General features: G+C 44.1%; 1 protein-coding gene across 1 annotated transcript; it reads right to left on the bottom strand.

Annotated features, from left to right (window-relative positions):
- Positions 1 to 21,228: 21,228 nt before the first annotated feature.
- On the bottom strand, positions 21,229 to 53,243 carry prkd1 (protein kinase D1). Its single transcript, XM_040137424.1, has 20 exons — positions 53,114 to 53,243; positions 44,905 to 45,036; positions 44,606 to 44,775; positions 43,542 to 43,565; positions 42,795 to 43,002; positions 41,313 to 41,390; positions 40,949 to 41,150; positions 40,729 to 40,852; positions 38,557 to 38,634; positions 37,886 to 38,053; positions 37,060 to 37,171; positions 35,673 to 35,725; positions 33,061 to 33,133; positions 32,777 to 32,883; positions 30,958 to 31,119; positions 30,199 to 30,297; positions 27,281 to 27,441; positions 26,657 to 26,763; positions 23,764 to 23,849; positions 21,229 to 21,966 (listed from the first exon to the last, which is right to left on the bottom strand). Exons 1-20 carry the CDS (start codon positions 53,226 to 53,228, stop codon positions 21,736 to 21,738), a joined length of 2,490 nt encoding a protein of 829 aa, XP_039993358.1. The 5' UTR covers positions 53,229 to 53,243; the 3' UTR covers positions 21,229 to 21,735.
- Between the last annotated feature and the right edge of the window lie 18,846 nt (positions 53,244 to 72,089).

Raw genomic sequence — 72,089 nt, 5'->3', positions numbered from 1 at the left:
GAGGCCCCATGTCGGTCTGACTCAAGAATGTTCCTCGGAAGGGAGAAATAATCTGCTCCGCGAGAAGGAGCGCCCGGTTGATGGAAAAAGACAACTTTTAGCTGCATTGGTGGCAAATTTTACATAACTTTTATAGATAAAAACTCAAGGCCAAATTAAGTTGCATCACAGCACCGCTCAGTTTCACGATGCCTTCCTGAGACCGTCCACCCGTAGAAAATGAGCTCACAGGTCGTCCGCGCCGCAGCTTATCATGACCCATAGTTATGACCTCTGGCAGCTGTGGTAAGTACTACGGGGGTGAAGGAGGAAGTTAGGCGATGTGGTACGCAGAACAACAAAGTTAGGAGGAGGTCGGGGTGGATGGATGGGTCCACAAATCGCAGGACTGTGGCTTTATCATTGTGACCGTGACGACAGAGTGCTGGCACGCCTGCCGCTGGGACGCTCCCATGGTTTGTATCTGAGGGTAGACACAAGCCACCTGTATGGTCGTTTACGAGCAAAGGGATTGTTGCTGATTTTGTTTAAGTTATTTGCAGAAGAATTAAGCAATCGTTGTCTTCCAACCCTGTGGCAACCCTGTTGAAACGCTTGCTGTGTTAGGACGGCAGACTTTCACTTTCAGCCTAAAAACTTTTACATGTACTTTCTCAGAGGTCCTGATGGTCCAGTCATGCATGACTTTGCCTTGCTGCTGCGTTACCCCTACATTTTATCCCCCGACAGCCTCTCTTCTCAAGTGCATCACCACGGGACGAAAACGTGCGTTTGACAAAAGTTGATTTTTACTTTTATTTTCAGAATCTGACTGTGGGATCTGCAGGCAGAATATCAGGACATCTTTGCAATGACTATGTTTTGAAAAAAAATGCAATGGATTACATTTGTTAACTATGTAATAAAAAAACTTTTTAAAATCATTTGCAAAGTTGCAAAAAGCTCACAGTGAACGTAGCAAAAAAGGTTCAGTGTTGGTGTATTTTATTTATTTCCGCCACAATTTCCATTCATAGCAACAAAAAGCAGGATTAATGCCTGTATAGCTCTCTTTAGCCACCTCAAAACACTTGGTTGGGATTGAGGAAAGATGTCGGTCTTATAGTACACAAGTCAACACTGACTTGAAACACAGGACTAGACATGCCTTCAATATGTTAAAACCCTGTATGTGGACTGTTACGATCTTCGAGTCTTCCTGCAAAATTCTGCCTGTAGCCGTTATCACTGAACGATCTGTCAACAGTTTAACCACTGCATTTGATCTTACTGCTTAATTCGCTCAAGGACCCCTGGAACGTTCTTAAGGACCACTTTTAACCGCTCAGAGAGACTTACAACCTCCTTGGTCAAGTCCCGAATTTGTTCAAGACACATGGCTTCTCCTCAGGGATCCCTGGAACTTCCTCACGGACATCTACACCCTTTTCAAGACTTCCTAGGGTATTTTAACTCTAAACTACTTTAAGCAAAGCCACAGAGAATTGTAGATGGGGATTGGGTGGCAGGTGTCTGGTCAACATTTTAACCTTCGTAGCACGTAGTAGAACTGCTCCCCAAGATCCCTGGATCCACCTCAAGGATAATTGGAACTTCTGAGTAAATAACGTACCCAATGAACTCCTTTTCAAAAGTGGTTTTATATATTTGTTTTGATACGACCCTCCATTTGTCATGGCTTTGAGTTTCAGTTTGCTCCTTCCTTCCTACATCCATTCAGTCCGGTCGTTTGTGCCTACATGCTCTAAATCTGCTGTCATTTCAGACCCTGCCAGCCCCAGCTGCCTGCCTTTCCTGCCAGTAGAATCACCCGACCTGTTTCCTCTCCCCACTCACCTTCTCACCTTCTCACCTGTTCCCGGTTCCCTCGTTAACTCCCTAGTTTAGGTGTATACTGGTCCGTTTCCACTTGCTGCCTGTTTGGATCCTGATCATGTTTTTGACCTTACCTTTTTTGGATTTTGCCTCAGCCCGACCCTTTATATTTTGTTTACCTGCCTGGATTTTCTTTTTCTTAAATAAAAGACTCTTCTCCCTCCTGAGTCGTGCTCTTGGGTCCCTTTTCTGACACCATTACTCTAAACAGAAGTTAACAAAGACAAGGGGGACTTTTAGTCGTAGCCATTGTCACAAGTTCTGCTTTTGTCTCCACTTTTTTCTGCCCACGTCGGAGGCGGATTTACTTTCAGGACTTTTGTCCACTCCAACTGGTAAACCTTGTCTTTGAACACCTAAAAAGACCTAAGTTTGCATTTACCTGACATGTGCCTCTGTCAGCCATGGGAATTATGACTCCTGTCTGTCATGAGCAAAGGCAGAAACCACAGATCCTCGTACAGAGGTGATAGATGTGAACGGATGGGTCAACAAAGTCAAGCTTCATTTTCCAAAACCACATATTTGCCTCAGAAGACAATCAGTCCAAAAAAATAAATGAAGCATATGACTCTATCGCTGGTGTCTGCTGTTTGCTTCTTGTTTCCTTGGTGCCTTTCAACCAAGACCACAATCTTTCCCTTATCCAAAGGTTCCCAAAGTGGTTGCCAAAGCACCCTGGGGGGCCCTGGGGACGGGCCAAGGTTGTGGCATAATAACTCTTCATTTATTACGCGCTTTTAGTAACATTTTACCACATTACAAAAATTCTACAACATTTACATAACATTACATTTAATGACGGGACAACTCACGGCTGCTGGTTGTCAATACGCTTTCTGGCTCAGGAGCTTAGCAACCAGAAAAATAGTGACCGCCAGCGCCGCAGACGGTAAACAGAGCTCAGAGAAATGCTGACGCATCCCAACTCAGTCAACTTGACTGAATCTGAGCCTAAAACTAAAATCAGCTGAAGACGACTAAATCTGAGCCAGCTGACAAAAACTAAAATCGCAGTCAACACTGAGAACAGGTTGTGGCTTCTCACAGAAGACCGATATCCATTCACTATTCACTATTGTACATTCCCAAAATGATCTAGTCAGTGGACTTGTTAAAACAATAACATATAACACAACAACTCACAACAAAACGAGACCCGGGATACATGAGAGAGGTAAAACTCGACTGTTTCAAACGGTCGCATTCCTCCTGAAACATTTTTTGAATGTGATGTTTGAATCTGATATGAAGATATTGATACGAAGGCAGCGTTTCCACGTGAAGTTTATCTTGTACATCTTTACTTTTTTTTTATTGAGAAAAACCCAGTTTTACCAAGATCTGAGCCGACATCAGGGTAGATGATGTGGTCTGATACTCGTTAGAAACAGGAGAAAAAGCAGGAACTTTACCAGGAATGGCTTCCAGGATAAATAACTGGCTTTAAAGAATTTAATCACATTCATTGATTATTTTCAGTTAAATTGTTATCTGCAAATCTGCAAAGCACCTGTTGGTTTTTATTCTAAGTGACTAAGAATGGGCCTAAATAATATAACACGATACAATATTTAAAAAACAAATTGTTAAAAGTGACAATCACCTGTGTACATATGTGTATGTCACATTGGCGGCTGAGCGGTTAAGGTGCCATGACAGAAAATGTCCTCCGAAGAGGAGCCGTGGGCTAAGAAGCCTGATCCCTAACAAAGAAGCCTGAACCTACTCAAACCTTAACCACAGAGGTGGCAGATCAGACCAGAGACGCTCACACGAGTCTTTTTTGCAAAAGCGAGTTCTCTGTGGGCAGGTTCTCCCTTTCAACATGTCCCGTCTTGCCCGGTTTATTTTCTGTCTTCTGTGTGTGTATCAGGTCGTTTCCTTTGTCTCCCTGCAGAGCTCAATAATGCTTCATCTCAGCTCGATGAAACCACAAACAACAAACATCTGAGAGGAGAAGCAGCCGCTCCGAGATGAAAAACCACTCCGCGGCAGGGCGATAATTGGGAGGCTCAATTCATTTGTTTTTACTCGTCCGTGCTGCGTGTAATCAACATGCGAGCGACTATGGCGGACGGACGGAGGGACGAGGGAAGGGTGGATGGAGGGATGGATGGATGGAGGGAGGGAGGGGATGTTCATGTTGTCTAATCTCATTCTGTTTCCTAACAGACGAAACTAAATCATGTCGACGTGGGAAAACTGTCGTATTTGCGTGTCGTCATTGGGTAATGCCGCCGGCGCCAACAGAGCTGAATGAAGGAGTTACTACGGCAACAAACCCATCATCCCTCTGTCTGCCAGAGGGAGAGAGAGAGAGAGAGAGAATAGAAAGAGACAAGGAGCTGGAGATACGGAGGGAGAGGATGAAGAGGAGGGAGAGAAGAAAAGAGCGAGGGATGAAGACAAAGAGACAGTGAAGAGAGGAATTGTGTGAGACACTGACACAATAAAAAACAGAGAAATGAAGAGGCTGAAAGGTGCTGAAAACAGAGATAAAGAGCCAAAGAGAGAACAATTCATGCTGCATAATTTTTCTGACGACAATAAAAAAGGGAAAACCATCACAATGTTAAAACTGCCATTGGTATTAAAAAGCACTTTGCTTCATCTCTCGAGTTGTCTAATATTCCCAATATTACGTACACCGATCTATATGTTTCGTTCAGAAAATATTTGAGTGGCCGTTACTTTACACTTGCGTGGATTTTAAACTAACATTTTACACTAACACTAACATGTTTCTTCTTCGGCCCCATATTCCTTAGAGTTATGTCCATATCGGACGATCCCGCGTCGCTGTGTCCGTTATGTAGACAGGTGGAAAGTGAAGCGTGTGGACTTGAGTTGTGTCCTGTCATAAACCTGCGGTTGAAGTTCTCCTGTTTTTTTTATGGACTTTAACTCCAGTCTTTCTTTAAAACTTTACCTACGCTGTAGTTGTCGTACGCAGATGTTGCAGAGGGAGCTCGAAAATGCTGTCGCCTAGCACGACCTGCTCTGTAGAATCATCTAATATTGGCGCGTCCTTGGGCGACGGGGTTGAGATGTTTGACCAGGAAGTAAAACTGGAACCCACCCACGTGCCGTGCGCATCTGCTCCTCTACGCCTGTCAAGTGTGGACCTGCAGAAGGTGTTTGCATGTATCTCCAGAAAAAAACTTTCCCGTAGGCTCCACTTCCCCACTACAAGGATTTGTTTCGTCTTGCGGTCGGTTCTACTGAAGCCCGTTTAGAGAACAAATTCAGGCTTTTGGGACGGGTATTTTTCGAGTGAGCGAGGCTCTACATTGATGTCCCACGTCCCAGTGCAGGCGGGGGGTCCGGGTGGACACTGGACCCCGCAGTTCCTGTTTAACTCAACTTTGCTCGGAGAGACGGTGGTTTCGGTCACTGTAAACGTTAACAAACACATCGTGTCTAAACCCGCTGCAGCTCTCCTGAACCTTTTTCTCTGACCTCGACCGAGTGCCGCTGGCGCCCCAACGTCACCGTGAAGAGGTTGAATCCCGGTGTACTCACTATGAGCCGATGCTGTATTTTTAGATGGGATATTCTGGCAGAAAACAAATGAAGTGCGTCGCCAGTGAACATTTCGCTGGTACGTTTAGCTTGATGTAATTCTGTTTCCCTCAAAGCGCGTTCTATTTGACGGTTCCGTTTGATGGCCTCATCTCGGATTGCACCACAGCAAAGCGCAGCATCGCTCTCGGAGACTGTTTTACAGTTGGCGACCGCTCTGATCGACTTCGGTTTTATCCCCGACACGGGATGTCTTTTGTTGAACGGGGGCTAATGCCACCAGGCTCCAGGGCTGGCAAGGGCGTGAATGCTGCCTGTGCTTAGAATTTGTGATTGTCCGTGTATGTTTGAAAGCAGAGTCGGTCATTCCGGGGTCAAAAACGCTTGACATCAACAGTATCAAAATACCGTATGTCCACGGCTGAATTCAAACCAAAGTGGGCGACTCCCCCAGACCCCAAGGGGTCTTAAAAGTCCCAGGTTCACCGCTTGTTAATTAGTTTTGGTAACTTGATTAATTGCAGTTCGTTAGGGAATTTGGACCTCTTAAGTACAGTATTAACAACGGGGAGTCCCGCATTACCCACTAGTCTCGTGGCTCAGTGTCAAAGTCTGATTTTAAGAGCTTTGTTATTTTACTTTATATTGTACTTACATAGCATAGCAAATAAGCATAGCAGTTGTTCACTGGGAACCAACCAACATTTTTCTAAAACCGCTGGTCACCGTAGTTTTTAACAACCACTTCTCAAGCAGGAGGAAATGGTTCATTTGTCGGGGACTATTTTCAGAGGCGGATTAACCCACAGTTGGTGCTCTAGTGAGTACCGGGGTCAAGACAAACTACGGCGTGTGTTTTCATGATAATGAAGGAACCCAGTGCATCACTTTGGCCCACCGATGTGTTTTCAATAGTTTCTGGACAATAATGAAGCTCTACGGCTCAGAGGGAAAAGAGCCATCGGGCTTCGGATACACACACAGTGCGTGTTGGTGGGATACATACATTGCTGGTTGGGAAGACAGAAACACACTTACCGTGATAAACGGTAAATTTATATTGATTGGGTAAATTAACGGAAAGTATTTGGATAGAACTTTACCAGATTAATCCCTTCTGAATTTTAAAATTTGACACTGAAAGGAAGAAAGAGAGACGTCAAATGGCAAAAAGAAAGAGGGGGACATAAATCAATACAGCAAGAAGGACGAAGAAAGAGAGAAAGGGAATGAAAAGAGGGAGAGAGAGTAATGAAGCGAGAAAACGAGAGGGAGCGAGAGGCATATGGTGGCTGGTGGTTTGCAGACTTTTATGCCTCGCGGCGTCGAGCTGACAACTCGCCTCAGAGCTCCGAGTAACACGGGAACACGTGTAAAAATAGAAATAAAAGGTAGAGACAATAGAATCGGGCCGCAGCGGAAAAGTAAAAGCAGCAGCAGCAGCAGCAGCAGCAGCAGCAGAAAAAAAAAAACCCCACAGGGAGTGATGGAGATGAATACAGATCTGAGCGAAATGTACATTCAGGTTTGTGTGTGCAGACCGTGATGGAGTGGAGAGGGAATGGAATAAATGTGATCCTCCACAAACTATACACAAGAACAAGCAGGAATGAAATTAGGAATTAAAAGTTAACTGGTTCATTTCAAACCAAGCAGCAGCAGCAGAATTCATGGAGATTAATGGCATCTTAGCTTACTTCCACATTTATAAATATCCTGCGAAACGTAATCTATGAATAAACCACAGATAAAACAGGATTAACGAAATAGCCCAGCAGGGAAGCCAGGGGATTTTAAAAAGGCAAAAGGAAGCTCGAGCCGCAGCAGGAAATAAATAAATAAGAAAACAAAGCACATAATCCCGCTTTGTCGAGTGTGCTTGAACGCATGTGTGTGTCCAATCTCAACAGTTTGTGACTGTAATTTTAATTGATCATTTTCTATTATTTTTCACACGTGTATCCAATATTTAGAATTTAATAGTAGAGTAGTAGAATGTAAATTTAAAAAAAGAAAAGGAGAAGAAAAATGACAATATGACACGATATCAAATAAAATCTCTAAATAATAATGGTTCTATTTATTTCGTGTGTTTCAAAATTTAAGGAGAAATCTTTTGAATGATGAATCTCGTGTTTTGAGGGCGACACAAAATTATGGACATTAAATGACAATAAAGGCCAGAAATAAGCAATAAAAAGGAAAAAAAGATCTGAAAACAGTCTGTGAAATAATACTGAAAAGAAACATGGAGTAAACTGATCCCAGCAATTAAATAATAATAAAATAATGTGCAAACTAGTCACAGCTGTAACTGTGCTGTGGCTTCGGTCTGTGCTGTGCACTGGTCCCTATAATTAAGAATAAAACAGCTTCTATTTTTAATGACAGAAAATGAAGAGAAAGAATCCTCATAAATGAGGTTAAAAAACAATACAAGGCCAGGGCTGATGCAGCAGCAGTGAGCTCACACTCAGACCTGACAAACATCAGACAGATGTTGTATTTTCTTATGGAGACCATCCGTCCGCTCTTTGTTTTCCTTCTCGGATTTGTCCTGTTTTGGGGGGTTGATAGAAAAACGAATCTGCTCGCTCGCTATTCGCACTTCTCAAGAAACGACCCCCACCCCCCCTTTTCCTTCTTAACCCTGACATCCACCCACCACCAGTGTACTGCTTTTTTGCATGTGCTCCGTCTCATTTTACACCTCAACTTTTGGAGCTACACCTATTTTTTAGCCTCCCTGTTGAAGCAGCGCAGACGTTCCTGCTCCAACCTGAAGGTTCTCGTCAGGGCAGCTCTAATTCCCTGTCGTGAATTCGTTGTACCTGCCGTAGAATAATTGATGAGGTGTTGCATGTAGGTTTCTTAATGGTTTGGTAGCAGGCAGACGCTTAACGAGAGTCTCAGCGCAGAGGATGTGTGTGTTGTTTTTGTTTTTGTTTTTTTTCTTCAGATGAACAGAAACGAAAAGAGACGCAGGAAGCACCGGAGCACAGGGAGAAAATTTAGAAATAAAACTGTACAAAAACCAAAAACACAGACAGCAGCTGAATGAAGACACAGAGACACCTGCTAGTGGGACGTTAAACCTGTGGCCATACGCATGAATGTAATTCACTTCAAATCATTTCGCGGCGCAGCCTCGTCACCCTCCTCTTATTACGACGAAGGCCGCGCGTTGTCTTAAGTCACCTGTTAAATCAACCTCTCGCTCTAAACGCGGTTTGGACGTCGCCTCGCACAGAAAAATCCCTGTAGAGGAATAAAAGCCCGGGTAAAAACCGGTGCTTTGAGCTAATGGCGATTTCGGTCGTGGTAAAAAGCAGTGGAACATACAAAAAAATAAAAATAAAAATAATAATATTCAGATCGGCCTGTTAAGACACGCGTCGGGTGTGAGATCTAAACTGCAGGATGTGAACAGGTTCCTGAAATAAGCGAGTCTATATTAAAAAACCCCAAAGAAAAACACAGATGAGAAACTGTTGTGGCTGATCGGTGTGTGTTATTATTCACTGACTTACTATTTATTCTGTCTTTGATTTATTTATTTGCTTTTAAAAAAATAAAGTGCGAGAATTGTTCATTTCAAAAACATTATTATAATAAGTTTCTTGCTTTTTGTTGTTTTTATTTTATTATTATAACTCTATTATAATGAAAAGTGACGCCTCTGTCATTGAAATCAAAACCTTTTTTTAAAAATCGTTATTTAGAAAATATGTTTGAGTTGTAATAATTTACAGTAGAGTACAGTACAGTAATTTACAAGTAGAAAAAAACGATATCAGCAGCAGTCAAAAGGATTATTAGTTATCTACAGATACAAAGAATAAGCAGCAGGCTCACTTTATGTCAGATTTTTAGAAAATAACAAATGTTCAAACTCCTTCTTCTTCTTATTATTATTATTATTATTATTTAGCCGCATTATTAAACATTGTGACATAAAGAACTAAATTAAAACTGTTTTAATAGGAATTTTACTGCATTTTTTTACCTACTAATGAGAAAAAATAATGAAATAATAGAAACGAATAATAATTAGTAGAGTCATTGTGAATGTGTATTAATTCCCTATTCAGTGTGCATCATATTGAATCTTTTCCACACTGTGGGAATGATTTTCTATATTTCACTTAATGTCCACACTGTCCGGTTAATCCGTCATTAATCAGAAATAATGCGTGACCGAGACGTAAAGATTGATGACGACAGCCCGTGGTTTCCGCCGAACCGGCGCGGTTTGTGTGTGTGTGTGTGGGGGGGGACTCGTGCGGGGTGTTTTCTGGTTTTGTGGTGTCACAGTCTCTGTTCAGGCGACACGGACTCGAACAGGATTCAGTCCGGTTTCCCCGCATCTGCTCCGATTCACCGGCTCGGTGGCGCACGCGCGCGGGCGCGCGCCGCGGCGGCGCGACGACGCGGAGCTCGCGCGTCGACGTGTGTTTTGTCTGCTGTTTGCGTCTCGCTTCTCCGGTTGAAATGTCGCGCTCCAGTTTCACACCGGACTCTCGCGCTTCGAGCCGTCGTCGCCTCGTGTCTCATGTTTCTGACGCTGAGGTGGAATCGGGAGGATCTCAGCCGCGACCGATGGCGGTTTTTGTGTAGTCGCTGACTCAGTCTCAGTGTTTTGTCTTAAACCCCCCCTCTCCCCCTCTCTCTCTCTCCTCTCTCCCTCTCTCCCTCTCTCCCTCTGTCTCTCTGTTTTTTTAATTGGCATATAGGGAGGCTTGTTTGTTTTTGTTGTCTGCTGTTTCTTAAATGTGTGTGTTCGTGTTCATGTGGCCCCCGGTGTCCCAACAAGCACCGCGGTAGGTGTTGGGAGGCGCTTTAAGGCGCTTTCAACAAACACACACAACAAAACAACACCGAAAACACACGCTCGCACAGAAATACGCGACGAAAAATAGACGACACGGGCAGAAATACACACACACACACACACACACACACACAGGGACAGAGACACACAAAGCGACGAACACGCAAAGTCTCATACCATGGGAAATCACACAGATACACACACACACACAACTCAGAGACAAACCCTGTTAAAAAACGTCAAGAAAAAAAAACAAAACATAAAAAACACACACACATCCTCGTAGAAAGCACATACACAAGCAAAGTGACTCACAAATCACACACACACACACACACACACACATGCACAAAAACTGTCAGTGAGAGTGAGACACACACACACACACACACGCCCGCAGATGAAACCAGTTGCTTCTCATGGGGCGCCATCTTGTGGGCGACACCGACCATCAGAGACAGCAGACGCCTGCAGACACTGTTCGACTCTCTCTTCACGAGTGTCGCTGTTTTCTCTTCTTACTTTAGTCAACTTTAGTGGACACGGCGACTTTTTTCACGTGTGTGTGTGTGTGTGTGAGACAGCAAAAGCGCTGCAATGCGCACGAAAACACACACACACACACACACACACACACACACACACACACACACACACACACACACAAGCTGTATCCCCGCACTCTGAGTTTGTTTCATAAATCAAAAATATCTCACTGTCTATAACGTTATCAGTCTCCGTGAAGTCACAGAGGCCTGTGCGGAAAATGATTGTTAGAAAAATTACGTGTGAAAAACAGAAGCAATTATCGCAGCCAAACGTGTCAAAGCGATTTCTTTTCCATTCAACCTATCACTGACTCGCACCGGTACAGTCAGTACGGTAAACATGACCGCCCCACTGTCAAAATAAAAGACCCACGTGAGAAGCGTATACTGCCACGTCTTGGATCCGCTTGGGTTCTACGTCGTGCCGATGTGCGGTGCGTGTTAACGCGAGCCCGTCTGGTGGACGGTATGCTTTTCGTGCGTGCTTCGTCACGCGGCACCTCCGGGCCTGCGCGGCCCGCGTTTCCCGGGGGGGACAGCACAGTCAGAGTTGGTGCGGTAGGATACCGGAATAGAATAAAAACCGCCAGTGCCGAGCCAACCGTTACGATTTGTACTGAATACATTCAGCAGTACGCTGTGCATTCGCAGTGCAGGTCAAGTATATAGTGTTACGCACGTGTATTACTACACGTAGCAGTACTGGTGCTAGAAGCACCGCTGTCAGCAGCGCTGGTCCGATTATGGTAAACCTGGCGCTGACAAATTAGTAATAGCACCAGCGGTGGTGGTAACAGCAGTTACACTACGGGTGGCTCAGTAGCAGCAGCAGGGTTAGTACATCTACTACCAGAGGGAGTATTTACCAGCCTCTACCTACACCTACTCATTTACTGCTCTCGTTATATCCGCAACAGCAGCGAGCAGCAGCATGGCCTCCGGCCACAGCAGCATGGGCGGCACTGTCAGAGTACCAGTGCCGGGCCCCGGTGGGTGCAGCAGTAATATTAGTAGTAGTTGCAGTGGCAGCTGCAGTACTAGAAGAAGTAATCGTGTGGTATTTACGGCGCTCCCCGAATACTCTTAGTGTAGCGGTGGTGGTACTCAGAGTTCCAGCAGTGGAATGGGTAGAACTGTGACGGTGGTAATGCCGTACCAGGCTTTGTGGTTATAGAAATAACATCAGCAGTAGTTAAAGTAGCAGCAGCACTAGCAGCAGCAGCAGCAGCAGTAGTAGTAGTAGCAGCATTAGTAGCAGCACTAGTAGCACTAGTAGCAGCACTAGCGGCAGTAGCAGCAGTAGTAGCAGCAGTAGTAGTAGTAGTAGCAGTAGCAGCACTAGCAGTAGCAGCACTAGATGCAGCAGCAGCAGCAGCAACAGCAGCAGTAGTAATAGTAGAAGCAGCACTAGCAGCAGCAGCAGCAGTAGCAGTAGCAGTAGCAGCAGTAGTAGTAGTAGTAGTAGCAATAGCAGTAGTAGTAGTAATAGTAGCAGCAGTAGTAGTCGTATTAGCAGCAGTAGTAGTAGTAGCAGCAGTAGCAGCACTAACAGCAGAAGCAGCAGCAGTAACAGCAGCAGTAGTAGTATCAGTAGTAGTAGCAGCAGTAGTAGTAACAGTAGTAGTAGCAGTATCAGTAGTAGTAGTAGTAGCAGTAGCAGTAGTAGCAGCAGTAATAGTAGTAGTAGCAGTAGCATTAGTAGTAGTAGTAGTAGCAGTAGTAGTAGTAACAGTAGTAGTAGCAGTATCAGTAGTAGTAGTAGTAGCAGTAGCAGTAGTAGCAGTAGCAGCAGTAGTAGTAGAAGCAGCGGTATTGCAGTACTCTTCTAGTACAGCTCCATCAGTAGAGTAAGTACAGCAGCGGCAGCAGTAACAGTAGTTCTGTGGTACTGCAGTGGTCCTAGTTATAGCCGTACTTCATTTCTAGCGTGTCCAACGTGAAGTGTTTTCTGTGTGTAAGAACAAACCGCTGCCAAATAACCTTTGAAAATCAAGTCCAGTCAGATTTTATTTATACAGCCCAATATCACAAATCACAAATTTGCCTCAAGGGGCTAAATAATCGTTACAGCATATGACACACTCTGTCTTTTAGACCCTCGAATTGGAGAAGGACTCCCCCCCCCCAAAAAAACAACCCCTTTAACTGGAAAAAATGGAGGAAACCTGAGGAGGAGCAACAGAGGAACAACCCTGACCCCCTCCCTCCCACCATGAAGACCTGGACGGAGGACAGACCACACAAACAGACGACACAGTGTGTAAAAAAATGAAACCGTGTCATTTAAAGCGCAGGTTTCGTGCCGCGGTCCCGTCGGGACTCCGGTCTGGGCTGGAGGGATTACTCTCTGTCTAACCCGTCAGTCGCTGTCGTTGACCCTCTCCACTTGTCTCTCTACAGAGCTGCTTCCGCCTCAACCCCCCCCCCGAGGCCTTTTCTCTGTCACCGACCATTACCATCAAACCTGGACCTGAACACGGAGGAAAACTACAGGGCTGGTGAAGGGGTTTTCTGATGGGAAGTCTGCAAAAAAAAAAAACAGAAAACACTGAAACAAAGAACAGAAAGATTTCAGAGAAAGTCTCAAACTGTCAGAGATGATGTTGTTCATGTAGGAAGAGTTTGACATTTGCACTGATTCCGCGTGCGAGCGTGAGACGTTGTGTTGAACATCAGCCCCACGTCTGTGTGTGTGGAGAATGGAGCTGGATCCAGGACCTGGTTAGCCTAGCTTAGCATGTCCGCAGCTGGAAATCACAGCTACTGATGCGTCTCGAGCTCACCGATCAACACGTTGTGTAAAAACGCAGCCGGTCGTTTTCGGTGGTGCTGAAACTATTTCTTGATTAAAGAGTGTTAAAGCACATGGGTAATGCTCACGGTTACAAATCCGCTGCCACACACTTTCCCATTTGGACACATGGACCGACCACAGTCAAGCCTGTCTCCTAACAGTTACTTATTATTTATATCCTTTTAATTTGTTCTGCCAAATGTGTTTTGGAGCAAACATAAAAAGCTGCCGGGATCATGTTCTCAGCACAGGAGTCGTAGTCGGGAGGTTGGGCGGACGGTGGGGGCTCGTACTGAGGACTCGGACACCGGAGACCAGTTTTGCATCCAGCTTTTGCTTGAGTTTAGGCTGCTAAAACCCATCAGATAAGGTTAGGACAACGTGGTAAACATGAAAAGCAAACACGTCGTAGCTTGCGCTTTTGACTTTTTCAATATTTAACCAAGGTGACAATCTTTATCAGCGCTTTGAGTTTCTAAACATAAAAACGTTCGTCAAGCTTCAGTTGTCAGGAGAGGGTATTATAGTCTGATGGAATATGTCAGATGTAGCCAGTGAATTAGTTGGAAACATTTTCATATTTTGTTTGTAAAAATTATAATCCTTTTTGGTGGCACTACAAGTCTCTCAGATTTGCTGTTGAAGGCGATTTGTACATAACAGTTTTAGGAGGCAGGGTGAGATGTGAAGTGGGGCCGTCACTTCCTATTTGAACTGTTAACTACTGCTTGTACGTCCTGGAAATAAAACAAACTTTTGATCTGAAAATATACGTTTTAAGTTAAAAATTCAAAGTGGTTCAGTGCTACAGGCCGTGCCTTGTACCCCAGTGTGTGTGTGTGTGTGTGTGTGTGTGTGTGTGGGGGGGGGTTGGTCACCCACAACAAGCCGTGTACCTCCATCAGTTAATGAGGCTTTTTGTTCTCTTTGCTAAACTAAAACTGAAAAGTTAAAAAATAAAAGACACCCCCCCTCCCACGAAAACCGCTGATCATGACACCAAACCATATGAGAAGTAATGTGCTGAAGTACTTTGGATTCAAAGGGTCGGACTTTGGTGGTTTGCTTTTCACAGTAACGTCGGCTTGTCACTCTGAGGCAGCACAGACACCACGATGACGAAGCCCGGAGTCCGGTCGGAATTCATTTGAACTCATTCTGATTTCTTAATTTTTGAAAGAGGTGACAGCCGTGATGTTTTGCCTTTGTTTTTCACCTTCAAGCATCTTGTCCCCTGACAACATTTCCAACGCCGCTGACCATGTGGCACAAGCAGCTGCTGCCATCGCTCGCTATCAAATCATTACACCGTAGAAAAACAGACTCGTCCGCGACAGCTGCCGTTTACCGCGTTATCGCTGGAGGTCAAACGGCGGTTAACGTGTATGAACTCGATTCTGTAAGAAAGCGGCACCAAACGAATCTTCAGGTTGTTTTAAAGTATCTTTATTTAAACATGAGCCAGAGAAAAATACATCTTTAAAGTTTCTGCAGGTAGCAAACACTTTGTGACCAGAGACGCCAGAGGAGAGAAGCCACATTCGACCGTTCGGCACACGGACACACTCTTTTAAACACTGGGGGGCGAACAGATCTGAGCCCAGAGTTGAACAGGTTCAGAGGAAAACTCTCCCACCTCGTCCCTCTACTAGCACTGCTCATCTTTTACCTTCATAAGCCAGGATTCCACCAACACGCCTCCCAGGACGGATTCGACGGTTGGTGTTTTACTTATGAACCTGTGACCTTCCATGTACACGATAGTCCCTGTAACCGACAAACCAGGCTAAAGTCTTGCGTTTAAAAAGCCCTATTACTTCCACTGCTGGTGGGCATTAAATAACAGAACCAGAACCGTGGCAGTATTCTTACCAAGTAGGAGTGAGTGAGTAAAATGAGGCTAAAAAACATGCTTATGTTAAAGGAACGGTTCGGCATTTTTTGGAAACACACGTGCGCCCTTTCTTGACGAGAGCTGGATGAGAGGGTCAATACCGCTCTCCTGTCTGTCTGTTAAACATGAAGCTGCAGCCAGGCTATGGTTAGCTTAGCTTAGCACGAGGACAGAAAGCTGGGGGATCCGTCGGCTTTGTCGTTTTTCGGGGGCTATGTGCGGGACCGTTTGTAGCCATTAGAACTGACTTAAATTTTCTTCCTCACCTTGAGGTTTCCATGCTTCCGGAGGAGATTGGACCCGCTGGCAGACTTGGTATAGACAGCATTAGATTTAAGCATTTAAACATAAGATGTACTAACGTTTGTGAATTAAAAGTACAAAAACAAATCGAGGTAAAATGTAATATTTGTTGCTGCCCACTTGACTTGTCTGGAGGTTAAATTAAGGTTATAATTTCTTCGTGGACAGTTGTTCAAAAGCAGTGTGTAGTTTTGGCTCCTTAAATTTACAGATCTCACCACACACTCACCAATTAATGAATATATATAACTGAAATTGAATATTAGCCAGGATTTCATCTAAATGTGGTATAAATTTGAACTGGATATTAAGAAAACCTGTAAAAGAAAATGCAGATTTACGTGCTTTTCCATCCACTGCTGTTATGTGACTAGTAGGAGTCGGTTCGTGGAGACAATGAATAGGTGGCGGTCACAAGTCACAAGTGAGGAAAGGTTCCAGTCTCCTCGTGGCTCCGCACAGATCTGATGGTTTCGTCTCTTCACCGGGGCTGGCGAGTGACGCTCCAGTCACATGATTCATCTACGTCAGTATTTATTCCCTCAGTCTGTTTCACCTCAGCCGGGCGTAAAAATGGTTTTGAGACATTTTGAGCTTTTTTTTTTTTTTTTTAGGCTCATATTGAAAATTTACATAAACAGAGGTGCGTGGAAATGCAACTATTGGCAGTGAGGTGTATGACATCGGATTTTGAATGCTTTAAATATACATTACATTGAGGACGGCAGGCGTATCTCTTGACCGCATCTCGCTGTTCACGGGGGTTTCCTGCATCTGCCCAAGAGTTTGGACGCCCAAGCAGAGCTTCAAGTACGAGCTCAGACTCGTTGTACTCTGTGTCGAGAAAAGGCCTGTTGTCCGTGGAAAAAATACCACCGTCGCCTAAATTTAATAGTCCCTACTTCCTGTAAAGTCCCTCAGTAGCAGACTGTAGCTGCATGCTGCCCATCACCCAGAGCTCCTGCACTTCCAGTCCCCTACAGTTTCTTTACAATAGATAAGACACACACGCACAGCACTGTCGGACCCTTTGTACGCAGAAATATAAAACAAGTTTTTCAACAAATGCTTGATAGGTCACGTCTTTACAAGGAAAAACATACAAGACAGTCAACATTCCTGTTTCAGAAAATGTCAGTTTGAGTGAAAAGACAGGAGCATTAATCAGCAGGAGAGATACACGAAGAAGTGGAGACCACGAAGGCTTCAGAGAAACAGCCCTTGTTTTTCAGATCTATGGCAGTGTCCTAATAATGTAACAACCCTGATACATGCTGTTCTCCTCTGTCTCTGTATGGGAGGAGATAAAAATGTGGCAGTTCAACTTTGCCTTGCTTATGGGTAAACAGACGTCCGGCAGAGCATGACGGGAACCATTACTGTCCACTGAGCAGCACGTAGGGCGATAAACTGTAAACTTTTAAAAGTAATTTGCGGTGATCACTAGAGCCACCCACCGTGCGTTCTGGTGGAAAACAGAGGAACGTGGAAAACACTGACATTTTTGCCTGCTGAAAATGCCAAAGTACCAACTACAAGAGGTCCTAAGTCAGGGTTTATGGTCCGGGTGTAGAAATTAAAAAACCCCACCAAATTGTTTTGGTTTTTACTGCATGGAAGCCAGAAATACAGGAGAAAAAAAAAAGAGTTTTTACACATTCACCCGGAAACATTTTTTCCAAAAACAACATTAGAAAGTGACCTGCTCTGCGTCTTTCTTGAGAAAGCAGCCATATGTAAAAATCACAAAATATCGTCAACACGATCACAATAAAACAGTAAATTGTTCCCTTGTGCCTCCTGTAGGGAAACTAAGGCCCAGCGCTCGCTCGGACTTAAATTAAAATTAAATGTTTGGTGCTGCCGCGACTACTTGCGGTGCTTGTTGGCGAACTTCTGTCGTTGCCAAGCTAACGGTAACATACTAACTAGCCAGTAACATGCTAGTGCTAGCCTGCCACAGTACTGTTGGAAATGATCCCGATTTTACAAATCTGGTCCAGAATTTCATCTATTTATGCTGGTGGGACTTGGACTTTAGTCCGACACTGGTAAAACGTTGTTTAACATTGACTTTACAGTTCAAACGCAACAGGTAAGGTAAAGAGTTTGCAGGCGTCTGACTTCCTGTTTGTCACTAAGCAAGGCCCACTGGAGCAACAGAACTCAGTCTAGGCCACGATCAGGTGTGAGGCTTTTTTTTTTCTTTCACTGGAATTTAAAAGCAGTTGTTTTACTGGGAACAGAGTAAAACAACTACGTTTAAAAGCGTTTTTCATGGTATCTAGCTAACATTAGCTAAAACGTTATTTTGATGACCTAACTCTAGCACACAGCAGGGACGATGGTCAGTACTCAGGGATGGGGGAATCGATAGCAGTGTAACCGGTTCCGAATCTGCTTAGCCCCATATTTTACCACCGCTCAGTGACCTTCTTTGTCCTGTCCTCACTCATTTCTCCCTTTGCCGTGAGGGAAAACGGCGTTCGATCCTCGCTGGGGGGGCGTGCTGCAGCTGCAGAAGTCGTAGGGGCTAAAATTAACACAACACTGTGAAAATAACATTAATTCTACTTTATCATCTCGTCTATATCGAGTAAATAAAACCAAAAAAACCAAAAAAAAGGTTTGTGTTTTGCATGCACAATGCACTTAATGACACCTGAAGGCTTTTTTTTCTCTCTCTTGAATTTTTTAATGGACTGTGGAGTGTTTAAGCCAGTCCACCACATTGTTAACATCAGCGTCGCTGAGTTATCACACATTTGTGTGCAACCTCAGTCTTTTTTGTTCTTTGCCGATGCCTGTAGCGACAGCGAGAGAGACGCAGAGGAGACGAACTAAACGCAGAACCTGAGTTTGGGCTAATTTACCGACTCGGAACCGGATTCATACCAGCTATCGGAACGCATCGGTACTCCGCTCCATTCAACGAAGCATGGTGCGCCCACCCCAGCCACACCCTTCTCACCCTCCCTACCATCTGGAAGAAGGCATCGGACATCAGGACCTACTCCGGCAGGCTGCGCAAAAGCTTCTCCCCTCAAGCTTTGAGGACCAAATGGTCCAGGAGACACGATATTTTCCTGTTCGATGACAATGAATCTTGAACTTCAACGTGAACTCGATAGGACAGGTGGCAGTTTCTCACGACGTCCAGCTGCCGTTTTACTATCTCATCCAAGAACTCTGTGATAAAGCCTCGTGGTCTGTGTCCTTGAGCTAAAGTTGATGATGTTTAATGTTCAACCCGGAGCCAGGCAAGGTTCCCAAACTTTATTACAGTGAATTAATATCCCAGACAAAGTTCGAACAGTGCGTATGTGGGTTAGACGTACCGTAAATGTGCTGGAACTAACAACAAGCATACAATTAGAAGAAGACACTGCGAAGCATTCAGGTGAACCTCCTGTCGAAGTCAAAACAACAGACACACTAAGCTGTACCGACTTTTTTTTTTTGTTTAAACGCAGGAGTTTTCCTCTTTTAAAAAAAAAATGTATTTTAGTAAATTTTTTTCCCAGAAAATAAGACTTGAAAATACAGTGGCCTTCAGACTGAAAGACAGGCGGCCATTTTGTTGTTCAAGCACAGTTAGCAACGCCCTCTGACAGACAGAGCCTTACGGTGATTTGTCAAAGTAAAACCTTTTTTTTTTTGTTTTTGTCTTTTTTCACATGAAACCCCGGTAATGCATTAACCTGTGGTTTAACTGCGGATACAGCGATAGGAAAAATAGAACCAGAAAAATACTGACAAGCGAAAATATTTCTCTCTTGTAGTTTTTGGTATTTTATCAGCACGGATTTTCCAGCAACTGAGGATCCATACACAGAAAACTCGGCAATCTGACCCACGGAGCTGTCCGTCGTCATGGTGAATCCTTTTTAACCCTTTTTTCGAGTGGGTTTCTCTGTGAACAACTTCATTGTTTTGGATATCTCCCTTCGGAATGAAACCCCGACTCCTGACCTGTCATTGCTACTCTACAAAGGAAAACGGCAGCAACTCCATTTGTATTGTGAACGTCAACTGTTCCTTGGTCCAGGTTGAGTTTTATGAACAAAGTACATTTATAGCTTTAGATTTTTAATGAAGTTACATGCAAAAAAAACCAAACAAACAAACCCTTTTTGTCAGGGCTGAAGATAAACACTGATGATGCTTTTCTTAGTTATTTTGATAATCAGCTTAGAGCTGTAACTAACCATTGATTACTGTATAAATTATTTTATTGATTAATAATTGAAACATTTATTCTACACAAGGTCAAAACTAAAAGGAAGTTGTAGTAAAATGTTTCGGAGACCTTAATGTAAGTTTCTTGAGTTGTGGTATGTCGAGCCTCGTCCACTGTAGAAATGGCTGAAAACTCTACATTTCTTTTCTTGCAAAGTGACAGAAGAGTCTGAAAATAGCTGAGACATCTTAAAACACTTCCCACCTCGTGGTTTACTGCGGTTTAATCTTGGTAAGAGCCTTGGCTTGTTTCCGTAACTTGATCGTCAGTGCAAAGTCATATATAGAACAGTGATGATCACACTTGAGGCACAAACTGGGAAGTTCTGCGTTTGCCGAAGCTGCTTGTTCTCGGCGTCTTTAATTCATTTCCTGATTGTCTCAAAGACGATCCGTGGCTTTTAGCCTTTCTGATAAATAACTCTATTTTTCTCTATTATCTATCTGATAAATAATAGCCATTTTGCTTTGATCTGTATACATACTCGAGAGAAAAAGAAATTGTGAATGATCCCCTAATTATCGGTACCCGTATCATCTTATAACTATGACTCAGCATTTCATAATTACGAGATCTGTATCTCATTATCAAAAGATCCATAGCCTCTCTCGTTATTATGACATTCTTGTTCCGTAATTACAAGATGAGATCATTTTATCCGTTTGCTCATTTATTAAGAGCGAGAGTACATAGAGAAATTGTACTTTATTCGTAACGACCAACAAAAGTAGATACAATCGTACGAGATTCTTACCTTGTAATGATGAAACTAAAATCTCGTAAGTATGAGATAAAATAATTGTGATATTCTTACCTCATTCTTAAAAAATACAAGGATCTCATCCTCACAAGATAAAGTAATTACAAGTTCCCGACCTTGTGGTAACAACAAAAGGATTTTGTAATTACGAGATAGAATAATATAAAGATCCAAACCTTGTTATATTAATATCTTTTTTATTAGAAAACAAAGATCTCGTATTTATGAGATGCTTGTCTCGTAATGTGTCAAGAATCTCATAACGACACGATAAAAAAAAAATTCTTACCTCGTAATAATAAATTAAACAATAATTATCTTGTAATACAAATAAATTAAATAACTATGAGATCTTTACCTCACTATTAGAAAACAAGGATTTCCTAATTACACAATCAAAGAATACGTTCCTTACCTTGCAAAACAGGGATCTGGTGATTATGAGAAATAATGGCATGATTCTTACGTTATAATTACCAAACAGTGACCACAAGACTAAAAAATTAGGAGATTCTAACCTCGTGATTGCAAAAATGGATTTCATAATTACGAGACAGGAATCTTGTAATGTTTCTCGCTGAAGCTAAGCTGAAGATGATATTTGTCTCATATTATTACAGAGAGAGAGATACGGATGAAATTATAAGATGCAAAGTCACAATTACGAGATAAAGCCACTGTCATCAATAGAAAAGGGCCAAGTTGACAGCCTTTAGTGACCTAAAACTCCTCAAAGAGTGCCTGTCTGTGGGCTGTTAGTGAGGGCAACTTCACTTATCCTCCTCTATCTTTAAAATGAACCAGATGTGCTTGAGTGTTGCTCAATTGATCTTTTTTTCCAGTGAGCATAGCTGACCTTGAAAAAGTCTCGCTACTTGTCGTAATGTTGTGCTTTTGTTCCTTTTGATGCTGTTGCTGTGTCTCGTCTCGTTTCCGAGCAAAACTCTTCACATGTGGCCACGTCGTCAGAGTTCACTGACCCTCTCGCTGAGGGTCTCCAGCTCCTCCTCTTGCTCTTGGTAACGCTCCACCCCCGGTCCGCCGTCGCTGCGAGGGCCGTTGCCGAGGTGCGGGGGGTAGTCGAGGCCGCTGAGCTGGGCGTGGTGGTGCCAGCGCAGGTCGTCGCTCTCGTGGGTTATGTAGCGCTCGTTCATGCGGGACTCCAGGTTCCTCAGGTCCAGCCACATCTGGTAGTCCTGGTGGAGAAACAAAAAACACGCCCTCAAATTTGTTTCGAGAAATATTAACAATATGATCCCAGATTCGGTGCCACAATTAAACGACTTCAGCTGCTCAAGTGTAATTATATGAAGTTTTTTTTTGTTTTTTATTAGTATTTTGATCGATTTTATCTTGATCCTTGAGCCCCGTGAGGACTGGGTGTCAGCTGGTTCATCAGCCTGCCCACGGATCAGTTTGTCAGAAGGAGCCTGTCCATAAACCCTTGATCCAGCTAAGAAGATGGAGACCGACAGACGAGGGTTGTTGGCAAAAGTCTTTCGACAATTAGAGGCCACTCTGCCATATACTTTACACTGATGGTCCCCGGAGGATGAATTGTAATAATTCCGGTGACAATTCCCTGACCTTTCCTGTAGCGCCACCATCAGGACAGAATTTTCCCTTGTTGACAACGGGGTCTCTGCAGATCTTGAAAAGCTTTAAAGCAACACTGAATTCATTTCTCTAAAAAATGCCTTAGAAGGTATTGGAGAGTGTTAAATTTCATTTACAAAAGGTCTTGAATACTTTCTGTTTTCCTGCTGCAGACAGCGACACCAGTTCCAACCTTTTTTCAGAATTCGGTCTCGGGCTGTGAGGAAACGCTACACGGCCGGGGCCACTGGCTGTTTAACCCCTTTTTTGCGCAGCACCATCACACGGAACATACACCAAACACTTCCCACAATAGCTTGGGAGCTTCTTGACTCATAATGGGACATGTTCGCAAATTAAAATGAATTAATTCTTTTTTAATCGGTTAATCAATTTCCTGCCACTTATCTGGGTCCAGGTCACATGAACTGTTTCCTTATATCACAAAGAATCGTTGGTGTACGCAGCCGGAAACTACTGACAAAAATGTGAGAAATGTCAATAAATTCGTGTACATGATAAATGGTTGTCTCCATTGGTTCTCTCTAATTCTTTAATGAGTACGTCTGTGACAAATGTATGAAATCTCGTTCTATTTGATGTTAAAAAGGTCTCAAAAAGTCTTAAGTGTAACAACCCTGAACTAGAACAATCAGTTTCAACTTTTAAAAAGGTCCATTTACTACCTTTTTCCAGAGGTTTCAATCATCTCACCGTCTTCCTCAGCAGATGGAGTCTGCTCACTCTTCACGGAGATAGATTAGTCGCGATCACGTGACCTAAGTATGGAACTTCAGTGGTGTGATCACAGGTGGTCAGACTAGTAGACGATTACTATGTTGTTTATCCCGTTTACCGTTTAATACAGTCGCCTTTTTCAACGTTCAAAAGGAAAATATGAACGTAAGACCAATACGGAAAACACACATCAAACACACAAACAACTACATTTTTTAATTGGCACTTGTCAGCTAATGTTTTCTACTCTGATTTGGTAGATCCAAGCCAGACCTTGTACCCTGTAGTCTTAAATCCAGACCCGAATGTCATCTTTGCAATGTCAACTCTAGTTTTCATTACTTAGCTCTTTACTCCAGGACACGAGCTTATTCACCGTTAACACTGAGTCTACTGTTCAGTCTCCTCACCTTCCCTCTAGAATGATTTCTCGTCTTTAAGCCAGCGTCTAGGGGACGGTTCCGTTGTTACGGTAGCACTGAAGTCGGTTTAATTCAGCTCCAGCTTCCTTGCTCAGCCTGTGGTTGCGGGTGTCCAGGTGACTCCATGAGACCCTCGTCACATGTCGCTCCCTTTGGTCTTACAACTAATTTTACTTGTTCAAATACATTTATAAAAGCCCCGAAAACTTTAAAAAATAAATCTCATTAATGTCTTACCTGTAACCAGGGGTGACTGAGGGTCTTGTCAACACTGTATCGCTTCCTCATCTTCACTTGCAGCAGGTTGTTAATCAGGTCAATTGCTACGAGGAAGAAAAGACAGAAAAAGAAACGAAGGAAAGAAGGAATCGAGAAAAAGGAAGAAATGATGAGCGAGAAAATTTTGAGGTAAAGCTGGGGGGGGGGGCAAAGAGGGGGAGGATGTCGGGTCGGGCCCCCCCTGTTGTGAGGGGCCAGTCGGGGCTAATGAGCAAAGCTAACATGATGTTAAGATTTCGTCAGGGGTCAGCGGTCTGAACAGCTCTGGGACTCTGGGCCCCTCAGGTCTATAGGGGCTTCCATCGCTTGGCATTATGCACATGAATGGACCACCGCATGAATAGATAGCCCCCCCCCCCTTAAAATCTGTCTAACCCTCTTTTCAAGAGCTGCCTGGACTCTCAAATATTTCCTCCCCTCCTGCACTTCCCGGCCACAGCAGCTCATTCCTCCCTCTCAGTGGAGAGAGAGGAATGAGGAAGGAGCCTCTCTGGTTTTTTTTTTTTTTTGCACTGGGGCCGATGGATGGCGATGTCAGTCTATCCAGCACTGAACCTCACAGGGTGTCTGCATGTCTCCGGAACTCTTAAAACGCATTGATTTCTCTGTCCTCAAAAAATTTCATTTACAAAGATCTTAAATATCCTCTCCAGCCTGCCCGTAGGCAGTAACGTGACTTATGAGATGTTTCTGTGATTTCAGCAAAAACTGGATGGAAAATTTACCAGAATTGTTCCAGACAATAGTACTGGCACGTACAAATCAAACGTGGACCTTAAGTAAACACTTTCCTTTTTTATTGGTTTATCCATTTATCCATTCATCTCCTCATTTTCTGCTCCTAATCCGGCTCCAGGTCGTGTCTAATGATTAATTAATTGTATAAATGTGGTGAAAAAAATTTTCAGGCAAGAGAATACGCCTCTCCATCCACTACTGCTTTACAATCTATACGGAATCCAAGATCACAAATATCAGATGACAAATATTAGAAAAGTTTTAATCGTATTAAAGTGGGCAGGGGGACAAAATTGAGCTCGAAAGTGTCTTCTTTTTAAGTGATCTTTGAAAATGCAGTTTTGTTGATGCGCTGAGAGTTTATTCTCCGATACGTAATCCCGCTCTGGCTCACAGAAAACGACCTGCACTCACTCTGAGGAGCGGCTGAAGTCGCTCTGGCAGGATGAGGAGGTGGAAGGAAGGTTAAGAGCTCTTTGGGGATCCGGCCGAGCAGCGAGCGAGTGACTCAGGCTGGTTTAAATCTGTCTCGTATTCGACGGGACGAATCCAGCCAAAACACACGCGGCAGACACATTTAGAGACAATGACGACAACAACATGAGTCACGCGGCGGAGAATGGCTCAAAGAGTTTTCACACTGCAGCAGGAAAAAATGATCACCTGTGCTGAGGTGAAACAAGCCATTCATCTTAGATCACAGTGGTATAAAGAATGTTCACACTATTTGTATCTTTTGGTGGAGGAAGGCTGATGCATAGCTTTGTAAAAAACAGCCAAAGAAAGTCCAACACTGCAGCCAGCGTCCATCAGTTTGCATGACATGAAACTCGAGGTTGAACCGTCAAACGCGCCGTATGGCCCAAATAAACGCCACATCCTGAGTCTGATGATCAGAACCAGAATGAGACACAAGACCAGGACACTCGTTCGCATGTAAACAGCACAGATAATGTTTGATACTAAAAACTGACTTCAGTCTCCAAAAAAAAAAAAAGGCTTTTAAAGGTACCAAAATGTCTTAAATTTCATTCACAAAGGCTTTAAATATTTTCCCTATCACGACATTATGTTACTTATGAAATGCTTCTGTATGTGTATATATCTGTTTTAAAAAAGAAATCGTTGTTCTACACTTAGATGCTTGACTATTATTGCCACGCAACAGTGTTGTTGGCAACTGTTATTACCACCAACCACTAATTAATTGGAAAAAAGGCAGTAATTAATTTTTACGGCTTGGTGGCTCAGTTCCAGAGCAAAAAAAAAAAAAAAAAAAAATCACACACACGCACACACACACACACCGTAAACCATTAACATCAACACACACCAAACGAAGACACATAAAGAAAGAATGTGTGTATCGAATACAGTTCAGTTCCCCAGCTAACAAGTAGCCCAACAGGCAGAAAGTACAACAGTGGTTGTCCAGTGTGATTTCAGTCTAGCGGGTACAGGCCAGTATATGGGGTCTTGTGGCCAGCGGGACTAGGGTTGTTAGGTGTTCCGCTTGCCGAGGGAAAGAGGCGGTTTCTGAACGGAGGGGGTTTGGTTAATATGGACCTGCAGAGCCTTTCGGAGGGGAGAAGTTGGAAGAGTTGGTGGGCTGGATGGGAGGGGTCACTGTGCTGGAGGTGCGGTTGCCTGGGGGAAGTTCACGGCCGATTATGTTGGAGGCCCTAGCGAATAATCGGCCCCAGTTTCTTGTGGGTGTGCCTGTCTGAGCGTCCGTACCAGACGGCCAGAGATGCCGTGAGGACGCTCTCTATTACGGCTTTAGAGAAGAGGACCAACGGGTGTTTTTTGACATGGTAGCCCTTCAGTTGTCTGAGGAAGTCCAGTCTTTGTTGGGCCCTTTGGATGATTTGGTTGGTGCTGATGATTTCAGAGTGTTACTGACGTAGTAAAAAATTACATTCTACGTGGTATTAAAAATGTCTGAGGAACTTTTCAATTCAAATAACTGAACCAAGCAGAAGCCCTCCAAGAAGAGCCTGGCCTTTGATATCCCTGATCCTAACAGTGTCCAGGTTTCTCCTTGATTTTGTCTTTGTGGTGCGGAGATGTGCTGCAGGCCACAGATGAGGTTGTGGTCCGTGATTTTACGTACCTTCCTGGGAGATTTTCTTCCAGGGGTGTGGAGGGTACATGAAGGCGGCGTTCTGGATCTGATCGTTGATATCTTCATCTTCGTTGAAAGGGAATGTCCCACTGAGGCTGCAGTAGAGACGGAAAAAGCACGTTTTATATAAAATACATGAATGGTATCAGTGACAGAAATATTATGCGTTTATTGTTTCACAAATAAAATTTAGATTATATTTCACTATGTCTACATATGGAAACTGACATATTTTCAACATTATTATTATCAAAATATAAAATGTTTAAATGTTAATTTGCCGACACAACATATATAGTTTTTACGTTTTTGTTTATTCTGCGGAAAATTTAAAAAACAAAGGCCAGTGGACAAAAGCAAATAACAGATGAAAATAAAAAGAAGTGAGAAATTAAGAGTAGAAAGAAATAAAGAATGGAAAGAAAGATAAATAGAAATCAAGAGAAAGAAAAGAAAGAAAATAAAAAAAAGAAAGGAAGCAGGAGTAAGAAAGAAAAAGGAGAAAAGGAAGAAGAATGGAGCAATGAAGTAAAAAAAGCAGAAAAGAGGAACTAAAACTGAGACTAAAATCTGGTAAGACTAAATTGTTCAGTCCCGTGCGTCTCCTCCTACCTGACGTAGATGATGACTCCGACCGACCACATGTCCAGCGAGCGGTTGTAGCCTTTGTTCCTGAGGACCTCGGGGGCGAGATACGCGGGCGTGCCGACCACCGAGCGCCTGAACGACTTCTCGCCAATGATCCGAGCGAAGCCAAAGTCACAAAGCTTCACCTGCAGCAGGCGGATAAAACGTCTGTTAGCTAAATCTTTGTCACGTACAAAACTGGCTGCTGATTGGCTTTTTTTCACCGGAGAGGCCTGACTACTCGTCTTTTTGTCGCACATACCGTCAACATTACACCATCGGTTTACATAATGTGCCAACGTTGGGCCTGTTGAGCCTGGTAGTTCGGAGGAATGATCCATCGCATTGCTGTGTACCGTTATTTTTAATTGGTGCAGTGATTAGACTACAGAATTCATTTGTTCTTCCAGTATGCACCATATAGGCCCAAATGTAGGACGGCCCTGATTTTAAGATGATTTTTTGAGCTCCTCCACATCTGTCACAGCCATACTTTTTGGCTGTTTGACAGATATTGACAGACTTTTCTCCCTGGTTCATTTCTGCAGTTACGATGTCGGGAGAGAACTCAGTACGCTCTGTAGAAGACTTTGATACACCGGTGCTTTCTCCAGCCAAAAAACAATATCTGATGTCGTTAACACATAACAGTTGTCCTTGAATACAGAAAGAAATATCGTCTCATATTTGGGCCATAAAAGTAACACACGGTGTCCTCTTATACGCTGCGTACAATGTACAATGACTTGCAAGAGACATATTAAGAAAATAACGGTCAAAATTGAAGCAGCATTGGTCCAAATATCCAGACTTCATGTCCCTAGTATGGCTCAAGCTTCAAAAACACTCAACCTGATGGGAGCATTTCTTTGGCGGGTAAATGCAGTTGTTTTGTATCTCCTTCAGTCGGGGGGGGGGCTAGGTGGGAGGGATGGGGGGCCTTTTACTTGTCTGTGCCCAGAGGTCCCTTGTCTCATAATTCATCCATGCCTGAACCCAGACAAGCAGCATAACATTGATGGCTAGATCAACCAATTAAAAATAGATCATTTGTTAATTGAAGTTTTTGATAAAAGATTGACATTTGTCCTTTATGAGTCGATGAGCTCCGTGGCGACTGTTTGCCGACAGCCGACAGCCTTTGTAAAGGACATAGAGTTTTTGATACCTTCCAAGGCCCTTTTGGAACCAAAGTGTTTGGATGGAAACATGGGAGAGCGGATTAGTTTAACGCAGCTGCTGACAGTGAAGAGCTGTTGTCTGCTAGCTTTGCAGGATGATTCACACACACTGGGGAGGAAGACGGAAGTGATCGGGGACACATTGGCTCTGTTCACACTCAGTCCTGATGCGTTGAATCAGTTCTGCTCAGCAGGCCTCTGTCAATGAATCTCAACTGCTGCTTAACATCAGACTGTCTCTACGTATTGGACTGACCCTGCTGTTGTGTTGATGCTGGGAAATACAGCAGTTTTTGTGTTTCAGATTCTTCACTGACACATGATTGACTCAAGACAATATCTCGACCCCAACAAGCTTCGGACATCTTCTGATCTGGCAGCAGGTTTTCAATCAGCAAATGGCTCCAGCGCTAACTGCTGCCAAAACCACATTGTCTTGTTTCTATGTTCTGTTTCTGCCCCCGTTACAGCATATGAATCAGACAGTTCTGGAGTCAGCGGAAGGTGCGTTTTCTTCCCTCTTTTGACAGGGCTAGGCTAGGCTCGGGGTTTTCCTCCGCCTCGGGTCCAAGCTAAGCTAAACATGTCCTGAACTGGACCGACAAAATAATCTCGACAGAACACCGACAACAATCATGAGCAGGAAGACTCTGACACGGGACTGCAAGACACAGAGACGTCGAATGCAGCACAGAGGTGTTCACGGTCGCATCTAACGGGGGACGCGAACGACCGAGAACACACTCATAAAAACGTACGGCACATAGAGGGAAGAGGTGAAACGGGAAAATCAGGCAAGCGAACAGAAGCAGGTACAGACAGTCCATTAGCTGTCAGTGTAACTATTAGCAGCTTTCTGCGGTTTTCAGTCTCCTCTCCAGAAATAGCTGCTTGTGTCAGACAGACTGTTATCGCTAATGATGCATCAGCGCTTTACTCACCGTGTGTCGTCTGCACAGCCTGCTACTCTGAGACATCAGGAAACAAACAGTTTTTCCAGTGATTTGGATTGGCTGCGTTAACGTTAGAGAGCAACTTAAGTCGGCAGCTTGTTACACTGAAATGAAATGTCAGCCGATGGACGCATGATAACAAACTATCTGACCATCTCTCTGCCTTCCCCGGTAATAGTCTCTCACACACGCAACAGACGACCAGGATACTCCCAAAACCTGGTTATGATCGGGTCAACAGGCAAAATGGAAAAACCAGTATTTTAATAGTTTAGTTTAGAATTCAAATGAAGAATTACACACGCTTCTGCTTCATTGTACTTTTTAAGATCGGAGAAAGAAGTCTGCACACCAAGTCAGAATTTTTTTGTATGAAGTTTTTAAAAATCTGTTAACTAAAAAAAAAAAGATTCCACGACGAAATTGTGTACTCAACGTCTTCTCTGCATATGTAAATAAACAAAAGAAACTCACATCAAACACAGTCAAAAGACGTAGTTGATATGATTAGAGCTGCACCCGTGAATCAGTTAGTCAGCTGACAAAAAATTAACCAGCAGCTGTTTAGATTATTGATTTGTCTTTTCTGTCATTTTTCAAGCAAAAATCAAAAAACTTGCTTTTTCCAGCTTCTCAAGCGTGTGTGATTATTACTGCTTTCATAAGACATCCGGAGACGTCACCTTGGCTTGTTGGAACTATAATCATTATAAATGTCATCCAGCTAATCGCACACACTCACACACAAACACACGAACACAGAGCGTACCTGTGGAAATGAGTCTGCAGACGCCAGCAGGACGTTTTCAGGTTTCAGGTCACAGTGGACGATGTTCTTGAAGTGGAGGTGACGCAAAGCCACCAGGATCTGAGCACGACACACACAAATAATCACATACAGAGCAGAGGAATCATCATCGTTAGAACTCTACAACAGTCATTCCATCAAAGCAAGCTGATTCATCAAAACAGTGTCCAGAGGGTGGCGCTAGAGGGAAGGCCACAGTGTAATTCACGCCAACGGGGCTCAACCTCTGGGGAGCAAGAAAGTGGTCGGGAAACTTTATGGAAATCTGAAGAGGAGATGTCATTTTTCTTTGTCTAAGTGGAATTGCTCAGTGGTGTTGCAAGAGATAAGCTCAAGGGTCATCAAAATGATTTTTATTCACCCCCATAATTAACAGAAACAGTGTGTTGAAAAGTCTCTGGACCAAAAGACTGAAGGCACAGACACTGCCACCTTGAGTCCTGCCGCCACTGGAAGTGTAAAAGCTAAAATGAACGCTGGCACTGAGGAGTTTTCTTTAGAAAACGACCACTGCGTGAACACAACCGTACAGACGCAGTAGGCTGATGCAGGACGATCTCGGAAAACGTTAAGAGAAAACACGTGAAACACAAAGTCTCACAGTGCTTCTCTGGTTGTTCAGTACTATGGAGAAGATGCAAACAGTTCACATGATGTATGAAAGATCTTATTCTGCTGATGGGGAGTCAAGTTTCGGTTTTTGTGTGGGTGTTCGTGCACCTGTGTGACGAGGAACTTGGTGATCCTCTCGGGCAGTCGTCCTCTCTCACTGGACAGGATCATCTCCAGCATGTCCCCGTGGAGCTTCTCCATGACGACAAACACTCGCTCCGGCGTCTCAAACATGCAGTCCAGATTGACCACGCCCGGGTGGTGCAGACTCTGGGAGGAGGAGGAGGAGAAATCATCTTCGTCTAAAGTTCTGCTATCTGCCAGCTGCCGCTGCGTAAGGCTTCGGGCTTGGCTGGGTTTGTATTTGGATATTTTATGAAGTTCATTTGTCGGGAAATTTCTCCCTCTGTCTGACGGCTCCGGTTGTCAGGCCATGTGTTGCAGGAGGAGAGAGGTCAACGGGGCAGCAGCAGCAGGTCAAGCTGAATTTTAGGAGCGCCCTCTGCTGGACCACAAGGCAAACTACCTCAAACAGTCTGCCGTGCTCACAGGCTGTAAATGTTGGAACAGGCCATTGCAGTTCCAATATTGAATTTTTACTCACAATCAGACAGAAGTGTGAATTTTCGAAGGTAAGGCAGATAATTTTATCACGGAAGGCGTTCGAGTGCAACACACCTGACGTTTGTTTGGTTCTATAACCACTAAACCTGTAAGTAACCTTAAAGGGATGGCTTACTGGCTTCACATGTACCATCGGCATCAAGATTCCCTCATCACCACCATCATCATCATCATAACCGCACTTTTTTGTATGATAAAGTCGAGGTAACTGTGTTACTGTTAGTCCTCTGCTTTAAAGTAAACGAAGCAGCTACCGGACGGACAGGATCATTTCTTCATGTAAAGCCAGTTCCTCGTTAAAGATTCAGTGGTGGAAGAAGTATTCGGGTCCTTCACGTAAGGAAATGAACCAGTACTCCGATGTGAAATACTCCGGTACGAGAAAAAGCCCTGCATTCAAAGTCCTACTTGAGTAGAAGTGCAGAAGTACTATCAGCAAAATGTTCTTAAGGTATTAAGAGTGAAAATAATGACTCAATGGCTGATACAATAAGTTAAGGGTGGGGGCGACTGATGGGAGAGGAAAGAAGAAAAAACGGAGTTGTGGTTTGTTCTCAGTTTTTGGACTTGGATAATTTATAATAGACTTTTGGATAATTTTGTGTGTTCGGGCCTGAAGCGGTTTTCAAAATGAAACCATCTGAGGGTTCAGCGGGGAACCTGACAACAACCCGCAGGCAGCTGAGCCATGACAACGGGCCCCAACTAGAAACTGCGTTGTTATAGGAGGTCACACGAAAAAGAGATTGGGAGGCAATGCCTTCATCTTGTTACGTACTTTGTATTTTCAACGTACAATCTTAATCCAAAAAAGTAACTAGTAACTAAAGCTGTCAATTAAATGCAGTGGAGTAAAAAGTACAATATTTGCCTCTGAACTGCAGTGAAAATGGAAATACTCCAGTAAAGTAAAGGTACATCAGAAAATGTACCTAAGTTTAATATCTGAGTAAATCCACGTAGTTTCATTTCACAGCTGGAAATATGGCAACGACCTCAGAATACAGATGTGGGTGTTTTCAGGTGCCTCTCAATCCATTCCTCACATTCCGCATGTCTGTGTTAAGACTCCGTGGAGACTTGATATCGGAGCAAAGCTGAACCGAAGTGCACAGTGTTTTATGTGCAGGTGTGTGTGTCGCAGCGGCGGCTTCTGCAGGTTGAGCAGCGCTGAAATATTACAGCATGTCACACCCCCACAGCGTTGCCCCGGTAATGAAGTCGTTCACCACTGGAAGTCTCACTCACTGCCAACCGGCTGCTGTGTGTGTGTGTGTGTGTGTGTGTGTGTGTGTGTGTGTACCTGCAGGATGGCCACCTCGTTGCGCAGCTGACTCTCCTGTTTGGTTGGGAAACGGAGTTTGTCGATGATCTTGATGGCGACGTCTCGGCCGGACTTCCTGTGTTTACCTGCATAAAAAACACACAAACACAAACATCAGCACCATAAACGCCCTCAGCTGGTATTAATTTAACGGAACTGGGCGAGGGTATATTTTTAAGGGATCTTTTGAATAATGGAGTGATACTAAATGTGGCCACTGCGCTTAATGACGGCTTGTGTCTCTCTTGTCTTTGCGCTTTCACCTCCATAGACAATGCCGAACTGTCCCGAGCCAAGAACCTCGTCTGGGAAGATCTGATACACGGAGTTGATGTCCTGAAACACACAACAACACACTCTGAGTAGAACAACAAGGGCTCAAGTATCCGCAGGTCTTGAAAGGTCTTAAAACGCACTGAGCTTAGTTTCCACACAAAGAGGCCTGAGAAGGTCTTTTTAAAAAGTCTTCTTTCATTTTCAAAAGACAAATGTTCTCTTGCCTATAGGCAGTGATGTTGGTTACAAAATAATACTGGACGTGGTTGCGAGCTGTCAGGAGACGTCACACACCGATAATCTGAGAGTGGGACTGTTGTGACAGTAGTTCGTGTGCGCAGGAAGCAGTTTCATTTGGCACCGTCAGACCTGTAGCAAACACTGTCATCACTATGCTGCAGAAGCTGCAGAAGCTCATCTTCTCATAACGGGCAAAACCCTCAGTGAACGTAAATGTATGAATCGTTTTTAATTAGAAAATCCATCCATCTGTTTTGTGTCGCTTATCTGGGTCGAGGTCATGTTAATTTAATTCATTACTGTATATCATTAGGATTTATCTTCTAATACCCACCCCCTACTGGGGGGTACTGAAAAAATGTGATATAATAATAAATAATATATCACATTATATCATCCCTGCTGGTTTTGCATCATGGTTTCATTTTGTGCCCGGTATGACCACGACACAGCTATTAAATTGCATTCTGTGTGGGATGTGGTATTTTGGTAATTTAACTTACTGAACCTGCAAAAAAACAGTTTGTTTTAAATACATATACATATAAACACATGTATACATGCATATGTATATAAGCATACATATGTACACATATATATACACATATACACATATATATGTATATATACACACACATATATACATTATTGTACACAGTAATAGAGTATTATTTCTGCTTTCCTCGAAAATGCCCAATTGTTCCTCCCTTGTTTTTACCACATTTAAGTACCAGTAGGAACCAGTAAGTATTTTATTGGTACTGTTTTATACAATGAAATTAAAGTGTAGATCATGGGCTGTATTAAAAAACGTTCAGTCCTTCTGTGGGAGAAATCAGCTATGCAAATTAAAAAGGTGTAACAGAGGAACCAGAGGAAGTGTGGTCTGTGCGGTGGAGCAAACTGCAAAACCACATAATGATTTGATGCACTCAACACCATTTTGAGTGACAGGACTACTTTTATTTTGCAAATTGCCTCAGGTCCTAAACTCCAGTGAAAAGCCGTAAACTCACAAGCTGCTGGAGGTTTAGGCTACGAAAGTCTCAAGTCAGAAGCTGTTGAGCTCCTCTGACGGAAAACTGCTACAGCCCAGGCAGGGGAAGGTGAGACAGGCTGACAGAAAGTGGGTCCAACAAAAAACCGAATTGGATCAATGCATCACCCGGTGGAGGAGCTTTCAGAAAAAGGTTTCCGCAGAGGAGAGCCTACTGTGCGCCTCCCTGAGTGTAACTGCACGGCATCAGTGATCTGCCACAGCTTTGACACAAAAACTGCAAAATATTTTCTCCTTCATTTGTCTGCAATCACGACTCCCGTTTCTCCCCTGTTAGCTGACAGCCTAATATCACACCTCAAGCAGAGAGGACAGAAATACAATATCATAAACCTCCTCCCCCTTCCCCCAACTCGCTTCCTAATTACGATCCGTCGCTATGGAAACCGCTTGGCTGAGTGAGTAATCACAGTAATCTCCATTTGAGGTGCTCGTAGACGTGCTCACCTTGGAGACAGCGAGGTGCACGTCTGCATGGAAATGGGACTCGATGTTCTCTGCAGTTACATTTGCATGAATGGAGTTTGCAGACATTTGAGCCTTATGTAAATCTTTGTGATGCTAATGTGCAGAGGGTTTGAAACATATTGACCTGCCCTGGAAATAAAATCTGCGACGTCTCCCTCGAAGTCTTGCAAGTGAATGCAAATGAATGACAAGTGACACAAAGCAGAAATGAATTCAATGGCGGAGATCCGAGCAGAAACCGGATGTAGTTTTTGGTGGAGAGTTTGGAGCGTAGACGTCGAAGAGGGCTGAGACATTTATCGCGCTGCTCCGAGGGCGTTTTCCAACCTCTGGTCTTGTAAACGCAACGGTGGCCGAAGCTCTTGGCAGCGACCACCATCACCACCACTTGCTACCAGAGAGCACGCCCAGTGGCCGAGGGAACTTACATATAGCCCCCTTTAGACTGATGTCAGAAAGTTAACGGGGAAAAGGCAGAACCGGGACCTGAAGGTGACCTCAACCAAAATGTTTTCAGCAGAAGTGAACCTGCGACAGTCTCCACTCTGCATTCAGGTCAGATGCACCAAAAAAGGGCCCAACCAATATATTTGGTGTTATTTGGTCAATCCAGACATATCGATTGATTGTTAAATGACAAACCACTGTCGCAATAAACACCATAGACTGGGACCAGTCTATAGTAGTGTGCTAAAGTGACTGTAACGTGATTGTATCACTACTAGTAAATCCCCTTGCTCAGAGATGGCTATACATTACGCCCTATACCTGCATATGTACACCACTACACCTGTGTGTGTGTGTGTGTGTGTGTGTGTGTGTGTGTTTTCTCACCACATTCTCCTGGATCTGGCAGTTGGAGACAGAAATACTGATGGAAACTTCCTCTGGTGATGAGACACAAACATGATCAGAGTTAAAACTGCAGGGAAAACATTCAGAGTGAACCGTTATGAAAGAAAAGGTAAATAAAGGCCTCGACTCCAACACTGGTTGACACACATCCTACTTTCGAAGCAAATTAATTAAAATTTACCTTTAAAAATAGTCTTGGTTGACAATTTTGTTCCCAGTAGGTTCTGTTAAAGTATATTAACCAGTATATTTACCCTGCGTATTTACAATACATGTTAATAATTTGAAGCCTGCAGCCTTCTGGCAGTTCAGACACAGTATTATTTTGGTGTACTTTCCCCACAGGTGAACACATGCACTCAGAGGAGGTATCTGCGAAGTGTTAGTCATGATCAGTTTGACGTCAGTGGAGGCCTAAAATACCTCTGATGGGTTTTGTGTGGGCGACAACGGCCCTGAGGGGATCTGAGAGTCTGCAGGAGAATTCAGCAGCAACATTAACATTTTTACCTTAGCTGGAAATATGCGAGGAGTCCTTTCACAGGCAGAGTGAAGCTATAATGACATTTATATTTGTCCATTTTCCTTCCAAATAGATTCTTTACCATACTGACGGCTACAGAGAAAGTGAAGCACGTCCTGGGTTCATACTAAAGTATAAAGGGAAGAATGTTTTGGGTCATTATCCATCTGTATGGTGCAGGACCATCCTATCACGTTTCCAGCATTTGGCTGAATCTGAGCAGATAGTATAGAACTATACACTTCAGAATGAATCCTGCTGCTTCTAACAGCAGTCAGATCATCAATAAGCACCAGTGATCCAGTTCCATTGGCAGCCATACATGCCCAGGCCGTAACACTGCCTCCACCACGTTTGACAGATGATGTGGTGGCTTTGGATCATGAGCCGTTCCTTTCCTTCTCCAGACTCTTCTCTTCCCATCATTCTGGTTTCATCCCTCCAAACAATCTTGCTTCAGAACTGGGACGGCTTTTTTAGATGTTTTCTGGCAAAGTTTAATCGGTCCTCTCTGTTGTTGAGCGTTACCACTGGTTTGCACCTTGTGGTAAATCCTCTGTCTTTACATTCATGAAGGCATCTCTTGATTGTAGACTTTGACAATGATATGCCTTCCTCCTCGAGAGTGGAGGAAGGCATATCAGCACGTTTCCCGTGTGCGACTAAGGGATATTAACATCTAGTCCTACGCAACAGAGATTTACCTCCAAAAGATGTGACAAAACTTTTAAAAACTAAGTATAAAACACAATAAAAAATCTGAAAAATCCAATAATAAATAATTGTACAAAGAACCAGATTAAAAGATAAATACTACTAATATCAGCTGTAATGTTGTCTTACTGTGTCCACTGTGGTGAGAACTATGGGAAACTCCTGTAGAAACAGCCGGCATCAGAGCATGCTGGATGGCCATCTCCCACATCCGAGCCACATCCTGCCCCACCCCGCTGACCTGAAACCAGTCGGTAAAAACAGTCAATACAGCGCAGTTGACCTGGAGAACCAGAGGTGCAATTTTTTACTGTTTGTTTCTAGTCGAACAACGTCTGTAACTGCCTTTGTTTAATGAAATCCTTGAAATTAACGTGAATGTTTAATTCTACTATTTGGACCAGTTTAAGTTTGTTTAGCCGTTCTTGGTTTTGTTTGCAAATATCTATATATAGTATCTATATATATATATATATATAGTATTCAAGTTTTGAAGGTTCATACAACAGTGATGCGTTGCAGCACTTGGGTCCAATTCAGCAGCTGATAATCTAGATGCTTTTTGAGAGTTATTTTTGACCTTTAAACCAGTAGGTCCATTTCTGAGGGTTTTCTGGAGATTACAACTGCATCTCACTGGCTTGATCATCAGAGGAAGTTCGCTCTATTGTCATGGAAATACATCAGTTGTTATCCTATGGCTTAAGTGTGGAACGTGATAACAGGTGGTCGGATATGGAGGACGACCCATGGGTCACAAACACGTGTCCGTGGCTGAGATAAGACTTTTTTTTTTGTTGAACTAGATGTTTGTTAGCGAGGAGGTTAATGTGATGCAGTAGATCCGAGATGTTGACACAACGGGATTATGAACACGGAAAGGTGTAAGCTGGAGCTCAAGCTCTCTCACTGCGTGGAACGAACAGAGCATCATATCACATTAACTCCGTCTCACCAAGATGCTGCTGCCGGTCGCAGATGATTCAGCTCTCTGCAGGTTCTCTCCGACGTAGTAAACCAGCGATGCCGTGGCGATCTCAAAGCAGTGAGGATTAGCTCCATCGGGAAGCAGAGAGATGTTCTGGGCCGGTTCCAGAGATAGGATCTCTGACAGAGGGATCTCCTGCAGGCAGAGCAGGAGGAGGAGGGAAAGAAGATGAAGAACAGTAGGGCAGATCTCAGTAGACTACCAAAAAAAAAAAAAAAAAAAAATCTCTGTATCTCTATTTTAATTATGTCATTCATCATGATATTCTGTGATGCTAAAATCAGGATGTGAAAACCAATGACCTTTACATTTGTGTGCTCAGGATAAATCTGCAGAAGATGTGAGTGTGTTTGTGGGTTTCATGTGACTGCACCGGCAACAACTGCAGAGACTTTGCTTTTTGGAAGTTAACTAATCCCTTAAAAACTTCTCCTCTGGCTGCGGAGGAACTTTAAAACAAACGACTTGATTTCAAAGTGCTCACAGTATTGATTTCAGCAGTAGGTTAAACATATAAACGTCACAGGAGCAGGGCGTTAACAACAAACAAGGAAAAAGTCAAGTGAGTAAATACAGCTCCAGAAGTCCCTTTCTGTGGACATCAGCGAGGAAGGAGAGAGTGGTGCAGGTCCTCTTACCTTGTAGTATTTACCTCCAGTGTCGTTCTGAAACAGCGTGATGCATTTACTGTCCAACCGCCAGTAATGTCTTTTCCTCTGAAACATAGGGATGGAGAGGACACAAAAAAGGAGGGAAGAAAAAGAGGAAAGAAGGACACAAAGGTTAGATGAGACGGCAGGTAAGGAAATGTGGAGAGAGTGAGAGAAAATGAAGCAAAAAGAGAGAAGAGGGAGAAAGGAAGAGGAAAAGAAAAATAACAGTGCCCAGAGATGGAAAAAGGAGGAGGAAAGAGGGCAGAGAGAGAAAAGGGAAGAGAGACGGGAGATCAGGAGGCAGCATGAAGCAGAGAAACGCTGACATCACTGAACAGAATCACATTCAACTTGTTTCAACTTTCACACAGAGCTGAAGGATCCAGAGCAGCAACGCCTCCCCACACTGGAAAATCCCTTTTACTGTATCACAATTTAACCAGTTTCACATGGAGATGAGTTCCACTTCTGAGAACAGATCCGTCAGAATGGCGGCAGCAACACCAACTCAGGAGCTGCAGAAAAAGTTTCTCCAAAATCTTTTAATTCCATCATTAGATGATGATACACCCAGTCTTTCCTTCTGGTTAGTAGCACTTTTATTTCTGCATTATTTGCGATGTAATACGCAGGCTCATTTTTGTTTTAGTCATTTTTTAAATAAAAAGGCAGTTTTAGAAAGGAACAAGAGAAAACAACAACCAATAAGATTAAATGAACAAAATAACTGAATCTGACAAAAGTGGACTACAAGAGCACGAAGTGCAAGGTTCACAGACAATATCCACCTATCGTTATCCCAGAGATTTAAAATTTTAAAAAGCCTAAACATAATTAAAAAACAGTCTCTGACTAGGAGAGGCATGGTTTCATTATCAAAAATGATCCTAATAGGTTTGTGATAGTAACTGGGTCGGCAAAAATGCGTGTGATCCAAGATCTTCAATTATTAAATCTTTAAATCCGTAGCTCCTTAACAACCAATCAAACCATCTGAGCCGCAGGACTCCAGTTCTAGTATAAAAATATCTGCAGTGATGCCAGTGAAAGCAGCTGAACTCAGTCTGGGACACTCTGTCCTGTTTCTGACCCGTCTCATCCTTAACGGATGGATGAACCGTTTGGGGCCTCCCCGACTCAGAAACCTGCAGCGTCACACAACAGACTGAACACGACTGAGGCCTCCTTCACTCTCTTACGAGGTCAAACCCACGCCAGTGAAACCAAAAAACAAGCAGAGGTCTTTTTTATACAGAGCGGGATGTTTTGGTTGATTGTCTTTCGTCGACAAATTCGGCCGTTCACAATAAGCCACGGCGCGTCCATAATAACAGCACTCAAATATCAGCACCCCGTTAGCGGTAAAGTGAGAGCGCACGTTCAAATGAACGTCTGCTCGCGGCCCGTGAAGGTACGCGGGGGCTGCGCCGCCGCGCAGGTAGCCGAGAGCCGGTGACAGCACGTACTTTAACTAGACGAAGATCTGCAGTATGTGGATTTTACGCCTGCGGACTAGATTAGTCTCAGCAGACCCACGGAGCCTTCTGGACTCTCCCCTGTCCACCGACACACAGTTCATCTCCCCGGGGTAACGGAGAGGCTCTCCCCTCCAGGATGTCGTCGGAGTACCTCACCGTTCCTACTGCGACTCTCTTCTCTGCACTTTCGATGAAGTTAATCGATAAAAACCATTTACGGCCATTAACTTTGAAAGGATCCTCACTTTAGGTGCCTGAAACTTTTGCACAGGACCGAATGTGTGAATACTTGTGATGTGACAAATTTTTCGCAGTTTCATGACGTTTCTTCACCGTGCACTCTTTGTAAACAGGCCTTAGAAACCATTCCTTGCTCATGACCTTGAGCTGAACCACAAAGCACAACACTTTTCGCTGTGGCAGGACACGGTAACGGTTCTTTCATCTAGTTTTCCAGCCATCAGGTCATTGACGGTGAAGCAACCAAACTGTGGTTAATAAGCTCATCTCTTTTTCATCATTCCTAAGTTTTTTTTTTCTTGAATCATTCATCTCAAGATGTCAAAATACTGAATTATGCAGACAGATGGACAAGTCAGATAGACAGGTAGACAGGTAAAAATACAGGCAGACAGGTAGGCGGGCAGGTCGCCAGGTAAAGTGACAGTTAGACTGGTACCAGAGAGTCCTTGCTGGTGTAGTGGACCATCCAACCCTCCTTCATCACGTTGCTACTCTTCCTCTTTGTGTGTTTGACAGACTGAACGACTCGCATCAGAGGGATGTTGTTACTGGTGGATGGGCTGCAGGGGGCGGGACAAAGTACAACCTCAGATCTGTGTGTGTGTGTGTGTGTGTGTGTGTGTGTATTTATGCGTGTGTGTGTTTGTTTTTTGTACCTGATGGCCCGGTTGGACTCGTCCAGATCGGGGTCATGCAGGTCGCAGAGGTCACCGGACCCCGCCTCCAGAAACAGACCCCCCTCTGATGTCAGCGCTTCATCCATGTCATCCAACAGGCCGCTGCCTCTGTCGACATCGTGGTCGTCCAGGCAACCCTCCACCATGACCACATCTGACTCCGCCCCTGGGCTCAGGAGCTCTACGGTACAAAAACAAGAATCTGTGCGTAGGTTTCAGAGCTGGGTTTAGGCTAACGCTTGTGTTGGGTTTATGTTTGTAGTTACGCTGCCCAGGGTCAATGAGGGTGTACATGTGTAGAGTTTAAGAACAAACGAGTGTGTACGGGTGCGTCGAAACTTGCCTCCATTTTTAGCAACTTCTCCCAGGCAGTTGTTTGGCACTTTGGGAGCACATCGTTTGTGACAGTTAAATTTACAGTCTGAGAGAAAAGGAGAGCAGTCATTAGGTCACAGCGGGCCACGGTCCAACACTGTGCTGGGTAATTTGTTCAAACAGCTGGAAATGACCATTCATTCACTCAGTAAGCAGGAAATAGTTCCGTGTTTTTATACCACCAGGACGGGTCCTGGGGAAGAGGTTCACAATTTTGGCTGGCCAAGTTCTCGTGGTGCTCGTCCCATCTCTTACCGAAAGTCATTATCGGTTTCTTTCAACAATGAGGCAAACTTTCGTCAACCACAACCCAGTATGTTTAGTTGCCTAAACTTAAACAAAAGTGCATCCGGTACAGTATGTAGGGCTGTCGCTTTAAAAAAATTAAGTTTGAATGAATTTTTAACCTGCAGGTAGTTTGTTGAAATGTGAACGCGGCCCAGTGGCCTGTCCGACAATACAGCGCGGCTGCAGTTACATTCACTTCTATGATGAACGAGATGTATTGACAGCTGGAGGCAAAATGCCCTCTCCTCATTCGCTTTGCCCAGAGTTTGTTCCGACTGAAGTCTGACGTGCAAAGGTTTTCCATTGTCCAGCCAGTTTCAGAGACGGGTCGGGACTGACCTCTCATGCAGGAAATACTGCTTGTTTTTATTCTTATTTATATAACTACATGGCGAAACAATACAAGCAGTCACTGCTTGGCTACAGTGAGCGCAAAGACATTGATAAAGGCGTTTAATAATAAACTGTATATATGTATAAAATTTAAAGTTTTGCAAACCACTGTCGATAGTCCACCCTCTATGCTAACTCCCATGTTTTGTTTCCTGCCCTGCTTGCGTTCTTTGCCAAATGAATAGGGTTCACCAGCAAAATCCCGTCTGATTGTGTACTGTCATATGGCAAAGGGATAGGGAAAGATTGGGGTCATGGTTAAAAACAGCAAACATTAACGGTGTCAGGAAGGACAGAGGAAGTAGTCATGGTGAAGTAGCGAGGATACGTCTCCCTTTCAGGCGAGGTGCTGTGCATGGAGCTCAGAAAAAGGACATGGGCGTGTCCCAGTGAGCCGACATACATCAGAGGGTGTTTTACTGTTCGATACTGGGGCCAACCTCTTGTCTCCGGCATGAAAGTCAGATGAGCACCCAGACCTCCACACACTGGTCTCTGCATTGACAATCAATGTTGGCATTGGGCGTAAATCTTGAGCTGCAGGATAATTTAAAATGAACATCATTTCAAAGGATTCCTTGTACCTTTTGTTGTTAAGGTATAAGGACTTCATTTAACATCCTGGCCCAGAGATGCACATCTTAACATCTGCTGGGCAGATTTCCACTGCTCTTCAGAGCATGACCCCGTGTGGCACCACCCTCGCAACAAACCTTACATTTCTAGCTCCTTCTAACTTCCAACAGGAAAGGTTCCAAAAGACGCTCACCTTTACACTGCAGTCCCTGTCTGAAGAGACCTTTCAGCAGCTTCTTGCAGTGCTGGCAGACGGTGGGTCGGGTGTAGGAGTGGATGAGAAAGGTGTGGGGAACTTTGACTTTCGACAGCAAGATCTTGTCCAGTTCAATGGGACGGCCAATGTACGACTGGGAGCTGGAACGTCGCTCTCTGCCGGGGAAGTAATCTAACTGGCTCTTCTGCTGTGGGGAGAGGAGGTCGCACAGAGCCCGGTGTGGAGGAGCGTGGCATCATTAGAAATGTTCAACCGAAAAACTTACAAGCGACTTGCGTCGCAGCTGATGGGTAGAACAGGCTCCAGATAATGGTTTTTTGCTCCTTAAAACAGGTCAAACAAACAATTCCCAACCTCTACACTCAAGATCCTTCTTGAACCAAAAGCTCCAATTACTGACAAAACACAGATCTTTTTATAATCTTTTTTTTTCTCCTTAGTTTTCAGTTTCATTGTGTTCTGGATTCTCTAAAATGGGTGTCAGGACTTTGTATCAAGCCTCTGATAGATTCATGGTTATGCTAAAAAAAAAAGTAATACTCTGAAAGACAAATGGGCAATGCAATGAACTGAAACTGAACAGTGGAGGAAATACATTTCAAAAATTAAAAATCTCATGTACTCTCTTAAATGATTACAAGCGTAAATGCAGTTCAGGTTTGGATGCAATGACACTTCATTTTGTTGTAAGAGTGAGACAGTGGATAGAGTGGTGGGACTTACCTCCATGCTAGGACTGACTGGAGACTGGACAATGAGAGAGACCAAAAGAAAGAAAGAAAGATAGTTAAATCTGGCTTTGAATATTCTGACGAAAGAAAATGAATTGAAAAATCTTTTCTCATTTTTCTCTCAACCAATGAAAGACACCGACAGCTTATTTTAGTGTCGCAAACATCTGAGAATGTGTGAGCCTCCAATTCCCACAAGGACTGCGTTTAAAAAATAATAATAAAAACAGCAATAATTTCATAGTTCATAGTAATGGCGACTGGGCATGTCACCATGCCACATGTGGCAGCGATGTAGGGACCTATTTTGTCCTCTGGTGCCGGAGCACGTCCAGGGCTGCCGACTCAGCCGCAACCGACCGTTCCTGAAACCCCTCCCCCGGCCAGCAATGGTCCAATGACAGGTTAGCAAGCACAGGTATATATGCATGGCGTGTCTGTCAGTCTTGGGATGCCTGCTCACGTTCAAGTGGTGCATCCATGCATTACTTCAAGGCCAGTAGAAAGAGACCATCATCAGCCACATCAACTACGTCACTTTGTGGGGCAACACGTTACATCAGCCGAACTCCTGTTGAGATTTGTCACAGCCGCTGGGCAGCTGAAATAACTTGCTGTTGTTTGCACCTGTCCCTTTCACCTCACACAGCATCTCTACCTCACTTCCCTCCGCCTGTGCCTCCGTTACAGTTTGAAAGCCTCTGGAATATGGCCAAACGTTTTGCAAGTGGAAAATGTAAAAATACCTGCAATTATAAAAACCTACTAAAATAGATTTTTACCCGCATAATTAAAGAAAACAGTCCAGTCTGGCAACAGCAGTGTCAAAATTCGCCATGAACTTTGATGGTAAATGTGTCACAGTTATGTGGAACAATTTACCAGGCATAGCAACAGTAACTAAGGGGGGAGGGGCTTAGTGGACTGGCTTCCTGCGGATTTCAGTGGGGCTGCAGCTCAGATATCCGATGTTGGTTCTTTAAAAAAGGCGACCACGAACCCTCACACAGACGTATTTAGGATGTATATTATGAGCCTGAGCTCCAGTCTACTGACCAATAAAGCATCGTCGGTGTAGTGGGGGGGTGAGGGCTCAGCAGAGAGGGGGCGGCCCATGTTGACCAGCCCCCCCGTCAGGGACAGGTTGGATGGGCGACGCCTCCTCACTCCGCTGCAGTTATTTGGGATCTTAAAGGCACAACGCTTGTGATAGTTCAGACCACAGCCTGGACAGAAAGAGACAAGGCAAGAGGAAACTATGCGCTGAAACTCTTTGTCGATAAACAACAATTCATCCATTTGAGCACAAAACTACATGGATATGTAAACACACATCCGCTGATTGTCATCCGTACCTTCACATTTGAGTCCCTGTCGCACAAGTCCCCACAGCATCTCTCCGCAGTGGTCGCAGAAGGTCGGGGCTCGGTACGAATGGACAAACAGACAGTGCGGACGGATCTGGAAGTCCTCCACTGTAGCTGAAGCTGCAGAAAAGGTAGAGGCATTAGGGTACGGCTGGATTCAACAACCAGTCCCTGCGTCAGCTGGGCCAGCAGAAGACGTCACGTGAACCAAACAGGTCATTTATCCCATCTGCAATATCAGTAAGTGCCTGTTGATTCCTCACACAGCTTGGCTATTTATTTTTCTCATCTTCATTCTCTGTGTTGCTGTTTTCTCTTTGCTTTCATCATACACCATTTATTTTATTCTGCATTAGTGATCGCACTTTCATTGCCTTGCCTCGCTGCATGTCATACCCCTGTCTATCTCTATCCAGACTGTTGATTATCAAATAAAGACAAAATACCGAGAAAAATCATCTTCAAAAAAAATTAAAAATCTGAGCTTTTGAAATGTATTTTTGAACGAAGGTATGCTGAGGTGTAGGCAGTGAAAGGAGTCGAAGCGTATGTTGAAGTTCAAGTGTACACTGTTCAACGGAATTCTCTCATATTTTTTGCAGTTTTGTTCTCAGGTCTCCCTGATAAACCTCAGCCTCGGTGGCATTTACCTAATCAGATTAAAGTTATACATGTGTCAGGGCTGAAAGCAATTGAAGTAGCATTTGAAGCTCCAGTCCTAAAAGGAATGAGCTACTGGTTAATGAATCAGTCCATGCAACAGTTCAGTTTTTACTCCCTTACATTTATTTGATAACTCGAGTCATTTTTCAGATTCAGGTGAATAATGCAAGATATAGTCAAGAAATAAAAGATGATATACTGTTATAGGTTAAGATAAGATATGATTAGGGGGATCCACAAGCTAGAACTACATAAAGTAATTACAGGTCGTCTAACCTTTACCAGCTGCAACATTAAAGTAATGTAAACATTAAAAACGAAGCCAACCAAAAGTAAACAAAACATATCATTCCAGTAAAACAACAGTCCAGGATTATACAATTTGAAGCAGAGCAAACAAACCAGAGACTCCATGACAGGATGTATCATCCTGAAGTGATTTCTCTTTTCCACATTTTCCAAAATGTTTTTAAAGCGGCTCAGCGACGAGCAGCTGCTGATCTGGGGAGACTGGGCCGGTGGCCATCCCAGCAACCTGAGCCCAAAAATCCTCCAGCTGTTTTCGCAACAGCCCAGTGGGCACACGGGCAGCACCAAGACGTCCTGCTGAGAAACCCACAACACTGAAGAAGGAATCCACTGGCCTGCGTGAGGAGTTAACTGGGCTTAAAAAGTGCACCCAAATATCTGAGTTTTACTAATCCGGAGAGTTTAGAAAGTCACACCACTTTACTATTGGGCCAGTCCCAAACTGTTCCCTGCTTTTCCAAGTTGGATCACAGTAATAAAGACAACTTGAAACTGGGTTGATCCACGTTGGGATTTCCATGGTTTTTGCTCAGAGACAGTTGAAGAAAAACATCTGGTTTAAAGTAAGACCACCAGCCTGTTCTGGTTAAATGTTTGGGTTCGATATTTCCCTGATTCATGAGCATCTGCTTGGCCGTGTCGACTTTCAGACTGAACCCGGTGATAGCTGACAGTTTAACAGAAGGGAAGTTTGTGGCAGAACGCATTATGCGGTATTTTGTTGTTTAAAAGGGAGTTGTCTAAAAAAGAAATTTTTTAAATCGCAGCCCTGTCTGATCACCATGCTACGAGAACGACCGCAGGGCTTGTCGGCGGGTGGCTGCTCGCATTTTTAGATATTAGTGCTGACACGATACATTTGTTTTAGTACTGATACCAAAATGATACAGTTTTTCCTACCTAATTTTGAGAAACAGTGTTTTTCCACAAAGACACTTTTGACAAGGGAAGTGAAACTTTGAATGTCTGAATGCTGTTTGAAGAAGCCTACAGGCCCAGAGTGGAGCCACACAGGAGTTTTCACTTCCAGTGCCTGATTAGACCTGTTCTGAGGACTGAGTGGACGTGTATAGACTGTGCCTGATTAACATCTCTCCTCACACTCTGTTAGCTTTGCACCTGTTAGGGCGGGAGAATGTACAGCTTTATCTTCCAGACTGGTACACCGTGATGGCTCCCTGGCTCTGCCATGGCCCGTAGGTTTGTGTCTTGCCCTGGGCCGCTGCTCGTGGTTTGTGCCTCCCTCCAGGGCCTGTTAGGTGGAGATTGACTGGCTGCACCCAAAATGCGTTTAGGATGAGCCATCCCCGTTCCTACTCACTCTCCTGCTCTTCCGCTCACACAACACGTTTTCTTTTGTTCGGTTTAGTTGACCTCATCTTTAGTGAACGCAGTTTGTTGTAAATAAATTGTTTGATTGTTTAATCTTCCCAATACAACCGTGTGCATTCCCTTTCTTCTGTCATGGCCTAAGAGCCAGATGATAGCAACATGTAGTTTGGTCACATAACTCTCAGCATAGATCCACCCAACTCAACCTGAGCAGGGGTCTAATCGGAGAGAATAAGTGAAAGCACCTGTGCGGGGGAGCAGGGCGGCTGCACAAGAACTTTGTCTCTTGAAAGTGTGGTCGTAAAACTGGCCAAATGATCCATCTGATGAAGAATAATCAGAGAAGAATCTGAGCAGGTGCTGAAGGCCGACTTTTAGTTCTTGGAGGTGTTTTATTGACTTAATTTGTACCTAAGCAAAATTTTAAGTAAAAGAAAACTGGTGAACGCGACAAACTCTCCTGAATCACTCATACCTGCTGATTCAGAACAAATTTGTTTGCATTCTGCAGGTTCAATGACAATAATTCCCACTGATATAACGAATTAAATTCATGCAACCAGGATAAGCAGCAGAATGAACCAATTAAAGACAATCATCTTCAGAGCTGCCAAGGCAACTCCATCAAACTACAATCTGCAACTATTTTGATAGTCGATTAATCATTTCAGTAATTTTTTCAGGCAAAAATGTCAAACTATTTACTGGTTTTAGCAACAAAATATGCAGATTTCCTTTGGATCATTTACAATAGTAAAAGTAGTAATTTTGAGTCTCCAAATTAAAAGTCTTAAAGAATAAGTTGGCTGGGATTTTATGTTTTTCTTGCTGTCAACAAATCCAATGAGTGGATCCAAACCAACAGTAGGTGGTTTTTCATCCACCTGTTTTTATGAGCATTTTCAGTTTAAAAATAAAGCCAAAGTTTTTTTTTGAAAAAACTCTTTGAACATATCAAAAAAAGGTTTGGCTTGACTAAGCGGAAAAGGTGATGTATTGATAAAAGCAAAATGTGATGAAGTGCAATGGAAAAAGACTTGGTGAATTAAGAGTACATGAATCATGTGACTTAAACGTCACACGTCACCTCCAGCGAAGAGAGGAAACCGTCGGGTCTGTGAGGAGCCACGAGGAGACTGGAACCTTCCTCACATCAACACACGGAACCAATAGAAACGTCAGATCTCCGTCACGTTCTCCACATTGTGTTCTTCTTCTGCAATGGCTTATTGGGCACCAACTTGAGATCTGGCTCCACCAGCTGTTTACCTCAACGGACCAATTCCTCATGTTAGTATAACGGTGGTGGATGGAAATGCACGTTCATCCGCATTTTGTTTTGCCACTTTTCTCGAAATTTGGTCCCAACTTGCACTAGATTGAGATGGAAACGCGTCGATAGTGTCAACCCGCCTCCCAACACCTCCCCTAGTCTGCCTGTGGCTCTCAGCTCCGCGCCCACTGCGGAGCCCAACAGCGGGGCTCCGCGGCTCAGAGCAAATCGGATACATCGGGTTTTTGGACACACAGACAATATCAGTTCATCAGCAGAGTTTTCCTTCAACTAGCCAGAGATGGAGGGAGAAAGAAGAGGGGGATAAACAGAACAACAGAGAGAGAGAGAAATGAATGGGTTGTTAGAGGTGTTTTGTAAATGTTTTTGGTATGAGAGGCTCTTAGCGGGCGCAGATGGACCCAGTGTTTGTTTGGTAGGCCAGCAGGCTTGGCAAGGCATGATGGGTAACTTGGGATATGGTTTCCGCTCCATTCCTCTATTTTTCTGTCTCTCTCTCTCTCTTCCTGTATGTTACTTCTGAATCTCTCTCGCCTTCTTGTTTTCTTTCACACACACACACACACACACACACACACACACACACACACACACACACACACACTCTCGCCCTGTGCTGTGGTCCTCCAGCAGAATACGGCTCTGATTAGACATTCTGCCGCAGGAAATTACCTCCATTTATTCAAATTATTGTTTATGCCTTTTGTTTGGAGGGCCAACATACGTTTGGAAGTCTGAACAAGCTCCCAAACTGTTATTATATGCTTCAGAAAATGACGTGTGTGTGTGTGTGTGTGTGTGTGTGTGTGTGTGTGTGTGTGTGTGTGTGTGTGTGTGTGTGTGTGTGTGTGTGTGTGTGAGCGTGAGAGAGGGTTTCCTAGGTAGTCCTTGTCTGAATATAAATGCCCGTGTTTACGTGTGTGTTCTGTGTGGTGGAATTAGGAGCATTAGGGAGCACTCGCTGCGAGCTTGTTAACCTAAAGCCAGAAAACAAATACTGCGGGTGGAGAAACTGAACCGGCGGCGGCGGTGTACTAATGCAAACATTTATGTTTTAGCTGTTTAGCTCAATAAATATGTGCAAAAAACCGACCGAACTTTAATTGTGGGATAAATCCCTTCATTTTCGCCTCGACGTTCGCCATCAGACAGCTCGACTGGAGAGTCTCAGCACTGTATCCGATACATTTGGGTTTCATTACCCCTAAATGACACACTTTAGCGGACTTGAGATGTCCGTGTTTGGTGGGTTTCAGGAACTTCCATGCTATTAAGCGCCAAGTCGGATATATCACAGCCCTGAGGGGAAAAAAAAGTTTCACAGCCAGAATTACGACTGGATGTGGATGTGAACACTATTTACAAGTTTGGATCTGTTGATTACGGTAATGTAAATTTACACCGTGTAAGTGTGGACATGCAGTATGTGTACATTTCTATGCATCTTTGTTTGTCTGAATTTTGTTTTGTTCTTTTTCCTTTTTCTTTTTTAAATTTGCTTTCTCTTGGATTTTATGGTTTTTCTTCACAGCAAAATCGAATGAAAACGATACATCGGAGAAAACAGTACCGCTGAGTAGCGAAATCCCATCATCCTCGGGGTTTATTGTGAATTTTAAACAACCTTCGTCGACGTGCTCGCTGATTAAAATCCCAGCCAACAAAACCTGTCTGTCTGAGTATTTCAGGAATTATCAGGGTTTTTTTTTTTTACAGGTCGTTTGTGACCAATCAGCTCAAGTTAATTTCCTTGTTTGTTTCCTCCACACTTGGAGCTGTCACTGGGACTGGCAGAGAGCTGTTAACAAAAGTGTGTTTAACTGAGTGTCAGCATCCTGACGAAGGAGGAGGAGGGAGGAAAGGTAGAGGGGGGTGGGGGCAGCAGAAGAGGAAGATGGTGGGAGCCTGTAAATGAGGCAGAAAATAACAATTGACAGTGCTTCTGTATTAGCTGACACTTCTTCAGACAACCTCTTTCAGTGCATAAAAATTACACTAACTCTTAGTTGGTTCTTAAATTTCCATGTACCACTGTAATGCCTTTCAGTGCTTATGTTTCTCTGCCACTTCAGCTCCATTGAGTGCTTCAGATACGGCACTGTACTTCATACTTGTACCGACTCAACGCACAGCGCTTTTACTTCGAATGATACTTAAATTTCTTTTAGTTGATAAACATCATTTCTCACACTAAGTTTTTTTCAGTGCTTTTTTTTAAACTGCCACTTCAACTCCTTTTATTGTTTGAAACTCACCGCAGTACGTCAAATTACCCTTCAACTCCTGCCAGTACTTGCACATTAACTGAATTTTCAACTCCTTTCAGCACCTGCACTTCAACTAATACTTAAACTTTCAGCACTTAATTGTCTGTCGGATCTTCTGTTCAACTGCCACTTCACTCGTTCCAGTGCTTCAAATTTAATGCTGTTCTTCAGATGTCTCTTCAACTCTGCGAAACACTCTTACTTCAACTGATACATCAACTTCACTTAAATTTCATCTGTCACTGCCATTTTTTAGTTTTTGAGTTTCACTGCCACTTCAGCTTCTTTCAGTGCTTCAAATTCAGCTACCACTTCAGTTCTTCTAAGCTGATATCCCCACAAAGATCCTTTCCAAAAGCTCCCAAAGAATTGTCCTTTTATGAAAATTACACTCTTTCAAATGTGTTAACTGTAATTTTTCAGTGGACATGAAATGCACACACACAAATACACTTTCTTCAGAAACTTTAGCAAATATAAGCTACTTGCTTGGAGAATACACTTTTATTATTACTGATAGAAATGATGGGTCAAAATGATTTAAATGAGACCCAAGTTCTGATAAAACAGAATTATAATGTAAACAGTAAAAGAGATTTTAGATATGTACAGAGTAAAATAAAAGTTGGCAAAATGCAAACACATTCCTTAAAACAAACAAATGCACAAATGCAGACAAGCAATATGCAAATGTCCACCAACGCACACACACACACACGCGCGCGCACACACACACACACTGTACTGGAGGTGACAGAGAGGCAGGAAATTGGGAAGCGGCAGCTGTTAGGCCGTTAGCGTAGCGTGGTGCGAACACCTGAGTTCTGAGCTGGACGGCAGCCAGACAGACGAGTCTGACAGAGGCAACACCAATATCATGCACATCTGGAGACTCTGAGCTCTATTTCAGGCTGCCAAAAAAAGTACAGAAGCAGCTTGAAGTTTTTCTTTTCTACCTGTCTGCTTAACCAGTGAACCAGGGAGCCTACACCCGCAGGAGGTTTTCTTTGGTTGGGTTTGTTCACATCGTTCAGACAGGACGAGTTTCATCCAGAATCCTCTTGTGACTTGAGATGACTGATTATTTTGTTCTGTTCATGGGATTTGTTGACAATAAGAAAAAATACTAAAGAATAGAAAAGAAAACTGGAGCAGAAGAAAGAGAAAAGAGTGATGAGGTTACGTGTGTGTGTGTGTGTAAAAGAGAGCAACACCCAGGGTGTGACAGCCATGTGAAACATCTCTCACACACACACACACACACACACACACACACACACACTCTATCATCCATCCGGTGAGGTGAAGTCTGACCCGCCGAACAACTGACACTTTTAAAGATTCAGATACACGACTCCCCCCAGCTCAGCCTCAGACAGAGCGATGCGAAGACACACAACCACTGGACCTAGCTTTCTTCTCACCGCTGTTTTCACCAGATTTTCATTCCCCTTCGGTGTTTGGCAGAGTCACTACACTGCCCCGAGCCTCGTTCGGACCAGATTTATGTCTGAAGGGGAGGTGGGGGGATTTTAGCATGTGTGTGGGAAACCTTTAACCCCCTCCCCAGCAACAATTACTGCCACAATTAAGTTCCTGCTTCTCTGTGAACTGGCTGCTCCTCCTGTGATTTAAGTCCCATCCGGAGCCACGTCCTTTTATTTTAAGGTGGATCTCTTAGTTTGAAGAGTAGCTAGTTCCTCTGCCCCCCCCCCTTTTTTTTAATAGCTCAGTGTGACAACAGAAAATTATATAAATATAATTTATAAATAATTTAAATTAAAGCCATCAGGAGAGCAAGATCCTGTAAAAGGTATGTGCTGTTGTAATGTCAGCCATAGGTAGGTACTGGTACTTGAGCCTTGTTTTTTTTTTTTGGCCTATATTTCATTCTGATAAACTGGAACTTTTAAAAGCTGCTGTACCAGCTGTGATTGGCTCCTGTTCTCAGCGTAGCCGTGGACCTACAGACGACTGTCACTGGATCGATGTGACACTGAAGGAAACTTAAAAACATGAGGATTCTCAGCCAAGTTCTGCGTCTTTTTTTTCTAGTTTTTCTAAGTGGATTTCTGGAGGTTTGTTCTGGAGGGACGTCAGAGATGACGACATCCTCAGGAAGTGGACGTCACAGCGAATGGCAGCAATGTGTTTCACATCTGTGTGCTCAGATGTTACCCAGTTATGGGTCTGAAAAGCAGGACCATTTTCGACTCAAATTAACCTCACACGGTATCTTTGCCTCCCCTTCAACTCCGACCGTTTCACATGTTAACGGCCGTGCCAATGGCGAGCCCCTCCCACCGCCGATGTCGCCATCGGCCCCTCTCACCTGACAGCACAGCCTCCACCAGGTCTCCCTCCTGGATCTGAGAAGCAGAGCGCAGCAGCTGCAGCACGTTCTCCGACGTCTGGTCATGACGAAACAGCAGGATCTTCTCATACATCCCGTAGAAACCGCACTCTGGTAACTGACGGAGACAGAGAACAGAGCGCTGAGCAGGCGGATTACCTGAGCGTGGACCGCCGTAAGTACGAGCTGAGTGACCACAGACTGACCACGGACACTGGCCACGGACAGCAGCAGCACTTCTGCTGCATTCTGCATAGCGGTCCAATACCGTACCCACCTTTTCTCACCTTTAATTACTTATTTCTCATCTTATCACATGTATTTTTTATTGATTTCAATCGTTTAAGGATTTTTTTTTTCAAAACCCTCTTTTATGGTTTCGTTTGCCTTACTCAGTATGATCCCCCCAATCAGTGACGTCTGACTGTCCAGCTGCAGACATCTAGACCAGAGAAGGTCTGGGGTGATAAAAATGTTGATATGTGAGTCGGCTCAGAGCAACAGGCTTTACAGCCGTAAACAGGCTACGTTGCGGACTCTTCTTTGCTCTGGCTTTTGTCTTTCATGCTGGTTCAGACTGGTTCAGTTTGTTGGAGACCCGCAGGTCCAATTCAGGGGCTGAAAACCTACCGTAGGGAGAATAATTTCATTATTCTCACTGGGACTAAACAATCATGTGATAATGCAACAGCGATGTATCGCTCAAGCAAAAGTTCAAGAAGAATTCGGCCCGTAAACCACCATTAAACGGGGCTCTTACGCTGGTGCTGGTAGGTGGACTTTCTTGCTAGCTGTTTCCCCCCCGTTTCCAGTCTTTGTGCTAAGCTAAGTTAGTCAGCTGCTGGCTGTAACTTCCTGTTTAGCGTACAGATATGGGATCTTTCATCTAACTCTCGGCAAAAAAGCCGACAAGTGCGTCAGGTCTCCATCAAATAATACAGGAATTACACAGCATTTCTCTTTTGTTAAACTCTCAGTACTATTGAGAGCAGGACAACCACAATGCCTTAATCTATAGCTTATAAATATAAATGTAGCACTGTATTGTATATACAGTCAATACTGTATAAATTGATTTCACAGTTCCCCTTTTTGGGAAAAAACTTTCTGGCTTCATAGTAACGTCCATGAATCCAAACGTAAGCACCTGTATTTTAGTATAAAAGTTGCACTGTGCAGTTTAAGGTATATGGTGAAGTCATGTTTAAACGTTTCTTCTTCCGCCCGGTTGTTATGCAATATAAACCTTGTGCAACGTGCTCTGGCAATACTGTATTTAATTATGCTCAATAAAACAGTTTGGATTGGAACTTGAGAGCGAGAGAGACATGAGTGAAGATCAAGCAAAAAGACGGAGGGAGGGAGGGACTGAGGTGAGCTTTGGTCCTCAATCAGCAGGTAATGATAAATAAATAAAATTAAAATGGACGAATGAATCATTCGGTTCATTTGAATTATCGTCCGGACGTCGAACAGAACAAAGTGACACAAAAGAACAGAAGGAGACGCGAATGTGAGAAATGTACGGAGGGAACTCATGTTCGTGTCATGGACTCCGGGTAATTAGCCGAGAGCTTCAGGCTGTAATAATCCCATCAAATGAACCCAATTAATGACAATAAACAACAGCCTGACAGTCTTACTGCATCATCTGGTAATGAATCATATTCACGTGATTTATTACGTCTGAGAGATTTTGTTATGTTAAAACAGAAAAGTCATCATCTCACAAATATATGACTAAAAATGTCACTTCTGTCAAAGATGGATTCAGAACTGTGACACTTTAGACTCCGGTCACACGGAACAGGTGTCAGAGTCGACATCCATCATGAAAACATATTGGTCCTAACAAAGACAGAAGTATACGAACACACACACACACACACACACACACACACCCCTGCTAAGAAACACCACATACACATGACACAGACAAACACAAGCGCTGCAGCTCACACAGGAAAACTACCCTGGAAAAACGCCCCTGCTCCAACGACCTGTTAGCAGGTCACCTATGTCCCTGCTGTGATGCTCGGTGTGTGTCCTGGTTTCAGGAGACACAAACTGAGGTGGAGCAACCGCGTCTCCTAAAGATTACGCTCATACCCGACTAATTCGCAACAGCTAATACGGTTTGAATAAGTTGATTTGATCAGACAAAGGGTAACACGTGAAATGTTTTAAAAGAGTAGAGCAGCGCATCACTGCTGTTAAACTTCCTCTTAGGTTGACACTAAACGTATCTGCAAAACAGTCACTGACAACATATTTCATTTGTTTCCCTAAAACGTCTGCTGGCAGCGACAACAGCACGATCAAGTATTTCTGTGGTTCTGCTGAATCACTCGCAGCGTTTCGATCCTTGTTCCGGGTAAGTCTTGAAAGGTCTGTGGCGACACAGGACACAGTGGGTTTATTCGTTCTCTTAATGTCTTCGTCCATATGAACTACAGACCACTACACTATGTGGTGAGCAAAGCCCCGTATGTACAGTAGGTTGGAGGTAAATGTGACGTATACAGTAGGAACATGAACCATGCGCCCGTGAAGGGCCTGGAACCTTGTTTTCCGAATCAGGGCGATCAGTGAAGAAAGTTTGCAGACTCCCAAATCTCGGCCTACTTCAGTCCCTCACAACGTTACTTCTCCGGCGGATCCTTGGGTCTGCGTCGGGCCCCGGGCACAAGAAGAGGCCCTGGCCGCCGCACTGGGGAGAGGATCATGTCATAGTCAAGGATTTCACTGGAAATCGGGTTCTGCTTCCTCGACCGCAGCCTCCACCGCTGCAACGTAGAGGAAACACACTGAGGCGCTAACGTTTTGTTTTGTGTGGAGGAAATATTCCGTCAAGCTGTTTGTTCATTCCGACATAGTCCATGTGATCGTCTCTCGCCCCTCTTCCTCCCTTCGTAGCTCGTAACCTCTCACTCCATCAAATCCTCAACACTTCACAGACACATTGTTTTAGATACGCATGTGTGTGTGTGTGTGGCGTCACCATGGCAGCGGTGCCGCTCTTGTTGTCGTGGCAACGAGCACTCAGGGCTGATTCCTCCCCACCTCCTCCTCCGTCTCTCTCTCTATTCTTTATTCTTCCTCGAGTTCAGCGTCTTTCTGTACTGAATGCACCGCACGGCGTGTTAAACCGAGGCCCTGCGATTGCCCCGCACGGCATCGTGGGTACCGGAGTCACGGTGCAGTAGTTTTCCCAAACGAAGCAGAAGCTTCGCTGACTGCGAACGTGTCGGCCCGTCGCCCGGCAGGGCTGAAGTCCCGACGTCACTTCCTGTTTAGTCGCTGCCTCACAAGCTTCTGTGACCTACCGCAGCAACTAATGCTAAAAAACAATGGCACCCACTAATTAGACAAAATGTCTTAGTCCCATGAAATGAACGAAATGACAATTGAATGCTAATGTCCTGTCTTAACGCAACTCCGTTATTATGAATCTTATCACAGAGTGGTTCTTTTTTCTGTTTGGTTTTTGTCTCACTTCTGCATTTGTTCGATCATTTTGGCAAAACTTTATGATTGAATCAATAAATAATAAGCTGAAAAAAAAGAACATTACAAAACTGCAGCTTCTGGAAAAATGATATCCTCCAACATTTTCTTCCAGTTGAATCTTTCCACCGTTCCAGCTGTAATCGCCTTGGGCTCGTGGGAAACGGAGGCCACCTAGACCAGGAATATTAAATAGACTCACAAAACTCAGAAGGACAATTCCAGCATGTTGACGTTTAGCACGTACAATGTTTACCATGAGTATTAGCATGCTAACATTTGCTAGTTAGCACTAAATACAAAAATACGTCGGATCCTGGTGAGAATGTCATTAGTTCTGCGGGTATTTGCTCATAAACAAAAGTGATTCCGGTTCATCCTGAGGGGAACACGAACGCGTGAACCACATTTCATCCCACAGCTTGTTGAGCTATTTCACTCCGATCCACAATCGTCAACCTGACGGTGGCGCAAGAGGAAAAGACATGAGGATCGCCAAAGTCAGCGGGACTCATCCTCGGGGATGAAATGCGTGTCTGGGAAAAAAAGGTCCGTACCATCTCGTAGATGTCAAGTCTTTCAATCAGGACCAAAGTAGTAGATCTGCTGACCGACGGACCGCTGCTGCAGAGCCGCACGGCCGGTGTCTAAAAATAGGACCGAAGTTGTAATAAACCAGATTTGTCTTTTAAATGGTTCAGATTCTGGCGGGAGGTCGACAGAGCGTGTTTGATCGGCGGTGACGGGGGAGTAGCTAAGATGAGTCTGAATGGTGTTTACTGCAGCCGACGTCAAAAGATCAATACTGACACACACACACACGCGCGCACACTGTCGACCTACTAACAGAGATCATATCCAGTCCTGTCCAGCTCTCTGACCAGTAGACTTCCACACCAGTGTGGTACTGATCAGCGCTGCTGATAAACCTGCCAATGTCTGACTAAAACGTCAACTGGAGGAGTAGCGGCATGAAACGGGAGCTTTTTTTTTTTCTTTTCTTTTTTTTTTTTTTTTTTTTGATAGCAACCATTTCATCAAAAATGTTTTTGACCATTAGCGGTGCTGTGGAGCAGCATAACAATGAGCAGGCCTCTGTACAGTTTGCATTCACAGGAGGAGACCTTCAACAGAATAAAAGTCCCGAGTGTCCAGAACATCCGTCGTGAAATATTTGCCTTGGTAATTTTTCACGTGTGGACATCTCCAGTGGGGGTGGGGGAAAAACGGATCCACATAAGGAACGCGGTTTCTTATAGTCTACATTTCTGGATCAATTCACAAATGCCAACTTTCTCTCTCTTTTTGTATGTCGTTAAAATAAAGTTACGTTGACTGAATGACACACTACACCAATGAGCGATGACAGCTCCGGAGTTATCTTGTAGTTCATCTCCAAAGACAGCAAGCGCTTGAGTGCATATTGGATTTGATAACCTAATAGTTGGCTTTGCCTTGATTAAAAACGAGCGAGGTATTTTGTGGATATCTTGTCCCCGTTTCCTAGAGACTGGAACATGGCGGTGGAGTGAAGTACCGAGCTCAAGCGCGAACAAATGAGACCGGCGGACTGGCACACGCCGCAACACTCGACCAAACTCCCAGCCGCCACCGGCCGGGTGCAGAAAACCACTCGGTGCGCGGCCTGCTTCACTTCAGGCCCTGGATAAAGCTGGGTTTCCCCAGGGAGGCCGTTCTCCACCACTAGAAATGCCGTGTCACGATGATAACAACGCCAAAGCCCCCTCTGCTTTACAACCCCCCCGCCGGGGAATCAAATCCTAGGAATCCCAAAGATTCATGCCCCTAATATTCATCATAAAACACAGAATAAAACACCGATGACTGACCTTTCTCACGCCAGAGATTCTGAGTGTCACAGCGGGAAAAGCACCAGTGAGATCAATGACATGAACAACAATTGCTTTCCACTGAGATTAGTCAGTTTCAGGGTCCTGGTGATGTGAGCGCCCGCTCACTGGGACACTTAATGGAACTGAGCCGTCTTTCATGTTACCGGTTCCACCTGTGCTTGTCCCGCGAGGACAAGCCAAAAAGTCCCCGCGAACACGTCATCGCCGTCAGCTGAAATCCTCTCTTCCCAACTGCCCACGTGAGAGGGAGGCAAAACTCCGCACTTCGGCCTGACCGCCGTGTTTTCCGCGGTTTGTGAAACGAAGCTTTTAACTGCAGCTCAAATGTAAAAGTCTCCCATTACTGGAGCTGTGAGGTTTTCACACGACAAAAGCGCTGACGTACCGGTCCGTGCTCAGAACACCTAATGGGGATAAGAGAGGGCTATCGCCATGACGACAGGACATGCTGTATGATGCCGTTTATAAAGGTGTGTGTGTGTGATCACTATCCTCTATCACGTCAACAGATACAGTCATGTCTGTGTGTGTTTCAGCGTGTGTGTAAGCACAAACCTCTGTGGCTGTGTTAAAGTATAAACCTGCGACTGAGCGAGAGACGCTAACGTACAACTGGAGACAGAGAGAGAGAGAGATGTGACTTGACAATGGGCTCTGATGAAAGGAGTCAGGGACCTGATGAATATTCGTGCACACACACACACACACACACACACACACACACACACACACACGGCCGCTCACAGAAACAGAGATGAAAAGACAGAATAACCAGACTGATCGCTGTTCTGTTTGTATCACGGTTGATCCGCTCATTCGTTCATTTACTTGTGCTAACGTCACTCTTTGTGTTTATATGCACTTCAGTCACCTGTGTTATTGTGCCTATAATTTAAATTTATAATTTTTGAATACAAAGCACCATCAGACTGGAAGAGTTCACCAAACTCACACACACCTGTGACTTCTTTTCACGACTCGGTCTCGGTTTTGATTGGATTTACCTGCATTTTAATTTATAGTTAGACTCACTGCTCTGATGTGACGTTGTCTCGCAGAGTTCTTTTATTTTATTTCTCATTAGTTTTGTGTCGATGACATTTATTATTTTTTTGTTTGTCATGTTTTTTGTGTCTGAGGAATCCCTCGCAAATGAGAGGGTGCATCTCAAGGGGTGAACACTCGAATTATAATTTGAAATAAATAAAGTAAAGGAGTTAGAGGAGGCTTTCTCGCCGAGATGATTTCCTACATGTCTATAAACCCGGTTTCCATAATCCGGTTAGGGATTGGAGAAACCTGGTTTCCCCCGGCCAGATTTCTCCTGGGGAACCGGCAGTTTCTTGGCCACGCATGCACGTGACGAGGTTTCTAATCTGCCTTTTTACATGTGAGCATGTGCAGGACATAGACTTCGGACAGAGACGGTATCACAGCAGAGTGCCCTGCATCACATTAAATCATACTCGAAATAGCCGCATTCAAAAGGTTCAGCAGCTGTAAAGTGTGCATCCCATTGAGTTTGAATTCGAAAATCAAAATCAAATCAAAAACAGAAAAGTACGGAAGAACGGAGCCGAGTACCACACGTCCCCTCACGTGTCACCGTCTTCGGAAATGACCCGTACGAGCCTTTTCCGATCTGACGCCTCGGCGGTCACCCTTTGTTGACCTATCCATCCCCCCGGACCACGGTGAACGCTTCTGATCAGCGTTACGCAACAACTACTGCTGTTCCGAACTAAACTGTGTCTTTGATAACTTTTGTCCGGTCATATTTTAAGTGGAGCGAAGAAGAGAAAGAGCGGGAAAATGAGATGAAGGGAAAGATGAATAAAAGGACTTGAATGGATGAAAAAAGTGAAGATGAAAGAGAGAGAACAATGAAATGAAGAGTGAACACACACACACACGCATCTGTTCTCCCCTGTTTCGTTCGGTGTGTGGTTGTGTGTGTGTGTGTGTGTGTGTGTCTCATAATGGCCCTTTAGAAGGACACTTCACAGCCGCAATCATCATCAGTTGCCAGGCAACAAGGAGAAACCGCTACTAACAGAAACACAGCACACACAGCTTTATTATTACTGTTAGAGCGGCGTGTGTGTGTGTGTGTGTGTGTGTGTGTGTGTGTGTGCTACAGATAGAGAGGGAGCTGGTAAGAACACAGGGATGCTCAGTGAAACCTAAAGTCATTCATCATTACTTGACCATGGAGCGCTGGAGCCCTGCTCCACCGGCTTTTGGAGAATGAAATGTTTATATAACACTATCTACTTGCACTGTAACATTTAAACACCTGAGCATGTTACAGGTGTTTAAATGTCTGAGTGTTTCAGTTTAAAACATTCAAAAATTTACTAAGATTATCAACTGAATGTGAAGAAATAACAGCTTCGACGTCGTTCGCTCGATGCGTTCACATTTTAGAGGCCGGATGTCAAGAGCAGCTTCACGGGATCCGCACCTGAAGGGGTCCACGTCGTGGTCTGGGGCACGGCCGGTCTGCGTGTTTTCCAAGGCCAAGCATATCTTGACTCTAGCTACTTCACACACAGACGCGAGACTCATTTCTATCTCAACATCTCACCCTCAGGAAGAGAGAGAATGAGCAAACCTCACAAACTATTCTCCTGTTTCTTTAAATTAGTCTTTAATTGCCTTTAGGGACTTGTGGACCTTGGCTGATGTGAAGCGTCCTTGACGTCCACCACAACCTCTGCAAAACCCGATCGGACGGAGCAGCCAATGAGCAGGCAGCTAAAGAACCCGAACGCCTCGGATTGGGCCTCAGACCTGTCCGTCACACGGGGGGAACAGAAACTTTCACCTTTGCAGAGGAAAGTTTGGTTGAGTTTCTGGGAACGTTAAAGAACATTTATCAAAAAGCCGTTTCAGACAAACCTGTTTTCACACACGCGTACACACACACACCTTATCCTGTTAACCAGTTCATTCGGTGCTATTTGAAGTGTTAAGTGTTGCATGTTGCCAGCGATGTCACACAGGTGTGGTGCGTGAACAGGTGTCAACGTGACCTGCTGCACTTTATATTCCCCGACAGAATATAAAAATAACCCGCAAATAAACACTTTCATCAACAACCTGTGTGTTAGAGTGTGGGTGTGAGTGTGTGTGTGTGTGTGTGTCGCACAGTGTCAAGCCGTTAGCGTCCTGGCTCTCAGGTTTCAGGTATTTGTGTGTGTCACGTTCAGGTGTAACAGTCTCACTGTGGGAAAATTAGGTGATTTTCACCTGAAATGAGAAGATTAGTGAATCTGAACAGAGATAATGGACATGTCACACTGTGAATGTGTGTGTGTGTGTGAGAGAGAGAGAGAGAGTGACAGAAGAAGTGTCTGTAATAAAGTGCATGAATTTCTCCTTTTGTCTTGCTTTCACCACTGAATGCAAGGGGATGCAAAGATTTCTGAAATTTTCATCCCACTCTGCTCGGTCCCGATTGATTTCTTCGTGTTTACACCCAGACAAAGAAGAAATCATCCGGACCTCTGTTCCCACAGTCAACAGAAGGATGTCGTTTGATTGTCGTTGCTAATCCAATCAATTGCTAATCCTGTCCCAATCCTGTCTTCATCCCTTCCTGATCCCATTTAGATCCTGTCCCTGTCTCAATCTGATCCCATTTTACCCTGCTCCGGTCGCATTCTGATCCCATCCCAATCCAGTCTTGTCCTAGTCCGGTCCAAATCCAGTTCCAATCCTGTCCCAATTCCATCTCACACCCATCTCAATGGGCACAATCCTCTCCCAATTTCCTCTCGAATGCATCCCAATCCTGCCCTTTTCCAAGTCTGTTCCTATCCAGATTCCATGCCAGTCCCGTCATGATCTCTTCATGATTCAATCCCGATCTTGTCCCAATCCTGTCCCGCTTCCTTTTGATTTCATCCCAATCCTGTTCCAATCCTGACCCAATCTCATCCTGATCCCATCCCAACTCAGTTTACACCCAACCCTGCTCCCGTCCTAGTCCCAACCAATCCTACTTCTGTTTTGATACTGTCCTGATCCCGTCTTGATTCTATGTCAATCCTATCCCAATCCTTTCCAAGTCCCACCCGGATTCTCCCCTAATCCGATCTCGATACCATCCCAATCCCTTCTCGATATTGCTTGGATCCTATCCAGATCCCATTCCAATCCAGTCGCAATCTTGTCACAATTAAATCCTCATCCAATCTAAAGCTAAACCTGATCTCATTCCTGATCCCATCCCAATCCCATCCTGATCTGGTCCCATTCTGTCCCACTCCCAATTTGATCCTGATCCAGTTCCAATACCCTATCAATTCCATCCCACTCCTCTCCTGACTTCCTCACGATTCAGAAACGATCCCAATCGGGATCCCATTTCTTTTATTCCGGATCCTGTTTGATCCTGTCCCTTTCGGGTCCTGACCATGTCCTAATCCCACTTTGATCCCTTGTCAATGCCGTTTCATTCCCACTCTGATCCATGTCACAATCCCCTCGCGACTCCCTCACAATTCAGTGATATAAATAAAGTGATTATTAAACAGATAAATCAATGGATAAAGATAAACTTTTGAAGATTAAACTTCAAAACCGCCTGAGTTTTGGATTTGATTTTGGTCAGATTTGGTTTTGACAGCGGGAGAGAAATCACATTCCTAGCAACAGCGTTAGCTCACGTTCACAAACCCCTCACTGATTTTTCTCTGCTTGTCGGTGTGAGAAAGAGGACATCTATCAGTTTCATAGAGACACAGACACTGTCTGTGCGTGTGCGTGTGTTTCTGTGTATTTTAATTGCAAGTGCTTAGCAACAGGTTTTTCAGTTCAATTTGGTTCATAAAGCAAAAGCCAGAAAAACAGAGAAACCCCCGAGGAGCGAGCGAACAGAGGCAGAATTCATCTTGTTTCCAACGAGAAGAGAACCAGCCTCAGAGTGACTCACCGCACTGACAAACACTGGGGCAGGTGTCATATACTGCACATTTTACACATGGAGGGAAATACTGCTAAACACACTGCAAGCCATCAGAGGAATGCGTTCATGTGTCTGTCTGTCCTGCAGTAAAGGCTTTGCAGCTGCACCTCAACTCTCCCACCAACAGCGCCTGATGGAGGAGAGGTTAACTGTACCTAGACCATAAAGTCTAAAGACCTGACAGTGTTTTAGAGGAGGTTTCTCTCAACCTGCGGCTGGCTCTTAAAGCTCAACCCATTCTTCCCCCAGCGAGTCCCCCATCTCCACCTGGTATTAACCTGTAATCCATATCTGGACACGTTATATGGATATCTGATCACAGAGCTTTTTTATTTACACCTGGAATTACAGTGTGTTCTCATTAAGTCGACTGCCTCGTGACTGGATCTCAACATGCAGATTAGGTAGATGGAGCCTGGTGAACGTCTCAAGGAACGCCTCCTACTTTAGGAGCTCGAAGGAGAACCGACGGTGAGACGGAAATAACGTTAGAAAACGGCGTTATGCTGCGGCACCATCGGAGGAACGTGTCCATCAGCGCTGGAGGAAGAATTTAAATCCTGAATGCTGCAGGACTGCAATATAAAAATAATCGATTATAAGTCAAAGTGACTTGGGCAAGTGACTTGGCAGCGACACCTTTGTTATCATATTGCTGAACTGCTGCTCCGCTACCAGCCAGAGTCTCAGATCCTCAGGCAGGACACGTCTGGCTGTTCCTTAGACCTGGTTCAGGACTAACAGAGACCTGGTTTTGGCAGTCAGGTCCTCGGTAACATCTTTTAAATTGTTTCTCAGAACTTTTTAAAGCTAGAGCTTTTTGTTAACGTTAGCACTCTCTTTTATTTACAACATGTCTTGTGTGTTTTATTATTGTTGTTTTTATATATTATATTATCGTTGGGTGTTTTGTTCTATTTTTTCCTTTTGAGTCATTTTTAATTGAATGATTTTACGTTCCTCATTGCAGTTCTGAAATTTTTTGATCCTGGTTCAAACATGTAGAGCACTTTGTAACTTTTGTTTTGAAAAGAGCGGTATAAACAGAGTTGATTATGATTAATATTATCTGCTCTCTTACTGATATTGAATGGTGACTGGTGTTAGATTTTGAGCAGGGGAGAGCTGATCTATGAGGCTCTGAACTGTGTTTGGAGTAAATGAAACCTGGCTTGTATCCGGGAACATTAACAAGGCTTCACAGATGCCAGCGGATAAAATTAAAAACTTAAGATTTTTGTCTTTTTTGCGGCAGTAACACGACACATGGGCACACCAGTAACTGGTCTATCCTGAGCCGAATTCCTCTAGACACTGTGGGCTGATGAACAGTGTTGCTGACTTAACTACTCTAAACAGCTTGACTGTAACTATGTTTTGGCACTCCCGGACATACCAGGAGCCAACACAGATACCCACACAACGACTCTCTGTTGAAGGGCATAAATGTGCTTTTATTGGATGCCAAAGCACCATCAGCCTCTTTGTCTTTCCAGCAAACGCCCGGAGAGCCCAACAGAAGCGGCTTCCAGCGCGTTAACTTTGATTACCCTCGCCACGGGACGTTGCCGTCGGTTCAATGTAATTTTGTTTACGCCTTGCGCCATACATATATGCATCTCTGCTAGCCAGTCCCATAGTCTGATTGCAATCTGCCTTGGTTTTCTTTCCTTGGTCTTGGCTGAATTCAAACCAGGATTGACTCTATTCCAGTCCAGACAGATTAGATAATGCACCTTAAGCTGATTGGTAAATGCTAAATGTGCCAGAAGAAGAAGGACTTGCATAATATTTAGCATTTTTCTAAAATATCAGATAGCTACGCAACCCACCTAATATGAATGAAGAGTCTAATTGTAAATTGGGTAATTGTATATTTCACATTCATTCATATGGCCATCAGAGCGTAACATATCTGTAGAATGTCATCAGAGCATTAAATGCGCAACTTGGATGTGGATGTGGACGTTGTGCGCAATGCAATAAAACCTAAAATATAAAACACATAAAGCCTCCCCTTGTAGAAAGGCTTATATGGGACAAACCAAAAGAGCTCCTCAAAGCCGATCCGTATTTCTGAGCACAAAACAGCCACCAGAGCAGGAAATTTGGTCCATGCGATGACCAGGCATTATACAGAGGCCAAGCATGGCCCACCATCGGCCCTTCGTTTCACTAGACCTCTTTCCCAAAGAGAGATGTTTTGGACTGACAGGCTCAGCACAGGCCTTAATGATAGTTTTACTTTGAAATCTTTAATGTTTGGATCTTGATGTATGATAGACTATTTGTATTCTGTTATTTCTGTTCTCTATACTAAACTGTAACCTGTTAAAGTTCTTGTCCCTTTACTTGCCCTTTGTGGCTATTTGAGAGCGCGCACCCTTTTTGGGAGCGGTCTGCTGCACAGCTGTGTTGAACCAGGTCATTGCTTCGATTGTGAAGTGCCACAGACATTTTTTTTTTTTTCTTTCTTGGTTTGCCTCCTTTTTTAAACTCATTTGATATTTGAGGTTCACACTTGTTTTCCCTTTTTTTTTTGATAGAATTTAAAATAACTTTTTGTATTTTACTGCCCATTCTGAGCTTTATAAAGCTGGGGCATTATGAGAGTCCAGCGGGTCATAAAGATTAACGTTCTGCCGTTGTCCAATAGTGAGTGTTACTATAGATGGCATCGCCTGTGGCGCTGCACATTATCCATACATGTTATTGAATATTCCTCTCTCCGTCTAACACACTTATGCATAATGTCTGCTCGCAGGCCCTGTAGTGATGGAAAACGTCACTCTCTGGTTTCCAGCTGAGGACGTTCTCTATATGTGAACAATATCCTCTACAATATGTTCCAAAATGTTCTAAAGGCTGAATTTTAATTTCGATTCCATCTAAGTGGTTTACAGTTTGATACGGTCCCACACACAAGTGATACAGGGGCTTCACAAGATGGTTTCAGGTGCAAAGAAAACAAGCAGATTAAAGTGGTCAGATTGGTGTATGGTGTCTACCAGCATTGTAATTAAGTGGTGTTTTCTTTTAACCGTGAACATGATTCTAACAAATGGTTTCCTTGTTACGCTGCAGTGACTCGCTGACCTAAGGCATCAATTGTGCGTTTATATCCTAATTAGTCATTGATGTAATGAGCCTGGTGTTGTGATAAAATCGGCATTATTTACCAATGTAAAAAAAAGAAAAAAAAACCTGTTAAAAAGTCACAGATTTCTTGTTTAAAAAAACAAAATAAAATCCACAAACACACAACGATGAAGATCAGTGACTCATCTGCAATTATACATGTTATTTTTAATTATGTCAGTCCATTGGGTCTGCAATTGTCCAGGTTATCAGAGGTTAATTGCTTTATTGGAGCACAAACTAAAAAAAAAAAAGCAAGATGGGGATAAGGACACCGGCCAAACAGATTTTTCACAACTTGGCAACCACAGAGTTTTTCTTAGTCATGCTTCATGACTGTTAAACAAAGCATTAGTCAAATTATTTAGCAACCATTAATAAAGCCATTTGTTACCACTCACGAACTCATTGTGCTGTTCTTACGAAAGGCTCAGCAATATTTTTTTTGCCATATTTAACACGTGCGACAGTTGTTTTTACTCTCAATAGAAGTAACACGATGTTGGAAGTGCAAGGAGATTTGACTCCACTACCTGAACATGATCGCACTGGTTATGAAGAGAAAACCAACTTGGATTTCAGGCGCTCGTTTGGATTTCACAGTTTAAGAGACATCGACGGGAATCCATGACCGAAGCAGTCAACTGTCAAGAGCAAATCGACATCCAGATTCAACGGCATCCGGCCCCGCAGAGAAGGAAAAGAGGGAACCTGTTGCTCCAGTTGCCAACAAACTCTGTTCTGCTCTGAAACACAGAACCTGATGCGCGCAAACACAGAAACACTGCATCTGTTCATGCTTGTGATACCGAATATCACCGTCAGCATCGGTCACTGGTGCTCTGACGGTCCAAATACAAAAGGACTTGGCTGATAGCTAGGCAGGATTGGAGAGACAAAACACACACACACACACACACACACACACACACAAAACCCAAACAATAGGGTCTATCTACTATCTTCTACCTTTTTACAGAGCTTTCAGCCACATCTCCAGTCACACTACTCTACTCACTGATGAACACTGTGACATGCATTCAGACGCTAGTAAGGGCTCGTAAGACGACCTTGGGTTTGGATTTATTTGTTAAACAATTACCTTCAATAACTGAAAATTTGTTAGTGTATAAACACCACTGAAGCACAATATCAACTGACATGATAGGAACTTTGATGCGGCTATAATCAATCATTTATCATCAATAATTTATATATTATTTAATTTATCAAACGACGACATGAAGACAGCGTGACACTCGGCTTCACGGAGCTTTACAGTGAGTTTCAGGTCAGTGTTTATCTGTCCGGACCACAACTCTCACCGCTCCCAGCATGTTGTTTTTCGGCCACAGCGGGCAGATGTTTTCAGAGGAACAGCTGTAAAAAGCCACCGTCCACTACCTGCTCGACAGCAAACAGCAGACAGACACGGTCAGAGACCAGCTGGTGAACATAGCGGAGCATTTAGCAGCTAAAGAGCCAGATGTTTCCCTCAGGAGCTGGTGGAGACCAAAACCAGAGCTAAAAGAGATGGAATACTGGACTTAGATTCATCAGGTGGACACAGACACCAGATCCAGGTGAAGGATCATGTTGCTCTCTAGCTGCTAGATGTGGAAATAAGCAGCTGTTTGATCACAAGTTCAACACACCACTTAAAAGGTGACGACATGTCAGTGATGCTGAAAACAAGTGGAGAAAAAAAGCAGTCATTGCAGGTTTAAGTCCTGTCCTTAAGCTCCTGGCTTGAAGGGGGCCCCTTAGGAGGTTAATACGGCCTAAACTGGAAGGTGGTTACTTTGAATCAAAGTTTTAATTGGTTTTTTCTCCTCTTCTTACTGTATTCTATTTTATTTTATTCTGTCCTATTTTTGTGTTCGCGTAGCCTTAACCCAACTGTTCTTCTGTATCATATTTTCTGGCAAGTAAGCAAACGCTGTTTTAGGACACAACAAAGCCCAAAGCAAACCCAAAATCGTGGATTTTCATCCTATGTTTCCAAATCAGAACATACCTGTGGTTTTTATGGTCAGAAAATACTGGTTGAGCCTTTCATGCATCCATATTTAAAACTGAAAACATGACCATACAGAGAGTGAGTACTTTACTCAAGGTAAAGTATTTGCTCTTTACTCTCACATTTTTCCATTTGCTACATTCTCACAACTTCTGCAGGAGTTGGAGGGTTTGATGAGGACTTGGTTTACAGTCTCGGTTACCTTCTGGTCCACGATGGAGCAAGCCACCTCCCGGACCTGACTGAGGCTGAGCTCTGCGGCGTCCAGCAGCACCGGCTCCCGGCTCAGACCTATCTGGATGTGGAAGGAGATCACACCGCCGCCACCTCCTCCTCCTCCTCCTCCTCCTCCTCCGCCACCTCCTCCACCTCCTCCTCCTCCTCCCCCGGTGCCGGTGTTGGTGTTGTTTGTCCCCCCTGAGAACGGGAGCGGGCTGGGCGTACGGATCAGCGGAGGCGCACTCATATGAGCCTTTTCCCCGGTGGTTTCCAACCCTGCCGAGAAACAATTAGGAGTCACGACGATCAGACGAGACCGCGCGGATGGTTGAAAAGGGAAATTAACGGCGGAGCGGGAGCCGACGGGTCCAGTGGTGCCGCCGGAGGGTTTTAAACCGTGGAGAGGTGCCGGATGCTCGGACGCACGAAACTCCCCGAAGCGCGAGAAAAGCGCAAAAACAAGAGTTTCCGCCAAAAAACGACGACTTCCTAACTACAAGAAAACTAAGAGATGAAGCGCAGAAGAGCCGAGAAGACACGGAGAGGAAAGATGTGAACACAGGGTGAATTCAAAGAGCCACGATGACTTCATGACTGGACCAGAGAGCAGCGTGGAAAGCGGTGATGCGGGTGACAGAGCCATGGACGTCAACAGTGGCTGGAGAGGAGGAGGAGGCGGGAGGAGAGGAGAGAGGGAAACCTCCTGGACTGATGGAGGACGGATGGACAGTAGCTGAGGCAGAGCCGGTTTCCAGGCTGGAGAAAGTGAGTTCCACTTTCACATGTAGGGAAATATTGAACTGACATTTTGAGAATAATCTGTTACTGGTGGTAAAGAGAAGAGTTTCAAGCGCAGAGGGTGATTCGGGCTTTTATTTTAAGAAAAAATCAATTCAATCAATGTATTTGTGTATTTAAGAATGTCCTCTTAAAAACAGAAGCCAGGACTTAGTGAAATGCTGAAGTGCAAGTTAAATTGAGGAGCTTCTCTGAGAAAATTCCTCTGGAAATGAACAAAAACCAAACTATTTCAACTCAACTAAACTCAGTTAACTGTCTCAGAGTGTGAGTATTAATCTTCTGTTTCCCAACATAGAATGTTGGTGGAGACATAGTGATTTGTCTTTATGTATTGATGTTGTTGGGTTAAGAGTAACCAAAGTAATCTGAAGGACAGCTTGTCCTGAAATAGTCTTCATGATGATGATGAGGATAATCTATCCGTCTACCTGTCCATCTCTCTATCCATCCATCTCTCTATCTCTCTCTCTCTGTATCCATCCATCCATCTATCTATCTATCTATCTTTCTATCCATCTATCTATCTATCTATCTATTTATCTCTGAGTGTATGACACACACACACACACACCTGTTGCATCAGAGAACAGATTCCTCAGAGCGCTGCTGCTCTGTCGGCTCAACACAGACAGAGACTGAAGTGTGCTGGTTGCTAGGAGACACACACACACACACACACACACACACACACACACACACACACACACACACACACACACACACACACATTCAGATAATATATACACAAAGACACACTTCTGCCAGCCCTCCTACGCTTCAACCTTGCCACCATTTACTTCCATTCATTGCCAAGGATGATACCAGAATCATGGCATATGTTTTGTGTGTGTGTGTGTGTGTGTGTGTGTGTGTGTGTGTGTGTGTGTGTGTGTGTGTGTGTGTGTGACTGAGAGACGGAGACAGACAGGGAGGGGTGGTGGTGGGGGACCTGGTCAGGGTCAGTAGGCCGGTGTTTGGATGATGTTGACAGATAAACAGAAGAGAACAAACAGCGACTGATAATGTCCTAATAACTCATCATTATGAGTCTCATGATTAACACCTTTAACACTTAATCACATACTCATCTTGTTTTGTTGGACATTTTGTTTTTATTTAATGGTTTAACAGTTTGAAGGATGAACATTCACTGTATCTGGTTTTTTTCCCCCCAGTGTCCTGACACGAGCTCAGCTCAGAGTTTCGGAGAGCTGCTAAACACAACTGGCCATAGAGAATTCACGTCACAGAACATAACATAACATTGCATTTGCATATTTCTTTATTTCAGACGTACATCAGCAGCAGGTGTTTTCTCACTGTGTTGAAACAGAATCCCGGCGTCCTCTTGTCTGCGCGGAGAAGCAACTAAAAAGACAAAAACAAAATCCTTCTTGTTCAGACCTTCCTCGTACCTGAGATGGACGACTGACTGACATTGACAGTGAAGGGCGGCAACACACGCCGGCGGCACCAAAACACTCGAACCCATTATTTTCCGTAGAAGCCGACGCACCGGCAGCATCTTGACGTCAGTCCTCATGGTTTGACATGCGACAAAGCATCGGGAAGTGCTGCCACTGTCTTGAGAGTAAAAAAAAAAAAAAAAGTTCTAATTCGGCGATCCCGGCTTTCTGAAAGATCCTCACCCTGAAGAAGCAGATATGTCCTGAATCTGAGGAGATCTGACACTAACATATGCGAGTTTAACTCAGCAGGACCACATCATCCAGCTCAGTCTGAGCTAGTTTTTATTAATCGGGCCCTCAGCGCGATTTGAGAAATCATCTCCAGATCCCCTTCAGGATTGATCCAGTGCTGTATGTCCTGTATGAATGACGGATTAACCCGGAGGAAGTGACTGGCTCCAGCAGAGAAGAGAGAGAGAGTCAGATTAAAGTCTCAACCCGGCTTAGAGTGTGTGACATCCAGCAATAATCCAATCACAAGAGCTACTGAGTGTCTGTGTCTGTGTGTGAGATCTAATACTCATCCTGCTTTATCTTTCAGTTTCACATACAAATCTCTGAAATCTTCATCTATATCAGACGGATCCGTCGTGGCGTTTTCCCCCTCAGCGTTTGGTCGCAGTCATTCACTCTGCCAGGGTTCAGCTCCCCGTGGATCCGGCCGGGCCGAAAATGTGGAGCGCAGTAATCGTCCTTATTTATAGATCCGTGTGTTAAAGCGGTAGGACGGTGATGAGTCAGAGCAGATGATGCTTTGGCAGTAAACTTCATGACGGGGGAACTTTATTTGTCAGCCGCGGAGATGAAGTCCACACCGGAAACAGGACAGCACTGGTCCTTCGTTCAGAGGACTCGCACCCCCTGGGTTTGCCTACGTTTACGACCTCTCCTGGTTGTGTCGAAAATTACACTAACGTTGTTTTGCCACCACAAAACCTCTTCACACAAAAAGACT

Source organism: Xiphias gladius, chromosome 10 (assembly GCF_016859285.1).
Source record: "Xiphias gladius isolate SHS-SW01 ecotype Sanya breed wild chromosome 10, ASM1685928v1, whole genome shotgun sequence".
Lineage (NCBI taxonomy): Eukaryota > Metazoa > Chordata > Actinopteri > Istiophoriformes > Xiphiidae > Xiphias > Xiphias gladius.
The sequence above is the reverse complement of the archived record's forward strand: the minus strand, read 5'-3'. Positions and strand labels throughout refer to the sequence as shown.

Excerpts from the sequence above, each read along its gene's own strand:
- prkd1 (XM_040137424.1), bottom strand. The coding sequence starts at position 53,228 with ATGTATGAGAAGATCCTGCTGTTTCGTCATGACCAGACGTCGGAGAAC. Across the intron at positions 32,884-33,060 it reads GTTCGGCATTGTCTATGGAG|GTAAACACAGGAAGTCCGGC; the intron begins GTGAAAGCGCAA and ends TTTTTTATGCAG. Across the intron at positions 27,442-30,198 it reads CTGCAGACTCATTTCCACAG|GTGAAGCTTTGTGACTTTGG; the intron begins GTACGCTCTGTG and ends CGCCTGCTGCAG.